General features: G+C 40.5%; 1 protein-coding gene across 1 annotated transcript; it reads right to left on the bottom strand.

Moving 5' to 3' along the window:
- Positions 1-21,264: 21,264 nt before the first annotated feature.
- LOC114564035 (rho GTPase-activating protein 20) lies at positions 21,265-54,118 on the bottom strand. Its single transcript, XM_028591171.1, has 15 exons — positions 53,827-54,118; positions 49,754-49,839; positions 41,891-42,067; positions 40,426-40,575; positions 39,827-39,868; positions 39,445-39,529; positions 39,180-39,257; positions 38,655-38,721; positions 37,859-38,071; positions 34,259-34,449; positions 33,287-33,451; positions 32,410-32,519; positions 31,662-31,851; positions 25,283-25,397; positions 21,265-24,205 (listed from the first exon to the last, which is right to left on the bottom strand). Exons 1-15 carry the CDS (start codon positions 53,917-53,919, stop codon positions 22,530-22,532), a joined length of 3,438 nt encoding a protein of 1,145 aa, XP_028446972.1. The 5' UTR covers positions 53,920-54,118; the 3' UTR covers positions 21,265-22,529.
- Positions 54,119-72,089: the final 17,971 nt, after the last annotated feature.

Below are 72,089 nucleotides of genomic sequence, written 5' to 3'. Positions count from 1 at the left end.
CTTAAGATAATTACCAATTAATTTAAATAATTAAAAAGGAAAGCAGTGAATCCTAAAAAAAATACATGTTTGAAGCTAGAATTAAATGTTTTTGCACAAAAAATTACTTAATTGAAGAAAATATATATTTTTTTCGATATATTATTCAACTAATCATTTTCACTGCTACACTGCTACTACTACCACTACTTGTACATTTTAATATTTTTTACGTGCAAAAAAAACTTGCCACTGCAGCACACATACTATATTGGGCTTCGCTTTACTGCATTACAAGCAACATTTGTTCCTTTTGGAGTAAGTCTATTTTTAATTAACTTCTAAAATGAATTCTCAGACTCCTTTATGAATCAATGTGGCACATCCGCCTTTCAAAACCTGGAGCACACGATCATCTAAAGTTGCCAAAACAGATCTGCTCATGACTGCGGTTGTAGTGAATGTAGCCTATGTGTATGAAATAAAATCTTTGAAATGTCCTGTTTCATTAGTAAGCCCAAAGAAAAGGTTACTTCACATTGACCTTTAAACAGTGGTTCAGGCTAATCTTCCCATGTGATGATTATTGTTGCCGGTCTGCAGGTCTTTAGCTTCCTGGAGGAAATATCAGGGCAAGACCTGCAGGCCCTCATTCACCTTCCCCTCCCCCTGTGTTCAGAAACATTATTAAAAAAAGAGCAACGCTGCTCAAACCCTAGTCAACTCCCAGTGAAATTAGAAATTTCTTCAAAGCACATTTGATTAACAAAGTATTAAGAAAGCATAACGGTTCCCATCAGGGAACAAAAGGAAATACAGGGCTGTTAAGTAGGATATGAATATGATTCACCAACCCCAATTACTTAAATAGAGACAGCACAATTGTTCATATCAGTGCCTAAAACTAGCATGTGTTTAAAAGGAGAAAATTGTGTTTGATTATAGTAGATCACCTTTTACTGATAAGCACATATTTGGTACTGTATTATAGAACAGGTTTACAATTTATAGTTATTTGATGTATTAGTGCTGAAATGATTAGTTTATTAATCGAATAGTCGATCAACAGAAAATTCATTGACAACAATTTAGGTCATGGCTCTAGCTTATGAAATGTAAGAATCGGTTGATATTTCTGTTTTATATTATTTTAAATAATATCTCATAGTTGTTGTTAATTTAATATATTTTGTTTTCTGGACTGCTGGTCAAACAAAACAAGCGATTTGTAGATGTCAGACTGGGCTCTCTTGATGGACATTTTTCTCTATTCTCATCCTTTTATAGGCAATAGTTAGTGAAATGCATGTATATGCACAGTGGGGTTTTTATAGGTAGGAAGAAATGGTGGTGGTGGTGGAGCAACTCCTTTGGACAGATACAAAACCAGAAAATTACAAAATTTTACATAATGCCTTGTAACATATTTCCCACACAGTTCAACGGGTGATAATCTGACTGGGCACATACCTGTTCTCCGCAACTTGCTGTAACATTACTGCATTTGTACGCGCTGTCAGTGTGGGTAATGTTAACGTTGGCCATGTTGTCCGATTTTACCCCATTGTCCTGCTGCTTTCATGTTCAGCAAGCAGTTCAGAAGCCACAAGTAACGAAAGAGTGGAATTTCTTTCCTTATTAGAAATTCTTTGATATGGCAATCCCGCGTGCAAAATTACGAATCCCACTATGGGCTTTGCGTAAGCATGGACGCCTGGCCAATAGTAGCATTGAAGGGCGGGTCTTGGCGTGGCCATAGTGGGGAAAAAAATATTGCATCCCGCATATCTCATAGTTTGTACATATATACAAAATATGAGATATGCGGGATGCAATATTTTTTAATATTATAGACTGTACAAAAATCCCACACAGCAGCCTCTTGATTTAAAAAAGAACATTTTAAAACTATTCTATCAGCCACTATAGCAACCATAGCAACGATGTTTCATGTCATGTTTTAATCTAGAATTAAATACATTTCTAATTTTTAAATTACTTAGTAGCCTACCACATTCACATTTTTTTCTGTTGCTTGCAGGTGGAACTGTTGCCTCTTATGGTCAAAAAGTGTATTTCGGCTACTTTTTCAAGTTCCATTAATTATTTCTTCTTTTCCAGGACAAGGAGAACAACAAAATGCCCTGGATAATTATGTATGCTTCAAAATGCACACAAGTATTAAGGCGTGTGGGGTACAGCAAATTACTTTGCAGCATTATGTGCACAGTTGAGCTGTAAAAGGTTCACCTTTTAGGCCTATGGGATTCTCAGTCCACCCCAGCAAAAGACATGTTGGAGGGAAACACTGGTTTAAAATCTGACTAAAGGTTTCCTTTGCTGCCACATGAGGGCAGCAGATTACCACCTGGTGTTATATACCCCACCTCTGGATCCCTTTGTCATCTAAAACAATAAAACATTAAACAAACAGTGCTGAACAGTTCAGTCTTGATCTTTGCACGTGGCTTTTTTCATCTATTGATTCCTTGAAGTTTTAATCAAACAGAGGTTTGTCTTGTTTGATAGGAGAGTCAACACAGCACACAGTCTCCATCATGTCCTCAGCATGGGTTACTTTTCTGTACAGTACAGCCTAATGTGTTTGCACATGGAGGTGGTTTGACGCTATATGTTGGTGTGACTGAATGTTCTCTGACTGAACTTTGAACATTTTAGTATTTGTACAGCAGGTAAAGAGTACAGCAAACTAAGACACTGGATGATTTATAGTAGCCTACAGCTTGTTCTAACCGTAGAAGACCTTCGCAAACCTTCCCCCATTGAATAAATATTTTTCAAACTTTGTTCTTATAATATCCGCTGTTAATTTACACATTTATATTTTCATTTTTCTCTATTCGATAACTAACTTACTTGAGCTACATGTCAAACTATGGATTACTTTGTCAACCAATAACTTGGATTATGTATTGTCCTTTCAGACATGCAACTGTCTGTTTTCATTTTGCTCTGCTGCAGGAACCTGATGACACATTTGGATTCAAAAAGTGCTTCACACTGTAAAGTTCGAATCCACAAGATCTACATGTTTTCTTTAGTTTGTCTCCTTTTTTTAACTTTCCACAGATCACCTGCAGTCAAACAGTACGCTGTGGTACTGTGACATTAGCCTGTAGTTGCAGTGTCTGCAGTTTTCTATTTCTGTTGGTGGCACTTTTGTCTTTGTCTGTTCAGCTGTGGTAGCTGTAACCCCTCGTTATGTTTTTCAAAATTACCAGCAAACGTATCACTTTTTGTTGGCAGGAGCTGAAGTGTTGGAGAAATAAAATAATTTACCATGAAAAGACAAAAACCAATGAATGTATCCTGCTAACGATATTGCCTGAGTATCTAAAGTCTAAAGTCCAATATATATTTTTCCTCTGTGCCATTGTCATCCAAAAACTGTTCAAAACAACTTTCAATGAGCCAAATTGTTGCACTGACTAACATATTCCTTCATTACCATTAACACACACACACACACACACACACACACAAACACACACAAACACACACTGTGGTTTATTATCTCTCAATCCCATATTATTAAAAATACTCACTAGCACGGAATGTAAATTAATCCACGGCTGAAAATAATCCTTAACTAACGGACAATTTGTTAAATATTACAGTCAATGCCCACCTGTTTAAGGAAATTACTAATACCTTTTTTTGTCGTTTTTTATTCAACAATATATTTGTGAACTACTACAGATGTATGTCTTCAGAAACAAATTGGTTTGGGGCTGAGAGCCACAGACAGGGCATGGAAGTCTGAAAGCTTTTTATTTTCATGGGCTTTGTTGACAAGAGGAAAAATATAGAATCACCCCACGTTATCCTTTAACTGCAAATAGGTAGGATCACTCACTTTTGCCTTACAATTCTTTGTCTTACTCTCACCATTGGTGCTTGTAAAATAGCCTTAAATACACTGTAAGTGAATGCTCTGCTTTTGATTAGCCAGAGACAGCCCACTTTGGCAAAGTTATTCCTTATATACATCACCTTACAACCTCATAACTCCAGTTCTGGCCTATATTATGTATTAGTTGTTGGTTCTTGTAGACCTTAATGCTGATGACAGACCACAGGACAAGAAAATAAATGTTTAAAATATTCCTCACACAACTAAACAAACATAGGCCACCTCAAGCATCAGTGCATGCATACACAATATCTGCCCATATAGACACCAGAAAAAGACCACTATAACAACAACAACAAATAAAAAAAAAATAAAAATAAAAAGATATAAAAACAAAAGAGAGAAAAAAAAGAAAAATATATATATATATAAATAAAAAAATAAAGAAAAGAAAATAAATACAAAAAATTACAAATGGAGGAGGCTGAGCTAGAATGTGAACCAGAGAGCTCTTATATTGTGTAGGGAGTAGGGAGAGGGGGCTAAGCCTGTAGTTCATCACTGAAGGTCATTTATATATTGAAGAAAGTTTTGCCATTTAAAGTAGTGCCAATCTAACCTGTCCAGCAGGGTGAAGGATACTCATTCGTATGCATTTCTTAATTTCCCTCAGCAAGATATTTTTAGAGATGCAAGTTTAACTCTCATCAGATATCCACTGCTCCATATATCATCTGGACACAGTTCAAAACTTGTAAATGTCAGTTATGTGAGTTTTGTTTGGGTGTCGAGCTCTGGCAACCGGACCAACACAGACCTAACACAGAGTTTGGCTTTGCCTGCAAGGTGACGTGATGTTTTCAGCAGTGTAGAGGGATAACAGGGAAACCGGCCTTCAGTGCTTCTCCGTGCCAAATGAAATATTATTCAGGTGGAACAATGTGCTGCTGACAGGGAAAGTGGTGAATATATCAAATTATGACCCTAATGGTGATGAGAATTGTAATTGTCATTCTTGGCATTGTTATTAGTATAATGACCCTTATTATGATGTAAAACTGGGGACAGAAATCAAAGTGACCTGATGAAAATGTGTGTTCCTCAGTAGCAAAATTAATTAAATAGAGTTCACCCGAATTACAATAAATAAATAAATGAATAAAATATATTGTAACACTCAAGCCCAGATATATCTCAAATTTAAATTGCATTGCTTTCCCATATTAGGTGTTGTAGGATTATTGTCACAGTTTAACTCAGAGGGGCACTTTCACATGCAGCCCAATCACTCAGTGACATGTGGCACGTGACCCTCTGTGTCTCCATGGCTTTATATGGTGGCATCACAACATCAAAGAGCACAGGCCATAGAGACACAGAGAGGTGAAGGGAGGAGGGGGGCGAGCTGAGGGAAGGAAGACGAAATGTGGAATGTGGATGAATGAAGAAGGAGAGGAAGAGAGTAGGGGAGAGAGTGAGAATAGCAGCAAATCATTCAGCAACACGACTCCTATGGCTTTTTCAGCCAGGAGTTTAAAAAAAGATTTGGTAATTCAATTTTATTTCTAGTGTCAAATCATAACAGAAGTTGTCTCAGGGCACATTACAGAGTAATAGATAGAGTAGGTCTAGACCACACTCTATAATTTAGAGAATTTAGTTGTAGACCCAACAATTCTCACAAGAGCATATATTTAGTGCGTAAAATTGGTGTGAGTTTAATAGAACTTGTGTTTAATATTTTTGTAATGTTGGCTATCATTACTATCGTTTATGATAAGATTGATCTCAAGTTCCATTAAACGGCAAGAACATAAACGGCCAGTTATTAGTTTTAGAGACTCATGATGGTCAAAAGGCTGTTTCACAAACAAACACTGAATAGTTTAAATTTGTTAAGATAGATCTATGACCTGATGTCACTTCAAAACAAAGCAGCTTTAGTACTAGTCTAACTCTAATTGTAAAAGATAATGACACAAATCCATTTATGTATGTTTGGAGGTTGCCTAGTATAATTTTGTGTTTTAGCTCTATTTTTAGTTCCTTGTGATTCTATTTTGATGAGGTCAGTATTTTTTTATACTAAAAATGTTCTGTTAGTTAATGTGCACAGGGATACTCATGCTCACAGTATGAAGATGTAAACACTGTGGAATACAAGACAAGAAACTGCAGGCTCACATGCCCAATTAAAATGCCAACCTTTTTTGGTTTGTTTTGAAAGAAATACACCATACATATTTCCATATTTACTTCTATTAATTGTGCATTGTGTTCTTTACAGTGTGAGTTTTATTAGTGATGGTATCGATTGTGTTGAGTTAGCAAGTTAGCAGCTATTATATATATATATATATATATATATATATATATATATATATATATACAATATAAAATTATATGTTTCGCACCAGTTTGAGCCTACAAGACATCATTCTGTGCCTCACTACAAGAGCAGCTGTTGGCATTTTATGTGGTACAAAATGCTTGAAAAAAGCAAATTAAGAAACAAATTCACCACCTTGAAATAAGTTACATACAGAAGCACTGTTGTTGCCAAAAAAAACAATATACACAACAATGACAAATGTCTGTTGTTTTCTGGCTCGAGTTTATTCCTCGGGCTGCTCTAGCAGACCTGAGCAGAAAGTAGAATCAAAAATGGTCAGAAATAAACAGACCCCATGCAGTGTGCTTAGGCTAATGCTTTTCTATCGATGACCTTTTATTGCTTTCTAGGCAACCCCCACCATTGCTTCATTGGCCACACTTTTGACAAAAGAGTTTGTTAAATGTCATTTCTAAATTTGTCTTGGCAACTGAATTGACCCTGCAGACCTTAAATCTAGGCTTGCTGCGAAGTGTGTGATTCTCTGGTCTGTGCACATGCATGCACACGCCTGCTCTCTGGCTCATATTGTGCCCCCATCTGCTTGAATATATTTAAATTAAATTCAAGCTTGGAAACCTGTCAGCCAAAAACTACATTTTGCTACGCTTTGATGCTTTTAACATAGGGTGACCAGATTTCCTGGAGCTAAAACCGGGACACTTTGCGCGTGACCGTAGTGTGTTTGTGCACACACACGCTTTTTAACGTGAACATGTGCCAGCCCTGTTCAGACACAGACACAGACAGTAACTTCATTATTTTGATCCTAGGCTCCTCGTCTAATAATAAGTGTTTTTTCTTGTGAAATTAACAAAATTGCAGTAACAGCCTTTTTCAGTTTAGTGTGAGATTTATGTTGAGATTTTTTCTAAAAAACATTTTTTGAAGTGTTAGTTATTCCAATAACAGCAAAGTGATTAAAATGATTTATTGAAAATTTTGAGCATTAAACACTTAATTTCCTGCATTTTGGTAAATTTTTATGCACCTATTTCTACCTTTTTCTGAATCAATGTATGCTGCAAATATCTTTATTTAAAGAGAAACAGATTACAATCCAAATATAAAAACATAATGGAATATATTGCAGTAAGGCTGTCAGGCATTCTGTATTGCTTTCAACTATATTCTCCTTTGGATGGACTTTTCTAATTATATCTGAGTCAGCACACATGTAGCCTATAGGCATCATTTACTCTTACCTCCTGTTTTGCGTCTTTTGTTGGTTAAGTAACCTCCTTAATGGGCATATGACAATTATTCACCTCAATGATACATTCATTCATTTTAATTTATTAATAAACCCCTGGACTGTAATATTTCAGATGTTTGAGCAAGATTTACTGCTCTTGTCCAAAACTTTGTGCACATTCAAAGTATATAAACACAGTAGTGTTCTCTGTGATTTGGAGGAGTCGTGATATTTTGAGAAAAATAAAGTGATAATAGGCTATTACAAGAATAAAATCACAAGCTATATTTCAGAAAATAATCTATACCTGCACCATAGTCTGCTGTGCATTACGTGATTGCTCTGCTGATACGGTAGATCTCAGACCTTCTGACAGACACAGAGCCCCGTTTGGGTCTCTGGTCTCTGAATGAGACAAATTGTTTAGCTATGGAAGTGGCTGTACGCTGCTCTACATTGGAGGTGGAAACCCGAAACTAAAGAAATACACGGAGCACAAACGCAACACATCTGCCACCAAATGCCACCAACTCCTCTTCAGGAGCTTTTTGAGGAGGCGGTGAGGAAACAGGGTCTCAAAGTCATCAACGACCCAAATCATGTCCTGTATAGTGAGTTTGAGCTGATGCCTTCAGGCAGAAGGTACAGGTTACCAAACTGCAAGCTTAACAGGTACAAATTCTCATTTGTGCCGCTTGCAATCAAATTAATGAATAATAACAGATAGAGTGTGTGTGTCTGTGTTTGTGTGTGTGTGCGTCTGTGTCTGTTGGCTGCAGTGATTTATGTATGACTACTATTACTATATAAGACTGTGGTACTGAACATTGAGGTTATAGGATGTGCAATGATAGGGTACTGGTGCAAAATATGCTGTTATATTTGACATGGTATTATGCAATGGGGCATTGTGCAATATAGAAGTTATTCACAACAGCATGAGTTAACGGGAAATGTGCAATAATTATTTAAACATTTGTGCAATTCAAGGGGGAGGCTGTGTTGTTGGGGGGGGTTGTTTGTGTGTTATTTGTTGTTTATTGAAGCATGAGGAAATGTATGACTATGTTGTAAGTTGGTTAATTGTATGTTTATTGTGTGTTATGCGTGATGTGTCGCCATCTTGTTCTCTCGAGTGCCCAAGACAAATTTCTCCTAAGGGAGACAATAAAGGCTTATCTTATCTTATCTTACATCTGCCGCAGCATGGCCACAGCTGAGCGCGTCCATGAACCTGAAGCTGCGCTGCATTTTACAGAGAGAGTGGACACTAAGAGACCCACAGGTGAACCGTAGACTGGAAACGTCACGTCACGGGAACTTCAAACTAAATCATTAGTTTTTTTTGTTTTTTTTTAATGCAAAATATTTCTGTTACAATTTGTCAAAACAAATAGATTGGATTTGTCGAACACAACTCATTTCATTACAGAACATGTTTTCATAAAAGATAAGAAACATAAGAAAGAAAAAGAATAAAAAAAAGAATAAAAATAACAAAAAGGTACATAGCCAGAGTATCATACATTAAATATCAGTTAAATTAATTATAAAATTAAATCAGATAAGCATTGCATACATTTTGATGCTGATTTACCCTTTAATCCAGAAATACAATCTATATAATTTTTTAAGTCAAGTTTAAAGACATTGAAAAGAGGTTTATTTTTCATAAATTTCGATTTATGAATAAAGAATTTTCCAAGCAAAATTATTAAGTTGACTATATATTGTACAGATGAGTTGGAGTCAGAAAAGTAAAACAAGATATCAAAATTAGATAAATGTATGTTTGAGCCAAGTCGTCCATTAATGAAACCTTGTATATCATTCCACAGAGAAGAGCTATGTGAACAGCTATAGAATAAATGGTCTATTGTTTCTGTTTTCATAAAGCAAAAGCTGCATTTTTCGTCTATGGTAGGGATGGATTTAGAGATAATCTTGTTACAGGGGTAAAAAAAGGTGAAGAATTTGGTGATGATCCCATGGGGTATAACTCCGGTTACAATATCAAATTCTTTTCTTGGAGGATGGAAATTAAATTTATGGGTGAAGTCGTCATAAGATAAAATGTGATTTGAGTTATTTAATAATTGGGATACCAGTAGAATATCATGTTTAAACCAGTTTTCTAAACTTTGTGTTGATGGCATCAATGTATTAGACTGATTTGGCTACGATTCCTCCGAAAACTTCACCCCTTTCACAGCTTTCCTCACGGAGAGACGGTTGCTAGGTGATAGGCATGGTCGGACCCCGCACGTAACTGCCCGTTCTATTCGCCTCGGAAAAATAAACTGGACAAAGTTACATTCGGGGCTACACTCAAAACATTTGGGGCTGAAGACACGGCAAAATCGGCTGACGCCGCTCCTGGTGTAAACCGGGACATTTTAGTGTCCCGACAGGCTTTTGTCGAGACTCGGGACAAGCAATTAAAAATCGGGACTGTCCCGGTCAAAACGTGACTGTCCCGGTCAAACCGGGACGTCTGGTCACCCTATTTTAACAAGGACAACTGTGCTTTTTGAACATGACAGCTCTTTCACTCTGTCTTCTTTTCCATCTGGTTTTATCTTCTCCTCATGTTTTGTCTTTGCTTGTTTCAAATGATTCTCAATTTGTCTTAAAAAAAAATAAAAAATTCCTCAACTCTTCTGCTCTTTCCCCAGAGAAACCAGGTGCCACTTACTGTTCAGAATATTTATATTTTTTACCTTGTTCCATGGAATGGTGAATTAGCCATTTTTTTCTTTTGTCATCTTCTCTCATTTTTTCATTTGGAAACACAGCATCCAATTTTAAGTCACAAGGGAGCAGCAGGAGGTGATATAATTGCAGCACGTGATATCAGATCCAACATGGCAGATGTTAAACTGGGAGTGATGCCTTCAGAGGGCCTCATTTGGCCCCTCACAGCGACACGGGAGCTGGACGAAAAAGGGAGAGTTACACTCTAGCCGAAGGCATGGTGAGTTGCAATCCTTGGAACAGCGATTCATCTATGCAAATGACCTCTGATGCTGATTGGCTCCTGCATGTTCAGTCACAACCTGTCAGGTGATGTCTTGGTTAAATGCTCTCAATGCTTACACATGAGGAAAGAAATCTGCATCTCAGTCACATTACAGGAATGCTTAAAACTTTGTGCACAGGTTTACATTCCTCTGTTCCTCTCCAGATGTTTGCCTGGCTATTGCTGGAGGGACCCATCCTGCTGCTGCTGTTTGGTGTCAGTGCGGTCATACTGTAAGTACAGTCTGTGTGTAAAATCTGCAGTGAAACATCCTCTGAATGCTTTAAAGCTGCATTAAGCAAACATTTTATATTACTGCAACACTGAATCTAATGACTTCCTGTGATGTAAAAGGTTGCTTTTCTGGAGATGAATGAATAATCTTTTAGAATAATCTTACATTAAAGTGCCCATATTATGCTCATTTTCAGGTTCATAATTGTATTTTGAGTTTGTACCAGAATAGGTTTACATGGTTTAATTTTCAAAAAACACCATATTTTTCTTGTACTGCACATTGCTGCAGATCCTCTTTTCACCCTGTGTTCAGGTCTCTGTTTTAGCTACAGAGTGAGACCTGCTGTAACATCTTTGCTGGCAGTCGCACATGTGCAGTAGCTAGGTAAGGATCACATCAGCTAGCTGTTTGTTTCTACAACTTCAGTAGTACAAGGCAGGATTAGCCGGGAGACTTCTTCTAAACAAGGGCACACTTCCAACTTTGCGTGCAATATAGCTGCAGAACAGAGACAAGTAAGTAGTTTTGTAGATTGTGGTGAACTAGTGTGTGTTGTAGCAGTGTTTTGCCATTCAGAACGAGTTAGCATGCTACGGTTAGCCACCTTGTTTTGGCTAGTGACGTAAAAAGCCGTAGCGATTTTGAAATGCTCACCCCGAGACTGAAAGCAGGACACATTCAGAAACCCATATCTTACTCAAAACAGCATGGATGTTTTTTTTTTCCAAGTTTGTATGCGTGTGGAAGCACCAGAGACACAAAATAACACCCCAAATCCCAGAAAAAGTGATTTCTTCATAATATGGGAACTTTAAAGCTACAGTGCATTGTTTCTCTCGCCCCAATAAGGAACTATAAGTAATGACAACAACACTGTCGTTGCATACACATGAGGAAAGGGTGTTTTTTTCCGCTCACAGGATGCACCATTTTGTAAACATGACCATATTGAGAAATGCAGAGAGAGTTCGGTGGAGCTGATAGGCTTAATTAGCTTTGTATCAACTCATTTGGCAATGACTTGAATGTAACAAACGTTCAATATTATCAAATAGTTGCGCACTAAAGCTTTAATATTTTGGCAAGACAATGATATAATAATGGATACTGGAAGACCTTTTGATACAAGCAGTTTTAAATTGGATCGGTCAGTCACCAACAATACTTTTTGTGATGCAGATTTGGCTAAATAAAGTTGAATGGAGGAAAAATGGCTGGCGTAATTTAAACGTCCCTCTCGCTACTATCCATCCTGTTCTGTGATTCCAAATGTACTTTTTTGTCATCACATTCAGGGAGGACTTAGGTAGTTTTGATGCCAAGCCTGTCCAACAAAGAATTTCTTTCTCTTTCCAACACATGCTGAAATCACTGACTGATTTTGATTCCCTTAGTTTCATTCGTCATTCATGTGTTTCAAATGATATTTCACTTATGACACAACTCAGTGTTTCCTTTAGGATTTTTTTCCTAAAAAATTACCCTATTCAAAATTGTTGTATAGAATTGTAATAAAACAATACTATTTCTCATCCTATTTTATGGTACAATTGGTATTCCTAACAAATTGTGCCTAGGCCTAATACCATATAATGTGCAAATGTACTTAATTTATAGTCCTAGGTCAGGGGTCATGAGGGCCAGAATACAACCAGCATCATCATTAAGAATGAAGACGCTAACATAAAGATTGCGTCATTCACTTGTATATTAAGTAGCCACATTGGTTTGTTTTGGTCTTAGTCAACATAGAGGAAACACTGCAACCCTACATTCCTGCATCCCCAAAATTAGACTAACTGGTAAGGTAGGGCAGCTCAAATAAACATCAACACACAGCAAAGTGTTCATAAAACCTTTACGACTGATGTGACTCAGCTATGACACAAATATTGAGGCCCAGTATTAGATGACTTAGTGTCAGCTTGTGAGCATCATGTTTATTATGAATTTTCTCAAATGGCCAAGAACCTTTCGAGGAACTCAGAAACATTCCTTGCATTTTCAACTAGAGGAACCAGAGACAAAATAATTGTTCCTGTATGAAAGTCCCAGGTATAAACAAGTTGGAAATGCCGACAAACACACACATGCAAAGTAGAAGCATTATGATAATCTTGTGAAATATTCGAATGACAGGCTTGTGAATGACAGCTGGTGAACTCTGTATCCCCTGACAACTGCTGGGCTGTAAGCCAATAGAAAAGCAGAAAGTGGGTCAGCATGGTAGATTATACTCCATCACTAATCAGTGATAAGACACGGCTTAGTTTTTCTTCTATTATTGTTCATTTGGTCAGATATGAATCAAATTGGGCCAAAGCCTCTTAGGGCCACCTACAATGATTATATTACTGTAATCAGATTTGAGGGTATTTGTAAATCAAATCCTTTTGAGGGATTAATTGAGCAAATGAAAACTGTAAATTGTTTCTTTTACTGTGGTAGCTGCTGAAGACGTCATCTGATGATGTGGTAACTATTGTTCAAATATAATAAAGTCCATTAAGTCAATTAAAAGATATGTTCATTCTGTGTCACCTTTTTTTGCCTTTCCCGAAAAGCAGTCTGGCTAATATCTCCCCTTGTTGATGATCTTGTTTGTCTTATTTCACCATGATCAGTTAGAAACACTGGTCAGAAAGACGTTCTTTTCTTTTCTTTACTTTTGGGCTTTGGGGTGAGGTTTGTCTTTCTCATCACACTGATATTGTTACTATTACTATTACTGGTATTGTTGTACACTACTTGTATGCTTGTGTAAGTGCTTTCAGATACATTCCACAACATTATTTGCATTCTGGGAGTCAAGAATAACACGATACCTTTTTAATATGGAAAGATGAATAATTAACCATTCAGTTGTGGAGTTATTGTTCAGGAATTATTGTGCCAAGTCTCTGAAAAGACACTGCAGTTCCAGGCTGGATTACAAAGCTTCTGGAAGGCCTATGGTCACACGAACGCTCTCTTTATAATGACCCAAATGTTAGCTTCCATGCTTAGCAATCAAAACGACGGTCGCTTAAAGAGATGCAGAGATAGCGAACATTATGTAACTTAATTTGTGGATTCATAATTATGGATTTAACGTGTAGCACACTGTAGTTTAAGGCTGGATTACAAAGCTCCTGGAAGGCCTACAATCACACAGAAGACCTCGTAAAAACAGCACATCTCTCTGCTTCTAAGCAAAGAAAGTCTCTACACTGCAGTGATCTGGAGATATTAAATAAGAAATAAATAATGTAGTTTGCTGTTGTATAGATATATCGTATATATGCAAACTCTTTCTCAACCTTGTGCTTTGACAACATGTGTTCTGTGTGTGTGTGTGTGTGTGTGTGTGTGGGCTTGTTTAACTAGATTCGTGGGGTCCAAAAACTGAGAGTCCAGTATACTTGTGGGGTCCCGACACCAAAATGCTGGACCCCACAAGTTTAAAGGCGTGTTTGAGGGTTAAGACTTGGTTGTAGGATTAGGGATAGAATTAGGTTATGGTTAGGGTGAGGGGCTAGGGAATGCATTATGTCCATGACGGGTCCCCACAAAGATAGTGTGTGTGTGTGTGTGTGAGCGTGTGTGTGTGTGTGCACACGCACACAGAAACACATCTATGTCACATCAAAGGCTTTAGTTGTTAATTAGGGGTAATAAGAGAGACAAATGTTTTTTGTGGTGTAAACTAAACATTGACTGAACAGGGCAATGAACGACTGTCTCTCTGTTCTTTTTAGCCTGTCCAAAAATGAGTTACATCAGGCATTACGACCAACCTGGCAGTTTAGTATCTATTTCTGACAGAAAAATGTACCTGGAGCACTCCTGTAGATAAAATCCTGCTATGGTAACCTTACCAGATGTTGCTGACAGACAAACATACAGAAACATGCTTGCACACACTAGTAAGCATTCAACACACACACACACACACACACACACACACACACACACACACACACACACACACACACACACACACACACACACAGGCCAGTCAAAACCAAATGGTGTATATAGAAACAGGAAATTTCACAACAAATCCACACCAGAGGTTTACACTTTAAAAATGTAATTTTTTTTACAGGATGGTCTATGGCTGGTAAACTGCCATGTGCAGTTCATTTTAAAAGAAGAAACAGTCTGCAGTTGCTGTTGCATAATGATCAAAATGGCCACTGGAACACATGCAGTGATCTATAGGAACATAAGAAGAGAAAACTATCCCTTAATATATAACTTTGACCTGCCACCAAACATGACTCACATGTCAATCATCAGAGAGGGACATGGGGGTGTAGGTGTTGATGGGGGGTAACAATGTGCTTTTGAAGCCTTGATGTTGGGCAGGGGGGTATCAGTGGTTCTTGATGTCTTCGGTTTTACTCATAGGTCATGGCAGCTCCCCCATTTCACCTGCCATTTCCTCCCCCTCTCACGTTTCCTTCAATGTTTCACTGACTGTCGCAAACTGCAACACGTAGCATCATAAAACAAGTTCTTTATTGATCCACATATGTAAACTCTTTCACTTTCTCCACTAGCATAGGTCGGTGAGGTAAACAGTCAGAGGGCAGCACCCACAGAGCTGTATATTCAATATCTGGCTTAAGGACACTTTCACAGTCTGACTAAGTGCTCCATTTGAAGGGTCATTTAAATGTTCAAAATTAAACTGTCAAGAGTCAAATTTAACATTAAAGGAGAGATCCACGTGGTGCATTCAGGCTTCTGCCTATTCACACTTGATTATGAGGCACAACCAGCCAAGAGTGTAATTTCCATTGGGGATGGAGGGGACACAAAGATATTCACTGTGCTCCTCATCTTGATCTTCAAGGCCTTGGCCTAAGATGTAAGATGGGATTCCCTGAGGAATATTCTGGGGTTCCCCTTGTTAGAGCGGAAAAAGGATCTTCAAAGCATTTGGGCATTAATTTCATGGGGAACATCTATGAGAGCGTTGGTGGTGATAACAAAGGGGTAGATGAAAGTTTGGCCTAATCCGTTTCTTTTAATACCAGCAAAGGTCAGACTCACGTGCCCTCCCACCCACCTTCACCGGCAAACACATGAAAGGGACACAAGTACAAAAAGCATACAAACCAGCACGTTGAAAACAGCAGGGATGCGTGCAGGTGTCTGCATATTTGCTTGTTAATATAATGATTTAAAATTTGAATTCCGATATGCATTGACCTCACTTTTTTTTCCACCAGGGTAGCTTTGGTTTGATGGTTTTTGCCCATGTGAATGCACAGTGAAGTTAACACACAACAATGTATTCAGTGAAGGAAACACACACACACACACACACACACACACACACACACACAATCTTTGTTCTTGGCTGTCTCTCTAACAGGTGACTGTCTCTCTGTGTCACGTTTCCTTCATTCCTCACACATAAATAACAAATACATCTTCTCTCCTGTTATGTGACTAAAGACCTGGAGGTCTTAAATTATTCTGAGCTATGCCTGCAATTTGCGGTATTCAGATGTAAAAATGTCAAACAAAAAACTGACATGTTTTTCTTCAAATGGCTCTGTACCTCTACAGAGTCCCATAAATCATCACACAATTATATTTTGTGGGTTTCAGCTTGGAAAAAAACAATGCTATAATGTGCTTGGTTTTACAACAGCTACTTCTAACAGCACAGGATTGTAAAATAGGATAGAAGTTGGCACGCAGATATTTCTCTATCAGTGCCATTATTTTTGGAATAATTTGCACGTTGAAACTTAATCAACATCAGATACAGGGTCCTGTCCTCTTGTGAGGGTTTAAAGGGGGACTTTTGATTTTCATAGCAATATAAAAAATACATTCGGGAATGTCACCAGAGTCCTGTGCAGGGAGTTACATGCTTTTTTGGAGTGGGTCAACACTGTAGCGTAGGGAGGGAAACACAGCTGTTTTGGCTTTTGAATTCACAAGAGGGATAGATCATATCAGGTGTAACATCACTGCACAGAGAGCTACGAGCTGGCAGGGGAACCTCGCAGAGAAGCTAAACTGCCCTAGGACTCCCTTATCATCCATCTGAAAACAAAAGCCAACTTTACTGTTGCAGCTGGAAGTCTGAGAACGTAAGCTGCACCTGTAAAGTCAGCAACAAGCCTTCAGACAGAACTGGGCTAACAAGAACACAAACATAAAGAAATACTCAACCAGAAACGTATGTTTAGTGTATCAAACACTGCCTAGAGGCTGGACACGTGGCTCCTTCGTTGAGTATGGCAGTTATAGTCGGGATGCGCAGAAAACCCACACAGACTTGGGGACAACATACTCCAAACAGAAAGGCCCGCGGTGGCTGGCAGGCGGAGGATTTGAACCCAGGACCTTCTTGGTCTGAGGTTGCAGTGGGTTCATTGAAATCTGACGGTGACCCTATAGAAACTGATAGTTTGATATCAAACATAGGATTTTGATGTAGATATGACCATAAAGCAGGTAGCTTCAGAGGTTGGTGCTGCTAGAGGTGCATTGTGGATCATTGTGAGGTTGGAGGTTCAGCTGTTGACCTACAAACTAACCCCTTAATGAGAGACATGGGAAAGTTAGTATCTCCCAGTTAATCAAAAGCTCATCGTATCCATGTACCTTGCAGTTGTCTTTGGTTTGAGTTGCCCCGGCAGGAACTGAACACCTCACCCATGGTGTGGTTTGTTCTGCTTTCTGCTGGTCCAGCACAGAATGGGAACCAGAGAAGAAGCCAGGCTGACACGGCTCAGTGGATCAGCGTGAAGCTGAATGATTCAGAAGCTGATTGGCTCCACACACCGCTCAACAATGGATCTTCTGGACAGGCTGTGCATAGCTGCCATTTGGTTAATAATAAACGTCCTCACGTATGATTTGATTTTTATTACTGACTTGCTTTTATGTTTTCATTTCTCTCTGTCAGAGTCATAAATTACATATGAAGTGCTTTCCAGAGTTTACTTTTTTTTATTTTGATTTATGACCATCATGATAGTTTTTAGTTTGATAGTTTTGGGCTCTACAAATCTAATTGATTAATGAGACCTCACATTTTATAGTGTTATAGAGCAATAATCTTTTTTTGAATGTTGACTTACACTATTACTAAATAGTATAGCCTTTACTAAGGATGTAAAGGCCAGGGTAACATAAAAACAATAAAAAAGAAAGACTGTTAACTTAAGATTTTCTTCACAATGCATCATATATAAATCACAGCACCAACACATTTGGCCATATGGGGATTCTACATTATCTCTAAACTTTGTCTGTATTTTGGCGGAATTTTTAAAGTAAATTGTCCTTTGGGGGTCATTGGTTATGTACATTTTAAATGTCTATTGTTGTTTTTCAGCTAGACCTTATTAAAATGTTGTTTTCTCGCTGTGTAGTCAGGCGTCTGAAGAGTTTGATTGTGTTTACACCTGTTAAACTTTGCCCCTTCCCTGAGATATAGGCCTGTAAATGATAATTACTTATCGGGTTCATGGTGTGATGGACTGTAGCAGGCAAACCACCAGCCAGGTATGTTGAGCTATAAATACCAGCAGCCACTGACAGCTACCCTCCCTGCTTACATCATCATGTCTGCACATAGAGACCAACATAATTGACTGTCTGCAGAACATCTTTCAGAAGACTTCTTGACATTTCTAGTACAGCATTTTGGCGGCTGCATCAATGTTTAACAGCTGGTTGTTATACGTGCCATGAACTGCAACATGTATGTTGGCATTTCTTTGACTTCAGCCACACACAGATTGCTAGACCTGAGGCGCGTACATCACTACATAAAATGATTTATGGTTTGTTTCAGGTGGTGAACTGGAATTTCTCACATATCTTGAAATATGCAGACCCTGTTAACTCCACCAATGCAGCTGAAGAGACCTACATGCAGGGATGGTAAGAGTATTAGGGTATTGTTGAAAGCCCAAAGCTCAGTACCTTTCTAGGCAACACAGCTGTTGTTGGCATTCTCTTCTGTACAGTGAGTTTCATCCATCAGTGAGCTGGTTGTTGTACTCACCTGTCTGAATGTCATTCTGCGAGGCTTTCGTACTGCAAAGTGCTCTACAGCCTGCTCTAGGTTCAACTTCTCTGCTCGTTCATTCTCAATGCATAATACAACCTGCTGTACAACCACTGTAACCAGTCCACTCAGTCTCTCTGTCCCACTGTAACCAGTCCACTCAGTCTCTCTGTCCCACTGTAACCAGTCCACTCAGTCTCTCTGTCCCACTGTAACCAGTCCACTCAGTCTCTCTGTCCCACTGTAACCAGTCCACTCAGCCTCTCTGTCCCACTGTAACCAGTCCACTCAGTCTCTCTGTCCCACTGTAACCAGTCCACTCAGCCTCTCTGAGAAACATCAGACCAGTGAAGTCACATCAGCAGCAAACAACCTGTAAATCTTAATGTCTTGTACTGGTGGAAAATATGAGAATAAGCTACACCGCTGTACAAATCTGAAGGCTTTTAATGATAATGTCTGTATTTCTGCTGATTTTGACATCCCAGAATGTATTTTCTAAATATATGAGTCAACTCTGACCACTGATGTTTTGTTTCTTTTTGGAACTGTGTTCTATTGGCTTTTAGAAGAGATTACAAATGAAGGTTGGAGGAACAATTAAAAAGCCGCAGTTGGCTCTTGTTTTAGTAAATTTTGCTCTCAAAGTTTCCTTGCAGTAAATATCCACGTCAGGTTCGCACTCATAACTCAAAGGGCTTAAACAAACCTCTCTGGGATGCTTCAGACTGCAGTCAGAGAGAAACCGCACAGAGTTCCTTTAAGAGTTCCTCCATAAATAATTTCATAAACCTCAACAAGAATCCTCTAACTTCTTCAGCCTCACCAACTGATGTTGTACAGCCAAGCCTTGTTCAAACAAAGAATCTTATTTGAAGTTCTAGTAAATACCTAACATTTTCCAAACATTACCAATGTGTATGCAGTTGTTTTTAAAAATGTTTTAATTTAAGCTATAATCCATATTTTTATAACGATGTATCAACATGAAAGTTGTCGCTCACTGTGAAGAACATACTGATAATTATCATCCAAATCTGCATCTTTACAGAGCTCTACATTAAAGGTGCTCTAAGCGATGTTGGGTGACGTTACTTCTTGTTCTCGAAGTATTTTCAAACAAAAGGCATTTTGTAGCCTAAAAAGCACTTGACATTGCTTAGAGCACCATATTTTTGGGGATTTCCAACTCTACTGTTATAAGTCACTCTCATTGCTATCATTCTCAGCAAAAAAAGCTCTAAAACCCACTGTACACTACCTGTTCATCACCAAACAAAACTTTAGAATAAGGAGGGAAAGAGTATGTATATTTGTATTTGTATATGTATATGTATAGAGATTTTGTGTTGAGGTGGAACTTACAGCTTGATTATAAAAGTGGATGTTTTTTTCTTTTCTTTTTTATTCATTAGGTGTCTCCGCCTGAGTTATGTTTTAATCTCGTCTCCCGTATCCCACCCTGAAGAAATATTACTTGAATGCTTCGAGTAGCCACACTAAAGAAAAAGTTCAGTTTGATAGGCAAAGTATTTTTCACAAGAGCAACATTTAATTACATTTTGTTGTCATGTACATTGGACATCAGATGTACACAATATACAAATGGTGCGTTCTGTAGCAAATATACTTTCTATAGAGACAGCAGCAGCAGAATTGGCATGTACAAAAATACACTTTTGATTCTCTCACACAACACAACATACCAAAGTAACAGGATAATATATTTATATATATTTTTATATTTCTGTATCATAAATATGCAGAACTATACACGTTGAACACAATTCACTGTAATGTAGATAACACTTATAATAATACAGGATAAAGTACATTTTCAGACTGTTTAAATTGGACAGTGACCTTATTGCAGTGTGGGATCCTGTGAAAAAGCTACGTATAGCCCATAGTAACAGCCCATAGTAACACCATGCTGACACTTGGGAAAACTGCGCTTACATTGTGCTAAGAATATATTATCTATAAGTATGAATTTACATACTTCAAAGTAAATTAATGCACAGTGAAATAGGGTAATTTATTGTTAAGTGTCACCTAAGAAATTAGCACTACAATGACGGCAGCAATGGAACTAAATTATCATTATGGACAAAACAACAGTTGGAAAAACTGATGCATTCAACTCCACACACACACACACACACACACACACACACACACACACACACACACACACACACACACACACACACACACACACACACACACACACACACACACACACACACACACACACACACACACACACACACACCTGTGTCCTCCTGTGCCCTTATTCTAGTGAAACTAAAAGGGTTCCTTGTTGAGAATAATGAAGTGCTATACATGTACAAGCAAGAATAAAGGATATTTCTCCTTCGATGGCACGATTTCTCACATTCCTGTTCAGCACACGGCATCAATAATCACATCGTATTCAACAACACTGACTTTCTTTCACGCACACACACATATTGATAGTTTCTCTTCTTTCTTCCTCCCCCGGCCCGTGCCCTCCCCTCCCCTCCACTCCCACCCAGGTCACAGAGATATAAAACAGAGCTACAGGGGACAACACTGCGTGCTGTGTGTCTGGAAACTCGGCTCATATGAATAAATACCGGCCCTATTGATTCACTGATTCAGACAGACAAACACTTCACTCTCTGGGGGAAAAGGTTTCACTTTACAGATGCAATTTGTCATGAAAAGTACAGATGTTATTACGACAGTCTAAGAAGTTGTAGGTATGTACAGTGTGCCAAAACCTTCATCTGGCACTCCAGCAAACATCCCAGGTGTTGTGGATGGAGCTACAAGCATGTCCAGAGTATTTGTAAACAGTCACAGCAGTCTCGTCATGCTTACGTTTGTTGTACTGAGATTTGTATCCCCGAAAAAAAAGATGGTGTCCTTGATTTGTTTCTTCTGCACAAGAAAACTGCGATGGGCATGATAATGTGCAATCAAATTTGGTCCAAATTTTAATAAAACTTATGATATGTTTTGCTGTTAAAAACGGACTACAAAAATGTGTCATGGCCTTGGTTTCCCACCAGTCTAAAAATACATTTTCATTTTACAAATTTCCAGAGAATGAAAATAGGCTTTTTTGGCCTTTCTCTTCATTACTAAAGAACTCCTCTTCCATCATTTTTTGTCATTAGGTTCTGAAAAAGCAACGAAACATTATCGAAAGGCAAACAAGGACGCACTGCCAGAGAAAAATATCTCTCGGAGGAATCAGATTTTGGCACAAGAACTGTAACTCTGAACTGTTTTGACATCAGCTGTAATCCTTGTTTAGGGTTCCAGATGTCCAATTAAACTTCTCTGCATCTTCTCTGTTAAAAAATCACAGAATCAACCATCACTACTTAATAAATAACGATTTGAGAATCCCAACTGCAGGGTTACAGAGCCATGTCATTGCCAAATACATGAAATAGCTTTTAAACTTAAAATATTGTGGATTATAACCAACAACTTTAAACCTTACAATCTACTGTTTCCCAGACATCTGTCAGAGCTCCATGGTGGATGAGGAATCAGAATATATTTTAACAGTTTCCTACAAAAAGGAGGTGGAACGTAGAAGCAGGAAGTTCATCTGTACCTTTTAAACTCTAAAACCTTGGCTATATTGTACCATAACAGTAAACTGCAACACCTTTTTGTGTCGGGAGGACTATCGGCTGCCAGAAGAAAAACACCGTATATGAGGGAATATTAAGACAGGCATTTACAAGTGAACATATCGGATAAAAATCAGTCTCTCCATCAGTTTGTTTGTACACACTTCTTATTTACACGTATGACTCTTCTGCAAAAAAAAGCTGGTCAAAGTCGTCCACTCGTGGGTCACTGCACTGCCTGCTCTGCCATTCCCTCTGCCCCTGCACGATAGCCAGCGCCACCTCCTGACTCCTCCGCAGGCAGACATCTGCATCCTCCTGACCCTGGGAGGAAAAGTAGTCCCTTACAGCCCGCGTGGCGGAGGGAGACAGGCAGAAGCGTGGTTTGGGGCGGTGGGCGTGGTTGGGCTCCACCTCTGACACTCTCAGGCCACCATCTTGGGGCTGACCTTTAGAAGTGCGAGGTCTGTCCAGGGTGAGGCTGGAGGAGGGGTTAGAGTTTGCAGTGGCCTCGGAAGGTTCCGAGGCCCTGCGGGGGAGAGTCCTCCGCCCTTTGTGTCCCTCCATGGCCAGAGTCAGAGGGTGGGACTTTTGCCTCTGGAGGACCAGAGTTGTGGCGTTCTGTCCATAGAAAACACCCTGTGGGGGCTGCACGCACTCATTTCTAGCCAGCCTCTGTGTGACCTCACTTCCTGTTTGTGGTTTGGGGCCGTTAGGGGAGGCTGGGACCGGGGGTCTGTAGGTGCGGGTCTGGTTGTTGAGCTGCCTCAGCTCTCTGACCGTCAGAGGTTTCTCTGTCCCCCTGTAGAAAGGGGAGCGGCTGTGCTGCAGCTGCAGCAGAGCCTGCTGGTAGGACGGAGGGCTGCTGGATCTCCGTTGGCAGTTTCGGTTCGTCAGCGTGGCCTCAGGGGCATCGACAGAGCAGCCATTACCGGTTGGGTGGGTTTTCCCGTTTACCACAGGCAAGTCCTCCTCTGAGTGCCCATTATCAGCCTGCTTTAGTGACAGGCGGCGGCCCTTCTTGAGCCACGTGTTAGGGTGGAGACCATGAGGGTGAGGGGGGGTTTCGCTGGTCCGAGGGGCCTGGGTGGGCTGTGGCCAATGAGGCGGGGCTTCCCTCTGAGGGGGTGAGTCCCTGGGTGAGAGAGGAGCAGGCTCAGCCAATGAAATCGCTCCATTGGTTGGGTAGTCAGTAGAGTACTGTGAGAAGGCGGAGTCTAAAGAGCTGAGGGAGGAGCCTGTGGGTGAGGTCGCAGGTGAAGACAGACTGGAACAGCTGGCGTCCAGTCGCAACGGAGGCGGAGGGGCGTGCTTCATCTTCCTCCGCCCGCCATTCTGGACTTTGGCTCCGCCCTTCTCACACCTATCCTCTTCCTCCTCCTTCAGCTGCAGCCCACTCAGCCCATGCTCCAGAAACACCTCGTCCACCACCTTCTCCCCCTCCATGGCGGCATCATAGCTCGCCTTCCTTACCGGTAGGTGGTGCTTTTTGGCTTGAACCGTCACTGTGCCCAAGGGCGGTGTGCTTCCCACGGCTAACGCAGGCTCTGAGCTCCTCCTCAGCCTCCGGGGACCCTGCGGCAGGCCGTTGGCCTGGCGGGTGCGAGGCTGTCGGACTGCAGGGCTGAACCTCCGGGGTCTGGCCAGCGGGGGGAGCTGCAGCTCGGTCTCAGGGTCGAAATCAGGGTCACAGTCACTGAGGGTGATGACGGAGTCACGGCTGCGGCTGTCCGGCTTGTCCTTGTTACGAAGGGGCAGCTGCTCCTGGAAGGGAGACTCAGGGTCGTCGTTCAGCTCGTTCTCCAGACTGTCGTAGGACGAGTCGTTCATCTGGAAGGATGACACATCTGGGAAGAGAGAGATGGAAAGGAGAGACGGAGAGAGTGATGGGTGAGGAGGAAGATGAAGCAATGAAGGGCTTCGCCTAAACAAGTGGTAAACTGTGGAATCATCAAATTAAGATCAAGAAAATGTAATCCATAAATACACAGAAAAACACAATAATCGAGAAAACAAAATACACAGTCCTACTTCACCATTACATTTCATGTGATGGTAAAATAGTCCTCAAATTATACAGCTTTTGCAGACATCTCCTTTCATGCAAGTATCCTGCAATTTAGGGCATTTCCACCTACTAGCAACCAAAATTAGCAATCCAAGTTAAGGCAGAACCAAACTTCATTTATTTACACATCAACCTACACTAAAACAACGCAATCAAATCTGTGACTATGTCTCCCAGATTCTGCTGCTCTCTCGTGGTAGAAACATTATCTACTAAGTAAAAAAAATAAAAATAAGAATTATGACCCCTGAAACGAACAAAAACGACGATTCACCACTGGAGACGAGGAGAACAGAGGACAAAGCGTCGTCCTGCTGTGGGCTCCTTCACCTCTGGTGGTTATTTAAAGCGTCCGGGAAGAAGGTTGGAATGAATGAGGAGATTCAATGCTGCGTTAATCAACAGCTGTGACCCTGGCCATCACTGAAATGACTGCAGGTTGATCTGCTGACCCCAATCAACAGGCCTCAAAGAGCCTAGGTCATTTACTTACTTACTTACTTACTTACTTAGGCACGCACGCAGAATTGCATTTTAAGGAATCGGTTCTTCTATTTGGAGTTTTGTCGTTGTTATGTACAATCTGACATTTCCAATTTATGCTTACGACATTGCACGGCTTTTAAAAATCAAACCTCCAAATTAAAATGTTTTTTTTTGCTTTAGCTTGAAAACGAGGATTTTGGACAAAAACTTTTTTGTTACTGACTCTGCCCTTCATAACCTTTCATCTCCACATGTAACAGAGCTGAATCAGAAATGTGACTGTTGGGAAAGAACCGCCTTGGCTTCCATCTTTGAAATGATTCTGTTGGATTCTATCATCCCCTCTCATCTGCCGACTCTCAGTTCTTACCTGATCCGTGGTCACTGCAGCTGCTCTTCTGGCTGAAGCTTCTGAACAGCGAGGTGACGTCTTCTCCCAGGACGCTGCTGCAGTTCTCTATGAGGAGGCGAATGAGCTCACACACCTGCAGGGAGAAACACTGCCTGGTTATAGCGTGAACACGTAGACTTTTTTTTTTTTTGCTTTTGCTGCAGCTGCTGACTATTTATTTTCAGTGTTATACAGTTGGCTGAAGGTGTAATTCTGTTACTGTTTATGCAGCGATTCATTTGCTGAAGCAGTGCCTCGGGGGAACCAGACAAAGGTCAGCAGTAATTCAGCAAATCTGCAGTTTCCAAGTGTCTTTTTCCAACAGCATGTTGAGTGAACTCACAAATTTGTTACACTCACACAAAATGGAAATCAATATAGTCACACTGCAGGGTGAAACTAGTATGTGGTCTCCTGTAATGTAGCTACTGCCTGCTTCATTTTGTGAAATTCATGACCTAAATAACTGTGTGATATCAGCTCCAAACAACTGTCCAGAGTTGTGTTTTTGTGTCCCATATTATCATTCTGAGAAAAGTTAGTGTCCGTTTGTTTGCACTGAGGTCGACCTTCTAACTACACAAGTATTTACATTCCACACAGACCAAGAAAACATCAAACTCCTTCTTCCTGGTCCTGGATAATGTCCTGATAAAAATACATGACATCATGTATTGGCTTTTATTATTACTTGGTAAAATGTTTGTTGAATGGCCAAGACAAAAAAAAAAAGTTGGAGTTTTTCACAGCAACTTTTTAGGTCTTCTAAGATATAATGCATATTAATATATTTGTCATCATATTTAGAAGATATCACCCCAAATCACAGCTACAAATGCCATAGAGGGAAGGCTGTTTTCTTTAAGAGTCGGTTGGAGTAAGTTTTGAAACATGCAGACTGTCTGTGTTTTATAGGCATTATCAGCCCAGTTGCAATCTGTCTTCAAACAAGTCCCATTACTTGGCTGAAAACACCGCCTTTTAAACTAAACAGACACAACTTACTAAACGCATATGACGTGCTATGACAATAATAGTCGCCAGGGCCACTCAGAAACGTTGGAATCATATCCTCCCCAACTTGTGGAAAGTTTCCACTAAGATCTGTCTGTTGGGTTTATAAATGAGCTGTTTTTTCCTGCCGTTGCTGCGTTCCTGCAACACTTTTTAGGGCCTCACTGTGTTTGTTTGTTGGGCCAGATGTTGTCTGTTTCGTACATCTTTCTGTATGGTGTCCATAAGCGTTATATGACTCAATGTTGAGAAGAAGAGTATGTCTGGTTAAACAGCACACAACCAGGCTACTTTGTAAAGTATGTCTAGTATGGTAAAGTATGTCTATTATCAAGTTATAAAAGTCTTAAAGCAAGCAAAATGATCGGAAAAGAGGGTGAGATACTATAACTTTTTTAAACAATTTAAGAATCAAGTCTAATTTTTTTAATCTTTTCTACCAACAAACTATCAACAACAAGTTCATTTATATTAGAAACAGGTTGAAGTTTTTTCAGTAAGCTGTGATTTCTTCTCATGTGTTTGAAGAATAAAAGACTTTCAGGGCCTGATATTAGACCAAATTTTGGATTAAAATATGAAAGAAACAGAACAGATGATGGGAGATGAAAGCTGTTACAAAACTTAATGAGTTCCACAGCAGTTTCATTCTAGCAATCAGGCGCAGTTAATAGTAATAGTAATGGTAATCCCTCACCACTGTTACCAGAGAGCAAATGCAACATTAACCTGCTGGTTTTATGTCCTCTGTTTGTGTATGATACTGCTGTATGAGAGTCCTGAGGCCCCTTATACTTGGGATTGCAATAATTACCGTCTCAGCTCTTCTATATATCTATATATAGGAGGGTCTGACTAGTTCACACAGCAATCAGGATGGGAGAAAACGTGCTCTGGTTTATTAGCATTTCTTTAAACCAATCACAATCGTCATGGGTGGCGCTAAGTGTCAGACAGAGCCACGGTGCTGCTGCAAAATAGCCTCTGGAAGGAACTTATTTAGGTGGAATATGTACGTTCAAAAGTTGTTTTAGTTGTGCGAAAGAAAACTCAGATTGGACAGATAGTCTGGCTAGCTGTCTGGATTTACCCTGCAGAGATCTGAGGAGCAGTTAACCATAGTCCTCAGAAATCCACCGGAGTTTAAAATGCCAACACAAAGAAAGCGGAAGGTGACGGACATTCGGCCAAAAAGAGGGACATCCAGCGGAATTTCCAGCGGCACCGGAGCAATCCTGGAAGTGGAACATCGTTGATATAGACTATTCTATCTCTAACATACAGTGACAGATTGAATTACATAACAAGCAAATTAAAGGAGAATTCCGGTCGATTTCAACACGTAGCTCTGTTGTTTGTGAATTTGGGCTGCTGTCAGTAGCGAGAAAAACGAAAACAATCGCTGTTGCCTACACCGTGTTATCCTCCTGCTGGTGTTAGCACCCAGGAGGCTGAACCCGGGTAAAACGTGCTTTTAGCCTCTTAACATGTTCAAACTGTCATTACAAGTGCCTACCCATGTGAAGTGATTCCTTCCGAGTGAACACACTGAATCTGACTGCAGTAGACGTGAAAGAAATGCATAAAATGTGTGCTAATTCAGCTCTGTTTAGTTCCAGTGTTGAGACTGCAAGACGAGTGCTTCGGGACGGGACCGTCAACAAACTACAACACCGAAATGAGATATATAACATGGCCGACGCTACTAAAGTCTGCAGGTAGTTTACCTACAGTTGCTGAGTCGTTGTATCTGACACATCTTTAAATCATTTTCACTATCAGCCTTCATAAACCAATGGGAAAAAAATACTGGTATTTCAGTGATTGACTTCCTGGAGGGTGAACATACCCTGAGGTATAATATTTTTACCTTCAGATACTGTTGCTACTGTGACATCTGTCTGCTACTGTATCAGTGACATTCCACTGGGTCATGCCTGAAGAACAGCACATCCTCTGACATCCATTTTAACTGTTAACTGGTACTGTAAGTATGTGTTTATTAACCGCTGCATGAGATGAGCTCATGTGACACATCCAGCAGAAATGTATTGTCAAATGTAATGTTATACTATGTTAAATCCAGGACTTTTAGTACAGAAAGTCAGGGCTCCGATAATAGGCCTATGAAAATTAGCATTTCTTTTCCTGTTTTGACAATATTGTTGTTGTTTTTTACACAAATGGGGCTAAAATAAGCTGGTAATGCAAAATGCATATTGAATGTGTTTTTAAAGTAGTACCTTCATACAGAAGGTCATTCTTTTGAAATGCCTTATCACATTAATTAAAGGAATAACTCTTCACATACGGCAGCTTGGTCAGGACTCCTTGGCATCACGTTTTTTTTTACGCTCTGGGTAACAATTTTGTGTCATTTTTCAACATGCAGGCAACAAAACTACTTGGTTAGTTTTAGAAAAATATGGTTTGGGTTAGAATAAGTATGGTTGTTACGTAACTTACATACGTGATGTTAGTTAAGTACGTTACGTATTGTAAGTTAAAATAGGTTGACTTTTGGTTTCACAGGAAACATGGACAGCAGTCTCCTGGGTAAAAGTCTCACCGACCCCGACCTCTTTTGTACTTTGTTGCTCTTCATAATATGTCATCTCACTGTGCCGCGATCGAGCATTTGAAAGCCTGGTGCGCCTCCTGTGATGGTACCAGACAATGCGTTGATTAGATAACATGCTTACTGCACAACTAATGATATCGCTCTCTGAAATGAAAGCCTTTTTACCTCTCCCTGTCCTTCTTATTCTCTCTAATGTTGTCACCACTTTCATTCTGTCCCCTGCTCCTATCTCTTTAGTTTCCCTTTCTACTTCCCTCTCTTGATTTTTTTACCTAAAGATCCGCTCTCGCTTTCATTCAGCCTCTCGGCCCTCCTTCAATCTCTCTACTCATTTAGCATTCCTCACTGTCACTCAGAGTGGGCCTGCTATGTGATACAGAGCAGTTAGAAAAAGCCTGTGGGCATCCAGGAGACATTCACCCATCCATCAACAGCCCATTTGTTTTCTTTCTCATATTAAACTCTCTCTCAACTATTGAGTATAATTTATATATAAAGAAATTCACAATTTGTTTGCAGTATGAAGGCAGGTTGAGAGTGGACTTTCTATGACTGTCACAGTATACAATACCATTGCTTGATAGATGGCGAACATACTGTACACTACGGTATCTGCATGGGTGTGTGTGTGTGTGCATTAACAAATGTCACAGCTGTGTTAGTGGGTGATTTCTAAGTATTTCCGAGGTCATCAGTCAACACATACATCCAGCATGCTGCAAAGAAAGTCTATCAAGCCGCCTGTGTGTCACTTCCCTGTTTTCTTTCCTCTACTGTGATGTGAAAAAGTCGCTGTATTTAAAAAACAAAACAAAGCAGAAGCAAAGTAAAAGTTTGGTCCACCGTTCAAGAGCCAAGCTCAAGAGAAAAACAACATTCTTTTCAATGATTTGATTCTCTGTTTCCATCTAAAGTAATACTCAAACTAAAGCTGTATTTACCTTCTAAACAGCTACATTCAGCCAAAAAAATTTAAATAATATGCTGCATGAAAGAAGGAGGGAAACAGACTAAACTGAATTGGCTAAAACTGAGTGTTCACGTGTCTCCAGACAAGGTTGGAAACTAGCTATTACACAGCCAGAAGCCCACGCTAGTTTAAGTTGGCCCCCGGCTCCGACCGCAAGGAGGGAAATGTCGAAATCTTCACTTTGTTATTTTTTAAAGTTTTTTCCCAGAAAAAGGCCGCCTGCACACACAAACAAGCAGTGAGAGAGAGATTGAAAGTGTTATCAGGGGAGTATGTGTGTAGGAGATACAGTATTTAGGCATTTGTGGCCATTTTGTGTGTGTGTGTGTGTGTGTGTGTGTGGAGAGAAAGAGAGAGGTGTTTCAGTAAGAGATTTTTCCGCTGAAACACACACACTTGGCCTCAGGATTCTGTAGGAAATTCTTTGCATGTTTTCTCAATGAACCTCAACCACCCCATGCCGCCACACACACACACACACACACACACACACACACACACACACACACACACAAAGATAAGCAAACCAGCCACCCACAGAGATTGTGTGTAACTCAAATACTGTAACTTTCCAAACAGACCACAATTCAAAAAGCTTTGTATGCTTTGTATTGAGTGACTACATGGGCTCTGGTGGGCGAGGGGGCTTCCACTGTGGGCTCTGGCTGCAGCCACTGCTGTGGAATTAAGTTATTTTAGGTTAGCCTCGCTGGCCAAGACAGAGTGAAGCAATGTTGCTTCACTTTTGAATAAACTTTAGATTCACAAAAATACAATAAAGAGACATTTTAACTCCAGAAAAAAGATCGCTACTACTTAAACTCCCAGTACAATAATTTCTGATTTTGCTGGCAAGTGCCGGTTATACAATTCTGCAGACATTTTCAGATAAAAACCTAAGTCAAAGGTTATTGTAAAATAGATGCAAGATATTAAATAAAATCAAAGCTAAATGCATGACTAGACCATTGTAATTTGGGAGAACTAACCCTTTAATGGTGGACCTCATCACATAAGTGGTAAACTAGCTTGAGTGGTAAACTAACTTGAGATAGAGATAGATATATATATATATATATATATATATATATATATATATATATATATATATATATATATATATATATATATGCGCTCACACAGGTTTCATACACAACAGCAGCACGTACACACTCATGCTGAGGCAGTTTGCTTCCAATATTCCATTGAAATGTTAGATTCCTCAGGTTTTGCACACTGTCTCAGCAAGCCTATCTGACATACACATCCCTATAGCAGCCCAGTGTATTCAGAGTGTTGTTCAATTTAACATTTTGGGATATACACTTTTTCTTTTCTTGCTCAGAGTTACAGTAGATGAGAAGCTTGATGCCACTCTCATGTCTCTACGTTTAATACGTTGTTTTGCTTAGCTTAGCGCAAAGATTGGAAACGGGGGAAAAGCTAGCATGGCTCTGTCCAAAGGTATCTAAATCTGCCTGCCAGCATCCTTAAAGCTCACTAATTTTCATTAAAAAGTAAAATGCCAAATATCTTGTTTCAGCTCCTCAAATATCAGGATTCGCTGCTTTTGCTTCTTCGTCAAATATAATAATAAATTGAATGTAATATTAGATTCTGGACTGTTGGTCAGACAAAGAAAGCCAATTAAACAAATCACTGTGGGCCCAAAAGTTGTGAAGGCCATTTTTCACTCGGCAAGACAGCAAATCATCATATTTCATCATCACAATCATATTTCCCAGAATTTCCCAAAACACTGTCAAATTGTGTGTCTGTGTGTTCCTCCTCACCTTTTTGGTGCCCTCCCCCTCCATCTCGGGGGTGCTTGGTGCTGGCGCCCACAGCATGCTGGGAGCAATGCAGACGGACAGGTTGAAGGCGTTCATCTGGTTGTCATGGGCGTTGCCTCGGATACAGTGCAGCACGGCGATCACATGTCGCAGAAGAAGCAGGTTCTCACTGGGCAGGAGGTGGAGCAACCTGACAGAGAGAGAGAGAGAGTTACATAGAGATGACAGGAAGGAAGGATGGTAGGAGATGGGCATCATGTCAATTAAATGACTACAGGGATCATACACCCATCCTAAAACACTTGTTCCTAGTTCTCACAGTCTGTGTGTGCTGTCATGTTGTTTCCTGATCTCCACAGGGATTTCTCCACCAACATTTTCATGTTACTTGTTTTTTATTTTCCTAAGCAAAAGGAATTTAGTTTGTTGTTTCTGGAACTGAAGCAATGTCCTCTCTGTGTCTTTCTTTCACTCTCTAGACATAAACATTGTGTATTAAAGGAAAAACCAACAAAGTGTCACAGTAAGGTGTTGGGCTACCATAAGCATACAGAACACTCATTTATTCAGGTCTTTCCTTAAATATGTCACCCATCTGTGTAACAAACGTCTGTATGACTTGTTGTGTCTGTGCGTGCTTGTTAGAAAGAGACAGACAGTAACACGTTGTATATTATTACTTTAAAATTAGCAGCAGGACTTTGGCATAAATGTGATGTATTTTAGGATTTGAAGCGACAGATTGTACCTCTGGACAGCTTGCATCTGCTCTTCCCCTCCCTCCCCTTCCATCACATCCATCCACTGCTCATACAGATCCATACACAGCATACTGCCCGGGATATTTCGCAGGAAGTCCTAGATGCAAGGAAAAAAGAAAAGATTTTTTTATCAAGAAAAATTAGTTGTTCACATAAAATAAAACATTTGTTCAATAAAAGAATGTTAGAAATTATTTTGCTTTTATTTGTTTTAAATTCAACAAGCAATTGGTTGTATTATAGAAGAATACTGAAAGCAACAGAAATATCTGTGTATTTATCAATTGAATTGGAATTGTGTTATGTGTATAACACATAAGCATCCCTTCAACAACATTATTATAACCCATAGCCTATAGCCCAATCCTGCGTGAAATAATTTGAAAAAGACTACATAAAGTCCATTATTCATCATTGCAAGAATGCATCCAATGCTGAAGTTTTACATGAGAAACAAGGTAAAAACTTAAGTTATTATTAAATTAGCATCAAGTAGCATTAGGCAGTGGACTAATTTATTAAAAAGATTGTTTTTTTTTCCTCAGGTGAGGCACAATCCTTGTCCGTTGTGCAGAAAACAGGTAAAACACAGCAAAGAAGGGAGATGAATCAGCTCTGTATAAACCCCCAAAGCCCCTTGGCTGCTCCCTGGATGCCCATCGCTGTGGTAGCTGTTTGGCCTGGAGCTAAACAATGCAGCACCTTGTGTGTGTGACTGGCAGCCTGCCTGGCTGTGCAGAGACAGATTATCCTGTCTGGATTTATGTGACTTTGGAAGCACATCAGTCGCTCCTGCTTTCTGTTGTCTGGTTCAAACCAGCGTGGCGGGCCAGAGCTGTATGTGGTTGAGTGCGTGTGAGTTACCTTGAGGACAGCAGCGATGACGAACACAGACTGGTGTGTGATCTCCGGGTCCTCAGTTCCACTGTCCAGTCTGTCCCGAAGCTCCCGGCAAGCTTTGGCCCCAGCTGACCGCCTGAAGATGCCCCTGGTATACGGCCCCTCCAGGTACAGGAACACCAACATGTCCTGGAGGGAACACAGTATTCTTTTTATAAATATTCAGAATGGAACAGAGGAACATTTTTAACAGAACAGAGAAAATAGCAGTTTTGTATCGCTGACAGACAAAAATGATTTTTTTACCCATAAAGGCAGAAAGCATTAACATCACCAATGCACTTTGCTCAGAAAGTCCAGTAATGTTTTAAACCAAAGGAAATCAAGGGATTTATGGATTAGGGGAATTTAGCTTTCTCAATATCTGCTGTTTGTTTGTGATCCACCACTTCCTAGAAACTGAATTTCAATTGTGCAAATATGATGAATCAGAATCATTTTTCGGCAGCCTCAAATGGAGTTTCATTATTAACAAAGAGAAGAAGAACTCGACACCACGCTGACTGACTGAACAGATTTCTGTTGCATGACTAAACTTTTGAACGTACACGTTCCACCAAAACAAGTTCCTTCCTGAGGCTATTTTGCAGAGGCGCCGTCTGACAATTGTGATTAGTTTAAAGAAATGCCAATAAACCAGAGCACATTTTTCTCCCATACCAGAATGCTGTGTGGACTAGCCAGACCCTCCTCCGCAGCACTGTGAAGGAAGGTCTGGCAATGCGAGACTAGTTAGAACTAAACTAGCAAATTAAATTGTCAATGTAGATCCAGTGTGGCCTTCTTAAAAGGGTTCTGTGGAGCACCATATGTAACAATAAGTAGGAAATCTACTTCCCCATACCGCTACATCTCCCTTTCCCCAAATACACGGTGACCCCTCCAGACGGGGCCCTGACCCCTCTTGCTGGCCTAGGTGACCTCCTCTCGTCTCACCATGACAGGCTTGGGCAGGCCGTGGTCCGGAGAGCAGACCGAGCTCAGGGGTCGTCCGAACAGCCGTCCCTGAGTGGGGGACGGCGAGGTCGGGGACAGGGGCAGACCGTCCAGCTGTGTGTTGGAGCCTCTCCAGAAAGGCCAGTTGATCAGAGACCTCTTCCTCTTAAAAGACTTTTGCTGACCAGGCTCTGTGGGGAGAAAAAAAGGGGAAGAGGTGAGCTGTGGTTTCAGATATAAGCAAACTGCTGTTGCTTGAGTAATGCATGTTATGTAAAGCCACTGGAGTGCATGTCCAGCAATGCTCGATGATTCACCCAACTAACTAAGTACTTGTTTTACAATATTTATTTTTTAGAGTTCTGGGTTAACTTTTCCAACACAGTACAGTAGGTTGTGAATTGTTTAGCATTTAGCCAAAAAGTCCCAGATGTTGGACTTTTTCAGCAAGTACGTGAATGCTTCTTCCATCCGAATATTCACACCCTAAAAAGGGTTAGGTGAGAAAAAGAGGTACACTGTTGAAGAGAGAGACACCAATAAGACAGTACCTGAAAGACAGAAGAAGAAAGAACCTTTGACTCAGTGTTTGAGGGAAATATACGTGGGCATGCCCTCACGCTTGACAGCACCATTTAATTTGAGATGTGTGTGTGTGTGTGTGTGTAGGTGTCTGTGTTTATTCATATGTGTGCTTTTGTGTGTGAAAGCCTATATGCATGTATAGAGCTCTGTTTGTCTCTGCAGGCTTGTGACCGTGTGTTCCTTGTTGAGCATTCTCTCAGCGGTGCCAAGTCACAATGTCTACCTGTGTTGTTTGGGTGTCTGTCTGCAGGTCTGTCTCTTCACTACATGTTCTCTATGATGTAACAGCTCAGCATGTTTCTGCAGTTATGAAACTGCATACTGGGCACGCATTGAGGTGCGTGTTAACGAGAATGTACAGCAAACATGTACTAATCTCTATGCTAAATTACACATGTAGCAAAACATGATTCAAACTTGTGTTACCTTCATGGGACATAGAAAATACACAACCAACTCTAAATGTCAAATATTTGCTTGGTTCAATGTCTGAAATTTGATATATTGCTGCTTTTCTCTCAAAATAAGCACTGTGAAAATGTTTATAAAAGCTGCAGAAAATCTTTTAAAAAGGGTAATGCGGTGACATTTAATTGCAGCAACTTCTTCGACACCAGAAGTCTAGAAACGATAGCATTTATGTAATAACGAGTACGAATACGAAAGATTCTTTCAGTGGGTGGAGGACCCACAAAATAAATGTGGCATACCTCACATAGAATTCATTATTTAACGATCTGCCGTGGCACCATGCCCAAATACACTCTGGAACAAAGTTCAACAGTAACAGAATTGCTGGTCTGCTCTGGCACTTCTCAGCAGGCCTCGCCATCATCGAAAAAAACATGACCTCGCTGTAAATCAGGCGTTACATCATTACAGCTTTCTAGTCACATAACAGTTTTAGACGGAGGTGGCGAGGAAATAGAGTATTTGTCGGCTGGGTGGGCAGCATCTATCATCCTATAATCTACTGCTATCAGTTTTGTAATGATCATACGCATTTTATAGAAGGCACTGGTCAACACTGTCATGAAGATAGAGATGCCAGATCAGAAAATTTAATTTTGGAAGGACAGTTAGTTCCCTTCTTTTTTTTATTTTTAAAACATCCTCCCATAAATTCTTGGTTCTTCAAGATTAGCCTCCCTTAATAAATCAACACCGCAGTGGAGCATCTGGCTCTCTGATGGTGTATTTTTGGGAACGATGTGGCTTGTATTGGTGGTCTAGCGCTGCGACAGGCAGACTTTTGGCCACTGACAAGCTAACATTATAGCAAATACTCTGGGAACAGGTTGGACCTCTTCCAGCGGGAGAGTGGACGCCATCTTTGCATTGAATTTCTAGCATAATTATGGTTTGTGAGTTGGACTGGATATCCATATTCAATGTTTTTTTTGGTACCGGCTGAAATGTGTCCATACAGTAGCTCACATTGACGACTGTCAATTTAATTCAATTATCATATTGGAAAAAAAAAACAATTATGCAAAGTTCTTGCACTGCTGCTTGTGGTTAAACAATATTCAAGAATGTCTTTTTGTTGTTGTGTTATGTGTGCCATAATTATATTTACTCATGTTTCCCATGAACAGTTTTTCAATAAAGCATCTTTGGCCAAAATTCAGTCAGAGCTTGAATGTATTTGTAGTCAAATCTGCCACTAATGTGTAATTCAAAGATATGTACTGTTATCAGCCAGTCAGTCTGTCAGAAAGGGACATTTACTCTTTACACTGTTTGAGAATAAATGCCTGAGAAGGGGCTTCTGCCAAGGCTTCCCCTGCACACAACTTTGTTAGCTTTCGGGGTGGGTGGGAACGCCTCTATGGCGGCGAGGCTGGTATGGAGAGACTATGTAAGATGTTGTTATGTTTGAGGAAAAGGAATCTGAGGCAAAGCTTGTGGTTGGCAAACTGCAGCCTCCTTGACTGGAAAACACACACTTTTCTCCTCAACTTGTTTTCCTCTAAACCTAATCCCCTCTTTTTTTCCATCCTGGTCCCTGAATCCCCGTTACTCATCCTCGTTGTCCACTGTCCTCTTGTTTTTCCCTTTCTCCTCCTCATCATCATTTTTCTGTGCCTCCCATTTTTGTGGTCCCCTTTCCCTTCTCTCCCTCTGTAAATTCTTCTCCCTCTATCTCTCACAGAGTGTTGTTTCTTTTTCCTTCACCTCCGCTGGCCTTCTGCTTTTCTCAATAGCTGTGTCATCTCTTTTCACTTTCCATCTTCCTATTCTCACACTAATCCGTCCCTTCTGGGGTTTCTTCCTCTTTGTCTGTCTGATGTTTTTCTTATTCTGACACTGCGTCTCTCCTAACCCCCTGCTGTAACCCCTTGTCCGCTAAAATCTCCTTTCCCACCGTTCTCTTTGACTCCTTTTCTTCTTCACCTACTGATTCATCGTCACAGCTCAGTGTCAAGAATGAGCATAAACAGAGTGAAATGGTATATGTAAGTGAAACAAATTCTAAGGAAGTACTTTCTGTTCTGCATTCATATTTCTGTATGCTCATATTTCTTCTTGTGGTTTCATACATAATTAAATTTATGGAGGGATGCTTGTCACTGACCAACCATCTACTTGGAAACCTCAACTGCTATTCTGATGAAAAAAACGTATATTATAAGTTATTATTATATATTTTTCACAGCTCTTTTTCACAACACATACTTTCCCTGTTGACAGTGGTTATGCCTATTTTCTTGCAGCAGGTTTAAATCCTAGGCCAGACTTTTATGTTAGACAAATGAAGAAAGCAAAACGCCATATTAGCCTTAAACATTTCTGTTGTCTCACATGACATATCATTATTCAACAGTGTTGTTTCGACTTTTTCTCCCTTTGATTACGTCAGACAGTCAAAGTTCCAAGGGTTTTCACAACCGTTACGCAGTTATTTGAAGCCGCTTCTAAAATGTTGTTTTTTTGTGTTCTGAAAAATGTCTCATTTGACCTTATGAAAAGGGTCTGTGTAATGAGAACGACAGTCCTGACCAGCTGTCTTACCTATAAGTGGAGTCTGTCCCGGGGCAATCTTGCTGGGTTTGAGGATAAACTGGCACTGGGTGTCTGGGGGGAGACACTGGTCCAGCAGCAGCACCCCTGGACAGTCTGTGGGACTCGTTGGATCCCTCCCTGCTCCTCCTCCCAGTCCTCCACCGCTACTGCTCCCGCCATCCCGTATGTGGCTCATCTTAATGCTGAAGGGAAACTCGTGGCCTGAATGAGAGGTCAGGGTCCAGAGGTTAGAGTTCATAGGTCTGGTATGTGCAGTCTGTGCATGTGACGTGGAGTTAAATATAGCAAATATGATATACATTAGGGCAGAACTCGTGCCATGTTGCGATGAATCAACGGTCTGGAGTTGAGATGTTGAGTATGAACTACAGAACAAAAGATTATGGTAACAGAATGTCACGGAAATACCACTGTGACACAAAACTAACTAAAATGCTCCCAGATGTTAAGTTTTTGGTGTTCTGCTGATGCAGTAGTGGCCCCCGCTGTGTGTATTCTCTGCATTGGTACTATCTGGCTTGCCACAAATTTCTTCATCGGAGGGATGAGACAGTATGTTTTCATTTAATTTTATGAATTTATGAAAGATGCAATTGTAAGCATTCATATAGATTTTCAAGAATCAGCAGTTTCATTGTAAATCTCATCCCATGCCACTGGAGGTGAAGAATCGTGGCATCTTAAAAGGAAAAAAAGGTAAAGGCTAAAGGGAAAAGGGTATTTTTTGTTCTTTTTAAATGGACAACTTTAAACTTTTTTCTGATGGTGTGACAGTTTGGCTTACCAATGAGAGGGTATGGAGGGTCGTCCTTACTGGAGTTTACCCACAACCTGTGATCTTTAACACAGCCCTGGACAGAGAAAACGAGAATCAAGTTTAACAAATTCACTTATCATTTAAATGAACAATTCTGCTACTTTTCCATGTCTTCCCTGCATTTATCTGTCAAGCTACCTTCAGGAATGCACATCTGTGGTGTAAGGAAACCGGATGCTGTCACAGGAAAGATTGGCTTGAGAGCATCAGCAACTGCTCTGAAAACTAGCTCCACTTTAGCCAACCAATTTTTCTAAATTACTGTCACAATTCTGACAAATAAATAATAATATTACAAATCTGTTGGAAAAGTCTAAAATCCCATTACTTTGTACACATGCTTCACACTGTGGTAATATTTGGTTTGGACAGTCTAATATTGTAATGTTTAACAAACCTTATTTCTATATAGCATGGCTATTTTTAACCTCACATCAAAGTATAGTCACTGGACATTGAGTTGAGTATCAACAGTGGTCTTTGGTTACTCACTGATATGCCAAACTGCAGCAGAGCCATGTGGATGACATCAGTGGTGCTGTCAGTGTTGCTGACTGCAAGTGTCTTGGCCTGGTGGAAACATTATAGAAACATTATGGAAATATCTAGTTGTCTATCTGTTTGTGTGTCACATAAATGAGAGCACCGCCAGTGATGTCATTAATTACCCACTTAAAGACAGACTAGGCAAATCAAATAATATTCATGTTTGTGCTGATCAGCAATACAAATCACAGAGGAAAGAAGAGAATCTTACATATGCACAGTTCCCAATATCTTTGGCAAATATCTTCAGAGGAATGGTCTTGGGGTCATCCTTCTCTTTCCCCTCAATTATCCGACTGTGTGCAAGGGGAAAACAAAGATCAGTGTTATAATGAAAATAACATTTGAATATAAGTACATATATCCAGCACTGTGATATGGGAGACTAACATTTTGAGTTAATGGATATACTATTTACACTGTGATCACTCTTGTTCATGTTGAGCTAGCTTCTATTTAATCCCTTCTGCTTCATCCAAATCAAATCTTTCCTGCCCCGTAGGGGAAATCTGATTTGCAAGATGAACTGTAAGCTATAATACTTAAACAAACCATTTCAGGCAAAGTAGCTGAGTGTATAACCAAACATTTACCTTTTGATGAGCGCCAACCACTTGTTCTTGTCCTCCTCAGAGCTGAAGTAAAGAGAGTGATAAAACATAATCAGAGTAAATCATGTTAAAAGCAAATGTCTGTTTTGCTGCGTTATGCAACTCCCGCTTTAAACCGCAGACTTCGTCCTCCGCTATGGCTGGATTCAATGCAAAATGTAATTAGTGTGTGTGTGAATGAGTATGAATGTGTGTATGTCATGACATGTTGCATGTTGGTGCCTGTTGTGCGTGTGTGGTGATCTACTCTGGTCTTTGAGTGGCTTTATGACTGGGAACTGCAATCGTACTTAAGTGTTTAGCAATTTTGTGGTTGTGAGTTCCCTTATATGATATGCATTTGCAGGCATTTTTGAAAATATGCTTGGCATAAATAATTGTCATGCAATGCAAGTAGACATACTGAATGAAGTTATATACAGTAAAAGGAAATTGAGTTACAATTTTAAGGCATTTCTCACTTTGAGTGTTAACAACTTTCTTATGTACTGTGTGTGTGTGTGTGTGTGTGTGTGTGTGTGTGTGTGTGTGTGTGTGTGTGTGTGTGTGTGTGTGTGTGTGTGTGTGTGTGTGTGTGTTACCTAAAGGTGGCCACATAGTTGCAGGAGGGCCAGCCCATGACGAAGCTCCTCTCTGGGTTGGTGCTTCCCTCACACACCTCCTCCATGCAGCTGGCTGTCCACATTTCACACACTCGGACTTGGGCCTTCACTTTGAAGTGAGTGGGAGACCTGCAGAAGACACAGTGTGCTCCATTAAACTAGGCTAGGCTCCAACTACAGTGACAACTATTTTCATTATCAGTTAACATGTCTCAGTCTGTAAAATAAAAGGGAATTGTGTTCTATTTCATAAATGACTTAAATGATTAATCAGTTATCAAAACAGTTGTAGATGATTAATATTTTGACCAACTAATCAATCAAATAGTATGTATTTAGGAGAAATCTTTGCAAGAGAGAAACCCCAGAAGATTTCCTTTGTAAAATATTGCAACCCAAAAGTCCCTTATCAAGGAACAAACCGGGATCCTCTACCGTTGCAATATAACTTTTAATTTTCTTCATAGAACATTTTTCCAAAAACCTCTAACATATGGCAGTCCTTCAAGGAATGCTTTATATAGCATAGAATTATTAGAAGATAAAGCTATTTCCAGCATTTTAAGTAGACATGTATTTATCCACCATCTGTGATTATAGAGGGAAAAAGTCCAAATGCACACATGTGGCATACACACATACTCTCCCTGCTATTACACAGAAAGAAAGGCACACAAACGCACAAGACACATCAATTAACTTCTTCTTCTTCTTCTTAACCTCTCTCGCTCAAACACACACATACCAACACACATTCCTCAAACTCACCCTGTGTTCAACCACAATGTAATGGCCAATTATAGCAAATACTCTGTGCTGGAAGGGTCAGCTCCACCCACTGGCTCAAGACTCCTAGGACAGACCACAGAGGTCCTGCTGTGTCTACATTGAGGAGTGTGTCTGTGTACAGTAAGTATAGGTACACAGAGCAGAAGTCTGTTTCCTTCTCTACATGTCTATGCGTTTATTCGCGTGTGTTAGTGCATGTTTGTGGACTTCAAAAACATAAATGTGCTCTTTAAGATTCTATTTTTGAACATTTGTGTGTGGCAGTTTGTGGGTAGGGAGGCCCATACTGTAGGCCTGAGGCAGGCCAGTGTGGCTTTGATCTGAGCCAGGCTTCATATGGATTTAATTGGCTGGGAAATAATTATATACTGGGGAGAAAATGAGGGAGGGAGAAGTAAAAGTAGCAGGAGAGTAAGGGAATGAGAATTTAGGGAAAGATAGCAGAAGAATGTAACTTCATCTTCAATTGTTTTGCTATCAGTGTTAGAGAACCAACTAGATGAAATGTTTCTCAAATTTGTTTCACTCTTTTTTTTTTCCTGATTATGTCTCCTTGTCTCCATTTTTCCATGCCCGTCTCACTCACACAACCACATAAACATAGACTCCTTCATCCTCTCTGTCATTTCACAAGACACACAGAAGGAAAACTTACTTTGCCTTGGCGACGAGCAGCGCGTCGGTGAAGAGGAAGAGGTGTCTCTCCTGGGTCTGCAGGCCCGTCTTTAGCTGCGTTTGGGCATGACCCAGGAATAGGCGGCGTGGACACTCAGCTAGGAAGGCCTGAACTAGGGAACAGGACCCTGGGCTGACTAGCGTCAGGCAGCTTTCCCTGGGGGAGAGACAACGGATAAAACACACTATTAGACACAAAGGGGAAAGTCTGGATGCGTTTGTTAACCTGAGCATTGGATGTGGCTGGACTCAAATTCAAGTCAAGTCAATTTTATCTTTACTGCCCAGTATCACAAATTTGCCACAACGGGCTTTAACATCAACACACAGAAGGGGGAGAAAGAGACAAGGACAACATGCACACAGGGTGGGGGGAGGGGGGTAGAGAGAGAGAGAGAGAGAGAGAGAGAGAGAGAGAGAGAGAGAGAGAGAGAGAGAGAGAGAGAGAGAGAGAGAACATCTGGAATGAGGCACCAACAGCCAGGAAAGAGAGAGAGAGAGAGGTCCCAGGATGGCCGACGATCAAACCTTCTTTACCTCCCTCCACAATTATTACAAAATTGCCATCGAGCAAGGCACTGAGTCACCATTAAATATTACAAAGGAGCCGCTTACTGACCATCAGAAGAAGACCGAAGAAGATATGTGCAGCTCCTTGAAGTAAAAGTGCAGAACTGTGTAAAATGCAACAAGCCATCACTGAAGCATGCTCAATAGGTGGCAACATGTGAGGAAATTAGTTAAATGGCAGTAAACATTAAATAATCAAATTAAATAATTATTAAGTGGCTGCAGGCCAAAAGTAAGAAGCTGAATCTAACGAGGAATAATTGTCTGCTAAACCTATAAATAACCTGGAACATCTTGTATTTAGATAGCTTTATTTATTCCAGTGTTTTTACTGTGCTTTATAGGGCTGTCCTCGACTAAAGAAATTCTTAGTTGACTAACACTTATAGGATTTTGTCGACTAATCGATTAGTTGATTTAATTGACAGAGCTGTGCGCTTTGAGAGGTGGTTAAGACTAGAAAAGCACAATATAAATGTAGTTAATTAACCATCTGTAAAACTGAGTTTCTCCACAATTAATCCTGCAAAAGCACCACTTTAAATCTTGTGTTTACCATAAATGTGCTCATAAGTTTCTTGGAAATGAGTAATTAAGCATGAATAAGCATAAAAAATGACTAGTCGACTAAAGAAATCTTAGTCGACTAGGACCAAAACGACCGATTAGTCGACTAATGGACTAAGATGTGGCAGCCCTAGTGCTTTATTAACACCTTGGGATTTTCCAAACTCCTCCAGCGTCTGGAATGATGATGTAACATGACGCCCATTCCAAACTTGGAAAAGACTGTAAAATGGCTCAAATGTCCAAATTGCTTGTGCAGCGTAATTAAAGTCCTAAAGTGAAATATGTACCTCGTTATTTCCTGTATTTCCTTAACTGATTCCTCACAGTTGGAACCACACACATAATCAAGCATTATGAGTAAAATTGGACTTTTGGAGCGGCGCTGCAATCGTTTGGCTACAAATGTGTCATTATTTGCATGTTTCGGAGATGCACAAAGATGGCTCTGTTAACTTAATCAGCCACAGAAAGCTGTGATGGAACTACAGGAGCTCCTGCCAGCATCAATGGAACTTCTACTAATACGTTTGAGATAAATAGTGAATAACTGACACTTAATTTTGCAATGAACCGTTGATTCAAAAACCTTGTTTGTGTTGTTTCGATATTGTCTTGTCAGTTTGTTTTGTTTCCTCTTTTTCTTTTCTCCTTTTTGAAAGGAGATAAAAATACTTCCTTGTTTGGTTGCTACTGACAGAAATATCTTAGAGTTTTGTTTTAATTACAATTGTGTTTCTTGTTTCCATGCTGTCAATATGTGCCACTGATGGACCGATGTAAACAGAGGGGAATTTTTGAAGGAGGAGGAAATAGTTTGAGGCCTCCATCCTTTCCTGTTTACACTTCAATACCAGATAAAAGACTTAAATCTCCACTAACACACACACACATTCACATTTTTATCTCTGTCTCTACCTTTCTGTGTCTCTTTCATGTACACAAACATGCACACACTTTTCTGCTCTCTCACGCATGTACACACCCACCTCTTAACAGAGTTTCTATTTTTCATTCCTTCTCTTACACATGCACATCCTTGATACCCACGAGGACACACACAATGCTGTCGGTAACCTTCGCCAAAGTGCCCTATAGTAGTCCCAAGTCTTGCTGGGAAGACAGAAAAGCTTGGATTCTCTCATTCATCACCACCCTTTCAGCTACGTTGCATAAGTGATTGGTTACGTAATTAATTAACAAAGAACAGACGACTACGCTGGAGTGCTTCCCTTTTTTATCTGTCTTTGTGTGCCATCCAAAAATAAATAAAAAGGGGGCTGAGAGAATTCTATTAAAAAACGATGAATGTAGCCAATTAAGGGTTGACGTTCGATGGGACGCATCGCCCTGCATGACCGGGAGATGAAAACTCAGTGAAAAGAGTAAAAAAACGGGTGAAGGATAGGGAAATATTTCCCATTCCTTAGGTCAGCAACACTTACTGTATACAAGGACAAGACACCATTCTGCGATAACAATTGCAGAATCAACAGTTGCAAAATAATCAGCCATTATTCCTGGAAGAAAGAAAATACTTTCCATGTGGTATACTTTGAAAACATTTACATAACTCATGCACCCTTCACCTGCTACAAATTAAGCATTTCTTTCTGGGGAGTAGCAATAACATGTAAATCTTCATTTTTGGTGTCAACTTCTTCAGCAGTGTCATTCTGTGACAAGCCTCTATACTTTTCCCCTTTCCCTTTGTCCAAAATTCTACAAAGAAGTCCATAAAGTGAAACTCCCAAAAAAAATGAGTTGTCTCTGTATAAATGTGACTCATACTAAGCATCAAAGCTCAGGGTCTACTGGATCTCTCAACATGGCAGTAACTGTTCTCTTAATGTTAAGCCACATGCCACTGCAGGAGGACAGCACAGGGGTAAAGAAGCATAGCAGAGGGACGTTGGGAGGATTTTCGGGTTCCTTGATTAAGTTGCACTGGGATAAAAGTCTCAAAAATTCCCATTGAGTTTATAAACACATCCTCCTTTGTTCGTATTGTCCTTGCGGATTCTGGAAATGTCAGAAGAGCAGACACCCGCACACACTAATACAAATGGACAAAACTTCTTGTAAAGCCCCTTTCACATCTCGCTGCCCTAAAAAAAGGACATCTTCCGTATTCACCACACATGCCTCCCTCCTGAATGTAGGATTGACAGCTGAGCCGGCCGTCCTTTGAATCTGACGGATGAGCAGCTAATGGCTCCATTGTACATCATGTGATGTTGATAAATTGAATGCTCTGCCTGCCCGCATACATGGCCACCATTGTTGAGGCACAGCACCGAGTTGGGAGAACTGTTGACTTTTTGGAACACAATAAGGGCCCAGTGCACAATGAACCACACAACATAGCATACTAATGTCCTAGCATGTATAATTAAACAGTTCCGGGCACGATTTGTATATAAAAGGCTGATCATATCAGCATTAATCAGAAAGTAGGTCATTCACAAGTTATTTGATTTATATAGCCTAAAATCTAAATGTGTCCAAAAGGGCTCTCTATCCTTCGACCCTCAATTAGGAGTAGAAGCACAATATAGTAGAACTAAAATATACGTTCCTCAAAGATGTAGAGCTAGAGACTAACAAAATTAGAAAATACAACCAATGGTATATAGAATCAAGGGCATAGGTTTGGTTCCAGAAATTATGGCCAATGTAACACAACTTCAAAAGTTGGATAACAAAGAAAAGAGTCTTCTCTTCACTGAGTAATACTGTCCAAATGAAACTTCAGCAAGAAAAAGAGAAGCGAAAGTGGACTCGTCAGCAGTGATCTGCAGCTTTCATGTGGGCCGACATGCCTGCTGTCGTTGCATCACACCTTGTGTTTGTGCAGCAAACATCTGATTCACTGAGTGCTTAAATCACGGAGGCTGGGATGGGAAAGACACGTAAAGTCTTAGTCATGATGACATGACGAAAACCAGAACTGACCTGAAACACACAAGCACCTGTAAATACACACACCCAGGAGAACAACAGCTGGAAAAACAGCTGCAACTTTCTCTTTCTCCTAGCTCTCTGATTAACTTTTTTTTTTCTTTGCTGACATGTCCCACATCTCACTTTCATCTCTCAGCCCATTTTTGTCTTTCCCTCTCACCCTTTTTTCTTCTGCGCTCAGTTTTTTTTTTAATATATATCAATACCTTAATTAACCAAAATAGCTTAATTAATGGCCTAGTTAGTATATATGGAATTTTTACATCACCTCAACTGTCAATTGTTCTACCCTGACCAAGCACGCTGACTCCCTCAGGGCAGCAATGACACACTCTTATATAAGTGTCAATCTGGTCTGTCTGTGTGTGTGTGTGTGTGTGTGTGTGTGTGTGTGTGTGTGTGTGTGTGTGTGTGTGTGTGTGTGTGTGTGTGTGTGTGTGTGTGTGTGTGTGTGTGTGTGAGTGAGTGAGTGAGAAAAGTGTTTTCAGAAGAATTTGTGGTTTAATGTTGTTTCTGCATGAGGAGGGTTACATCACCAGTAGTTTGACCTCTTTCTCTCAGATAAAAGTAGTCCAGACAAGCATCAATTGACAGCTCAGTGTATGTGTGTCAGAGAGAGAAAAAGAGACTGTTAACATGCAGATTAAAGATGTCATTTTGCACAGACACACACCAGTCTGTACCATCTAAATCCACAGTGGTGGCTTTTGTGCATTGCTGCAACAAAACTGCAGTAAAGATGACAATAAAGACATTGCACAAGGGATACATTCCTAAATTACACTCTAATTATAACTAACTACTAAAACTAGCTACCAAGCAACCTCTAGCAAGCTAACAGATTTTTAAAATCAAACGGACAGCTTCACATCTTTTTCACCCTCTGTCTCTTTCCTGTTTCAACCTGACTCACTGCCAGATCATTTCCATAGGCAAACTATAATGTCATCCTTGGCTGACACACAATGCTCTCTATATAGCCAGAGGAAACACACACACACACACAGAGGGGGAGAGAGAGAGAGAGAGAGAGAGAGAGAGAGGTCAGAATACTAAAACTCTTCCCTTTTTTCCAATCCATAAAAGAGAAGTGACCAGGGGCTGTCAGCCATGATATCCTTAGCAGAGCTCATTATTAAAACCAGGAAATGTATTTGGCATGATGTTTGAGTGTGTTCTTGTATTTGTCATTTTGGGGAAAAATAGAACAGAAATCACCCAAACTGAGAACATGTTCCCTCTTTTTCTAAAAGTCTAATGCAAGTTAGAACTCGGGTTTCAGGTTGAGATTAAAATTGCAGTTAAATAAATACAGTGATATCCTCACAACTTCATCAATACAAACGTGTGTCTGTGTACTAGGTTGCAAGAAGAATGGACAGAGAGGTTGCGCCACGTGGTGACACTGTGGCTGATAGTGAGTGAATGTGAGGTCAAGCCTGTCAGCCTATCATGTATTTTTATGCTTTATAGTGCAACCACCTTCGTCCCTGCAGTATAGATTTCATTGGCTGAAGAGGAGGGGACCTATTACTCCAGTTTAAACCCATAATACCCTGGACTGTAAGCCTTAAGGCTGAAGGGGTGTATGTGTGTGTGTGTGTGTGTGTGTGTGTGTGTGTGTGTGTGTGTGTGTGTGTGTGTGTGTGTGTGTGTGTGTGATGCTGAGCTGATGGCTAGAGAGACTTTCAGCGCCTCTTGGCCTGATGGAAAATGCAGGACCAAGGGAGCAAAAGAATCACCTCAGATAAATATATATATATATTTATTTATATTTATATATATATATATATATTTTTTTTTTTTTCCCAGGCATCCAGCTGATGCTCCTAACTACAGTAATCCAACATTAGAATAAAGAAGGTCATCAAATAAGAGCTTAAAGAGGGATATTGAGCTGGAATTCATGCATATTAAATTATAATAAAACAAATCCTTGATTGTAATTTAATTGGAACTATTACACAGTGGACAAGTGAACACATTGTATGGCTGTAACACCAAGAGCTGATGCTGGTCATTGACTGCCCACATTGAAAGTAGTGAAAAAAAACGAAAGGGGGCAAAGAGCAAAAACAAGGGCGGCTGAAAAAAATTTAGTTAAAATTAGGGAAATATTTTCCTGTGAAAGTTGTTGCTCTGTAGCTTTGCCTTGCTAACACAATGCCAACACAGTTGTAAATAATAAAAATAAATCTGTCAATATGCTGTAAACATGACACTAATAATAAAATCAGTTTTCTAACATTTACTCTTGCTTCTGGTAAGAGCACGGGGTAAAGTACTGTTGGCAGAACTAACGCATCCATTAAAACTGTATTCACAGGACTTTAGGGTTTTTATACAACACTTACCAAAGCATGGAGATGGTCTGACAAGCTTTTACAAACTAGTATAAATTCATGACAAACAGAAGGATCAATAATAATATGTCTAAAGCAATATGGAGGTAAATGACCTGTTGAAAGAAAGTCACAATTACTACCATGACCTTTCACCTTTACCTGCTGTGAGTCTCCTGGACACAATAATTCCACATCTCTGCATATACTTCCAGACATTAATGAACACCTCACACACCCACTGACATGGGAGGTGTTGACCCCAGGTGACCCCCACTGGCCCCTACACCTCCTGATGAGAGGTCAAAGGTTATGGGTGACAGCTGAGAGTGTCGAGCCCTGGCTCCATACCTCCTGAGACTCACAGACACACTGGTCAGACTAAGTGACTTTGACTAAATAGCTTGCCTGTCTCGCAGGCACGCACGCGCACACGCACGTGCACATGTACGCACGCACACACGTGCTCATGATGGCACAAAAACCTATATTTTAAAGCCAAAGAGCTTTCCTGAGCATTTTGAGGTTTTTCAGCCTGCATCCATCACAATAAACTCTACATCATTTCTTAAGAGATCTTTATGCTAATGCACTTCCTTTTGGTAATTCATGATTAACCTTCAAGCTGTTTGATTATCTGTAACTAGTCGATTTTCTTCAAAGACTGAAAGCTCCATGAAATTCCCTAAATTGTTTTTCTCTCTCTCGAAATCCCCCACACACACACACACACACACACACACACACAAAAATAAATAAAAAGCTGGCACCGGCGCAAAGATACATGAGACAAAGATTCCAGTAAATAAATGTCATCCCCGAGGGGTTTGTAATGGCTTATTTCCGACCCTGTTAAAAGGAAGAGAAAGGGGATTTGTGCGATACAAGGGTGATGAAAAGCCTGATAGCTCTGGGAGAAGTAAGCATTTAAACCCGCTCTAAGCCATGAATGAGTCAGGGAGGCCAACCTCTTAGATGTTTGAGACAAATTTAAGGCAATGTAGGAGAGCTTTTTTGTGAGAATATCTATATTTTTAGGGCAGTTTGAAACTTTTTACAGAAGGAGTAATCTGTATTTGTCCACAGAGAGTGTAAAACTCAAAGAAAGCACAACCTTCCACTTCTGCTCACGTTGTTTATCCAGAAAATTGTATACAGAACAAGGAATAAACATGAGTAAGTACAAATTGCTCAGAAACCAGTAGAACTCGTATAGCGGGATTAAACTCTGCTCTCCGCAGCAGCTGCATCTGTAACACCATCTACTGAGAGAGTTCGTTGCTCCATTGAGGAACTACAGGCCAACAATGATGTCAGCGCCACAGCAGCTCTTTACTATGAAAGCAGGTTGTGTGTGTGTGTGTGTGTGTGTGTGTGTGTGTGTGTGTGTTCCCTCATACCTGGATGTGCTTTTCGATCTGGTAAGGGCTTTGCTGATGACCAGCGAGGGGGCGGACTGTCGTCTCTGGGCCAAGGTCTTCATCTTCTTCACAGTCAGAGAGAGAGAGAGAGAGAGAGAGAGAGAGAGAGAGGAGATGGGTCAATGCAAGCAGTGACTTAAGTTGATGGTTAGCGCCATTCTTTTTGGTTTGCATCACATGTCAGCACTGCTTAAGACTGGTTGTTGGCTTTGGTCAATGCAGGAACTATAGGAAAATGAAATAGACAAAACTCCAGTATATGTGTGTGTGTGTGTGTGTGTGTGTGTGTGTGTGTGTGTGTGTGTGTGTGTGTGTGTGTGTGTGTGTGTGTGTGTGTGTGTGTGTGTGTGTGTGTAAGAGAGAATTTAAGAGAGGGAAGGCTGGTGACTGAAAGAAAAGAAGTGACAGCAGTAAAGGAAAAGGGGAAGTGAGCTAAATGGTTAAAGATTGTGACCGACAAAACGATAAATGACAAAGAGACATTGAAAAAGAGAAATCTGTCGTCCAGCAGTTGCACAATGTTTATGATCCCTCATACAGTATACTCTAACTGCAACATGATCAATTGGAAGCTGCCTCACAGAAGTATGATAGGCATCCCTGCCACCACTGCAGCTATTTCAATTAAACCTAATCTATTTAGAACATACCAAAACCATGTGAGCCCTAAACATACACTACAGTCATTCAATCTGGGAAAGCTTTTGCAGGACAGAAATGTAATAAGACTGTGCATCCGAAACCTATTTTACAGTGACTTATGGGTAACATTCCTCTCCTCTAGAAGCGCTGATAGAAGAATTTGACTCATGTTAGTCATACAGGCCAAAGCTACTACTGTGCACCATAATATGTAACATGGTGTGCATCATAGGAGTGCATCTGCTTTACATTTTTCTAAACATGCTGTTTTTTCAGTAATATACGTACTTTACAGTGACAAACCTGGCCTGAAATGAGATGCTGCCCCGGCTGAGAAAAAGTCGAAAGGGGTCAGTTTAATTGGGTTTATGGTTTGTGGAAAATATTATGGTTAAGATAAGGTTAGGTTTTATTTTTATTAATGAGTTTCACATAAGAAACTGATCCAGTATAAAGTCTGAAAAGTCAGCAATTTTCAATACAATTTCCCAAACGGAGCTTCGGTTTTTCAGACACATTAATGCATATTGACTGTGAAATCAGGCTTGAAGGTGACAGTAACATCAGTAAGGTGACAAGCTTTTCCTGCAAGTGTGAGGTGATTGACAGGACACACTGACATGAAAACACTCCACTTTGCATGATGAAAGAACAATGAGGTTTCTTTTGAAAAGGAAAAACAAGCCCTGGTGTCTTAGGCCATGTCTACACGTACCAAAACGATATTTTTTTCCCCCTGTCTTCCCTGGATTCGTTTCAAAAATGTTTGCGTCCAAACGGATCCATTTGTAAATGACTCAACACGCTACTTCATATTCCAGGCCTATAGGTGGCGATGTTTCTGCTACAGAAATTCACCAAAAACGGAGAAGAAGAGGCAGAACATGCGCATAAAGCTTGCGCCGCTGTATACAAACAGACAGTAGAAGAAGAAACCAAACAGCCCTGGTAACCCTAATAGGCTCAATATCTTCTCCAGCAGGAACACAAGCATGTAGCCAATGTTGTTGTTATGAGACGTCGCCACGGGATAAGATGTCAAAGGCTGGAGGTCGAGGGGTGTGGCGATGACATCATCGATACGCAAGTATGTGGCTTCGCTGTCCAAACGAAGACGCGAAGGGCGGCGTTTTAGAATTTGTGCACCCTGGGACCAGGTTTCAAAAAAGCGCGTCTTCAGGCAGTGCGTTTACAGGATTCATTTGGACGATCGGGTAAAACGATGCAAAACGTGCGTTTACACCAAAAAGCGTTTCCGTGTGGATGGCCCCTTAAATTATGCTGTCTGCAGGAACCAAATAGGAAGCACCGACTGTAAGCACTAACATCAGTTATATCATTTCAGCTAACTCTGCAGTATAAACACTGATATACATGCAGTATACATACATGTTATGCATGTACCGGTCATGGGTGTCAAGTACAGTTCAAGATGAGCTGTCAACAACGTTCTGACACAAACATCTCAACATAAATAACTCCTGAGGGAAGGGAGGTACAGTATGTGGAAACTACATGTATGCAGTCTTTCTCAGTCAGTGGTGATAAAGTGAAGTTCAAGTTTCTCTGCTCTGTCTGACAGCTCATTTCTTACAACTTTCCAAACCAGGCCAAAGTGCAGCAACTGCTCATAAAAAAAGGGGCTACAGCAACATTTGTGGATTAACGAGACAGAATTTCACTAACTCAAAAACACTTTATGAAAACACGAGTAACTGTATTCTGTTGCCAAAAGGTTGATGTATATGGTTAGAGAAATAGGAGAATAACACCATAACAGTACTGTAACCATCATGCACTGATTTTGATGTTAATCCGAGTTTACACAGTGAACAGATCGGAGTTGTTTAGGTCATTTTGTCATTAAAACTCCATTACGCCTCTCGTTTTTACACATTAAGGCTGATGAGGGGTTTTCAAGGCATAATCAGAAAGGGATATCACTCATGCTGTATGTGTTGGTAATGTTGGAGGTCATGACAAAGAAGTATTCTGACCTTTTACTTAAGTAAAAGTACTAATACCACACTGTAAAAATACTCTGATACAAGTAAAAGTCCTGCATTGAATATGATACTTAAGTAAAAGTATGTAAGTATCCTCAGGAAAATGTACTTTTAAGTATTAGAAGTAAAAGTACTCAATGCAGCTGGACTTGTAGGTCGTTATATTGTTGGGTAGTTTCATTTATAATAAAACATCAGATTTTATAAACTATGTGTTTTGTGTGCAAAAATCTTAATCTGTAAAATAACTAGTAACTAAAGCTGTACAATAGTTCTCTCTGAAATGTAGCAGAGTAGAAGTAGAAAGTGACATGAAAAGAAAAGACTGAAAGTGCAAGTACTTGAAATTTGTAGTTTAGGAACAGTACTTGAGTAAATGTACTTAGTTATATCCCACCACTGGCCACGACTTTTTTTTTTTATCTCATGTTACCACCAATCGCTGCAACACTTTAGCAAATCTCTAATCTCGCCTCCACAGCTCACATTCTGCCTGCTGAAAGATGCAGTTACACCTTTTGAAACACGCGTTGGATGGGGGCGCCGTTTACTACTAAGTAAACTGTCCTGCTGCTGGAGATCACCTCTTCTGTCTATCAGCGCTGTGGATCAGTGTCAAGGACCAAAACATGGGGTTAGAAAGCTACAATAAATTACTGTAACAATGTCGTGTGCATATTTACTGGGAAGTCAGAGATTAGGTTTAGAATTGGAAATCATGTATTTAATGCTTTCTGTAGTGCTCAAAAATCTTAAGAGGATACCACGGGTGGCTCTGAAGTGCAGGAATCATTCCTCTGTTTGCGTGGTGAATCCTGTCTGTCTGATTAACGAATAATCACTATCAGCACATATTCCTACTCTACACTTGCAACGTTTGTGCGCGCCATGGATCCGAAGATTTCACCCATCAGATAAATCTAACGCACTGAATGACAATACATGTCTGTCTGATAAAACAAACCTGAAGGAAAAGTTTAAAATACTGATTGTTAACCGTGGCATAGCAGTGACACCACTATCAACGGAGCTAATCATTATCCAGTCCAAATCGAATTAAAGCACGCCAAATAAGTGCAGATTTGCAAGAATGTCAAGAAAAATAATAATTAAACAAAAGAATGCAAGTAAAGCAAAGAAAACTGAGATTTCACAAAGAAACATAACCTCTATTCGGAGTTTAAACTCTTGAAAATTACACACCACATAGAGATGTCTCTGCAGGGATATTATAGGACTAGGATACCGTAAATACCAGTTTACTGTGTCTTAATAGTGCAATTGGAATATACTAATTTAACCTTAATGAGCGCGCTTGGAAACTCAGTGCGCAAAAACGCAAACCGTGTCCAGAGTCAGCACTCCATCAGCACCAAAAGTCCAACAGAGAAGCGTCACTTGTACCTTTTTGTTGTCGGGAAGAGCTTTGCTCTCTCCTGTCAGGGAGTCGGACCTATTCTGTCCCATGGTCCCCTGCTGCGGTGACATGGTTTCCATCAAGACTGTATAGATCCACGGGGCCAAGCGCGCAGAGAGTATATTCCCATGATACGAGTGTAAATCCAAAATTATCCGGTAAAGAGAAGGGCAAGAGCCCGAGGAGAATCCATGATGGATAGGTGTTGATCCGGAGGAAGAGGAGGTGAACCCTGTGCACTGCGCTCCTCTCTGTGTGTCTTTTTAGTCTGAGCGCTGCGAATCCGGTCCGCCTCATCGGACTCTAGATGAGTGATCATAGACTGTAATCTACGTGAGGATGAAACATACGACTTCCGCTCTTGCTTTTCAAAGTAAAGCCGTGTTTATAAAACAGGATCGTTTTGTTGCGGGGTGAGAAGTAACACAATTAAAACAGCATGTAAAGTAAAAGTCGAGATAAGGTGGCATGTTATTGACAAAGGTTAGTAGTGCTTGTAAAAACTACAAACACATAGTATTAGAGTAAAGTTCCGGTGTTAAATTTTCACAAAAAATGCCCGAATACCTGAGCAGGTTACTTCCTGGAGCCCCAGTGTGCAAGTGCCCTTAAACATCCCAGGTTCACTGCATATCATTCAAGCGGAAATAAGGGTCTGGAGCACACTGATTGATTTTCAGCCTTTAATTGTGGGAGCAAACTCATGTTTTAACACTACGGTGTCTTCATCCGAGTCAAAATCGACAAAGACAAAAGGCAAACACATATTTAATCAACCAAAACAGGTGTATAATTCTCATTGGATAATTGATTGCACAGGGGTTTAAATCTATTGGATAATGGATCCAAAGGTGGAAGTAGCCATGTCAATGTCCAAGTGCCACGCCCCATGCGCTATTATCACATTAGGAATGAAAGAACACAAATATATCTTCAAGTTACAAAGGTACAGGTACAAAAATTAGCCTACAAGTACTGCATTCAACAAGTGTAACAAATTAGAGGAACCTAGACAAATTCACTTCTTCATTTAGGCAAAAAGGCCCAACTGTGTTATGAATCCAACATGCCTCTTTTCGGAGGCAGGTAGTCGATAACATCACTACCTCTCTTCACAGCATGTCAGTTGGTTTGGGTAATAAGGTAATTTTTAAGGATTTTTTGTAAGGAAATTTGCACCAGTGAAGTGTATTGTCCATAGAAGCCAGTCCTGCATTATTAGCTTATTTTGTCGCTACGTCTTGTAGAGCGACTTGTTTCAAAATCTAGTTTTAGAGGTTTATTGTTTTACTAATGTTGTGCTCTTGTGATGCTCAAAATTGCATTTAATGTATTGCCACAAATGTAAACATAAATACAGTATTATTCCACCTTAAATGTTTCTGTTTGTTGATTGTATACCTGACATACAGTACAAATGATATTACCTGTGAAATTGTGGTGAACTGTGAACACATTTATCTAAGACCTACACTGAGTATTAGATGTTGCCTTGTTTTTACACTCCATCACTTTATCAATATTTTGCCTCTTTTATTTTGAAGACATAACTAACTACTGGTCATTTCCTGACCTAACCCACATGTCTTGACACAGCTTCCTGAAAGCATGTTTGGTTTCTTAAGTTTGTCTGTGTACCCACAAGTGTGTATTTTTATTTGAATGGCCTATCATATGTTTTCCTTGTCTGGCAGTCGGTGCCATATAGAAGGTGGCTGTTCACGTACGACAGGATGGCGGTTTGCATAGGGTCCAGGCCAGGTGTAAGAATGTACTCCCAGGGCCAAGAATAACATGACTGATGAGGAGGAATGTCCACAGTATTTTCTTTCTATATAGGCATGACGCATGACACATTTGCCTTATAACTACAGCTACAGTATACTTTACTGTGGGATAATTTTCCAAGTGGGTGGGAGTGTTTACTTTTAAAAGTCTGAAGGCATGAAGAGAACACCTCCATCAAAGCTGAAGTTAAACTGATTTGTTGACCATGCAAAAAGAATTCTCACATTTGGGATTACATTACCGTGTTTTACAGTTAGGACTTAAATATTAAAAGGTGCCCTGCCATACGTATTTCATTACTTTGTGGTGATGTCTGAAGTTCTGCCATGGACTCTGTAACATTTTTTGTGGAAAAAATGCCTTGGTTACCTTGTTTCAAGCCATTCTAGCGTGGTATAGAAAGCCTACAGGAAAACTCTGCTCGATTTCTGCCAGTTCTCATTAATATTCAACAAGCTAAGCTGTTTGAATCTGATTGGCTAACAGCTATCCAATGAGAGCCTGGCTGTCAGAATCCTCTACCCAGCTCAACTGGGCGAGCTCATGAATAGTAATGAGCTCAGGCAACATGATGTCATACTGACCAGCTTTTGTAATTGGCCTGATTTCTCTTCTTATTTCTTTTCAGTGACTAGAGCTGACAGAGGAGGTAGCAGTTCATTTTCACATTCACGACATAACACAAACACATATGGACCTAACAGATTTTAAAAAAATACAAGTAAAAACGGTTTTGTGTGGCGGTTTTAAAGACATACATGGAAATGGATAACCATTAAAAATCAGCAGTTCCTTGGAAATTTATTCTTTGCAGAGACAAGAGGTTGCATCTGTGTGACTGTTCATCTTCCACTGCCAAAATGCGTCAAATCATAAAAGTGTCTCTCTGACAGGATTATTTTCCACAGCACCTTATCGTCGGCCAACGTCTCCTCCGCAGAAACACAAAGGTATGCAACAATTGTTCAATCTTATCTGTCCCCTGAAAAGAGACATGCATTGGATGATAAGAACATTGATAATGCTCGGCCATCTTCTTTGATCATGTTACAAGCTGCATGAAACAACAGCCGGGGGAATACTGTGGCCTCTTTCTGGAGAACGGCTGCAATTCTTGATGCACAGTCAACTACATTCTTTCTCTCTGTGACTAAATCATCCTGTCCTCAAGCGCCAAGTGTGGTCAAGTCACATTTGTTCTTGAACTTCGATTGCACTTCATGTTCCCTCATTTTAGGGGTAAATGACTGCTTTTGTTTCCTGCTCTTTGTCCAGAGTATAGTCTGGAGGGATCCAAAGAAAAAAGCGAGACTAAATTGAGGGTGTGTCACACAGTAATATGGTTGGAAACGCCACTGGTTGACCACGACTGCCACTGCTCTGAACTGTTTTGTTTCTACCTCCTCTTTGTTCCACTCTGGAAGACGCCGGGTTGCGACAATAAAAAGTGCCTTGGAGTGTTTTTTCTTTCGGTATCCATGGCAAAAAGCAACACATCTCACCGTGCTATGTTAAAAACAAACATTTTATTCATCCCAAAAACCCCTAAGTGGGTCACACACATCGCTGTCAGAAGGCAGCTGAACCCTCCTGGATTCTCCCCATGACTGAATCGAGCTTGGCAGAGTGACTGCAATACAGGGAAGCCTAATCTATTGATTCTCCCCCTCGAATAAAACGCACAGAGAATCCATATGTGTCCACGTGAATATCATCTGACATTTTCATTTAAGCGTGTCCGAAAGGGAATTTCTACATCCCGCCAGGAGAATCAGGCTATTAAAAACCTGAAGCCGGGGAGAGCATTGACTTGAAAGGCAAACAGTTGATGCCAGGGAGAGAAATGAGCTGGAGAGAGTCCAGAGCTCTGACAGGAGCCTCACATGAAGGCTTTCTTCTTGTCTGTGTAGGGTTGGGGTGTTAGGGTTGCACTTAGCACTGCAAACACACGCACAAATGCACCTTTGCACACACTATACATGGCTGAATATCTATTTAAAGAGTACTTTTCCCTTCCCTCCCTCCCTCTTTTAAAAACAAACACACATGCTCATGTGCAGATAGTTTAAAGAGAGGCCACAAGGACATGATGAGTAGTTTTAGAAGCTCCGGTGTTTATAAGCATAGATGGACAGATGGATGTGTGACGGATGACAGAGGTGCTTCGAGCAGACAGGGAGTTGCTTTGACCCAAAACAGCATCCGCCACCACTCCCGTCACCGCCTCTGCTGCTACTTTAAGAAGCCAGACTTCCACGTTGGCTGCCAAAAATAAAGACCGACGTTTCCCTTTTTTACCCAAAACAGCAAAACTCAGAGGTTTCTGGGTGACAAATGTTTAAAGTATGGCTCTACAAATTCTGGAAAAAATGACGTGGGTGCAAAATAAATTCTGAAAAGAATTATACAACTTTAATACCTGAAAAACTCACACAACTGTTCTGGCCCTCCTATCGGCTGGACCTGTGTTGAGCAAGTTATTTGAAAAATTTAATAAAATACTGGTTACATATTACTTATTGAAAGAGTTATTATATACATATATATAAAATCAATTTCATTACTTGTTATACTACTTGTTATACAGCTCCATTAATGGTGTCTGTCAAGTTCAAACATGTCACATATTCCAGCTCTGTCTCCATAAAATGACACTCCCATACAACTATACTGCATTCTCAACTACAATATTTTCAAGAGAAACATATTTTGTCGCGGAATCCATTTGTTTTTGACGTATCACAAATATGTTTCCCGTGTTCAAAGTCTGCATAGGGAGGAGGTCGGGCTGTTGGTGTCCCATGTGAAAGCAGAAGTCAACGTTGACTTGTTTTTAATTACCTAAGTAAGAACACAGAATATGTACAGTAAATATGAGAACTCTGGAGCTACCAGGAGCTACATTCTACTATTTTGGTAGATGCTAGCCATCTTCCCCCCACCTACATCACCTCCATATGTTCAAAAGCAGTCTCTCCACTGAATACAGGCCTCCATCAAAGCACCAGTAAGACAGCAAACACACCAACCCCCAATATGTCAAAGTACTTACATAAGGCACGCAAATCACTTTGAATTACTAACATTTAGAGTTTAATGTTGCATTAACGAGTAGCCCTTTTCAATTTTTTGAAAGGGTTCCTCATTAAGACTCCTTAAGACTTGTTCTCATTCCTACTGTTTTGGTCTTTATGCGGAGTCCATCATCTGTTTACTCCTCAGGGATTTACGGATCCAGCATTTAAACCCTTTGAGACAAACATCAGGGGCAGTTACACAGAATGAGAAGGCGGAAATTTTAGCATCACTCTCTTCCACACAGCCAGTGTGTCTCTGTCTCTTTCAGTTTGTCTAAACATTGCGGCGCGGCGAGGCCAAGGCGGATCAGGTTGTGGAGACATGTGGAAGGGACAGACGGAGGCAGCCTGGGTAACCAGACTGAGACAAAAGCCTGCGGTGAGAGGGAGTGACTCAGGTGGAGGAGAGGGAGGGAAGACATCTAAACAACATTGTGTTGGAGATGGAAATTGTGGGTAAGCTGGCCACTACCTCCACCAGACCTGGCTCGAGTGGTATGACGTTTTCAGGGCTTGTTTTAAGTTTCATCACATCAAGGCCACTTTAAACCAGATTATGTCCTGAAAGTTGTAAAATGTATACTAACTTTCTGTTTGTTTTCTTAGCTAGCCTTCCGATTTGGTTGATTCAGGTCCTAACTACTAAATTACAGCCAGAGCTTGTTGACGACAGTTTTGTGAATTTAAAGCAGCTAGTTCAGCAGTTTATGTAATATGTCATCCTGTCAGGTTAGATAATTTAGCCAAAGTTATTTCTGGTTTTTAGCTGAAATATTTATCTTCAGAGGTGTTTCAGTAACACTTTACTTGAAGGCATCTACATAAGAGTGACATGACACTGTCATGACACAGTCATGACAGTGTCATGTCACATGAACCCTAACCCTAACCCTAACCATGACTTGTCATGACAAAAACCGAATGACACTTACTAATAGAAGCATTATGTCATAAACGTTTATGACTTGTTTATAATGTTTATGACACGTTCATGACATTGTCATGTCCCCCTTATGTAGATACCTTCAAGTAAAGCACATGTGTCAAAGACTAGTCAAGGCCCGCGTGCCAAATCCGGCCCCTCGCAAACTTTGATCCGGCCCGCATATCAATTCAGGGTCACAAAAACCTTTTTACCAGCCTTGTTTTTGCCGCTTTCTCTGACATTTTGTGGGCTTTTTTCAATGTTATTTACAATTTTTTAGATGTTTTGGGGATTTTTTTTTCAAAACATTTGGCGTTTTTGTTAGACATTTTTGGTGCTTTTGCCAACGTTGTTGCTGCTTTTTCCGTAATTTGTTTCTGTTGCTATTTTCAACGTTTTTCATTGTCAATAAACTCTCCATGTCTGGCCCTTCATGTGATTCTCTTTTTCCAGTGTGGCCCTTAGAGAAGTTGAGTATAACACTCCTGAAGTAAAGTGTAACCAGTGTTTCTTGAAGAAAGAGCTAAATGAATGAAACTTATGCTGCTTATGTTGTACTAGTTTGCGTCGCCAAAAATGTTTTGAATGACGTATAATCATTGCCAGGATTGCTTTCACTGACAGAAAGAGAAGTTGTAGGAATGGGTTGGGTATACAAAATGCAGAGCTTTGCCATCCAAGTCTAGTCAACTTGTTGACTTCTGGGAAAATTTGAAATGCTAAAGGTTGAAATAAAAGTGTGAATACATGTCTTGAAGGGAAAATGAAACAACTTAAAGGGCCAGTTAACACAAATTACAAAAAACATCCGATTATGCTGTTCACTGTTATTTGCTTTTATCTCAAGTGTCACTGTTGACAGTTTTCATAGGGAATATTTGTTCAGCGGAAAAGATTTTTACAATGACGTGAGCACAACAAATTCAGTTCTTTCACCTCCATTGTATCGAGGTGGAGGTAGAAATCTTGGCAACAGATATCTCCATTCCTGAGCAGTTAAATCTCAAACTACTGTATGTCCATGGCTATGGTCTAAAATCATCTGACCAAAAGGACTGCAGTTGAAAATTAGCCGGCCGGCTAACACTGGCACATTTACAGAAATGTTGATTAATGTGTGTTGTCCTTTATAAATAAAGAATAAGAATAAGATAAACAAGAGGTAAGTGAAAGAAGAGCTGACTCTTTAAGTTGCCACCAACATTTCCTGATAACTCTGTGTTGTCTAAACCTCACCCGTCTGAGACAGACAGTGAGACAGGCAGTCTGAGCCTTGCTGTTGGCCTGTTACATCTGCTCTATTGTTACACACACACACACACACACACACACACACACACACACCCCTCCTCCACCTTCCAGACCCTCTAACCCTGCTAATCTGATTAGCACAGTCTCCCTACAGAGTGAGGGATGCCATTGACATACTGCAATGTCCATGTTTGTGCTTTATCGTTGTTGTTGTTGTTGTTGTTGTGACTGTATCATCCTGACTGTATGTCACAGTGTCATATATGCAGCAGTATGTGGCTTGGGTTTAGTTTAAATGTGCTTACATTTCTGATGGTATTTTTTAATATATTTATTTTATTGTAAATGTTTATACATATTGTAATGCTATTTGTTTTATATTATTGATTTTGCTATACTATTATTTGTATGTATGAAGCACTATTGCTTTTGAGTTTTGGTCCTCTTATGTGCTCTTGCGTTCAGTCACATAACAGGAGAGAAGATTTATATTATTTACATGTATGTGTGAGGACAGAAGGACACGTGACACTGAGAGACAGACACCTGTTATAGAGACAGCAAAGAAGAAATATTGTGTGTGTTTGTGTGTGTGTGTGTGTGTGTGTGTGTGTGTGTGTGTGTGTGTGTGTGTGTGTGTGTAATTTCGTAAGTAATTCTGAGTATGCAGCAGGACAGGTTATTTCCACTGGACTGTTTGGTTTCAATGGAGGGGTCGCGCTGGTGTCAGCAGCAGGTTCAAGCAAACAGGGTTTCCAAGTGAGAGCAGCCTGCGTGAGCATGGGGGATTGGATTAACCAATCAAACAGCAAATGAGCCATTACTTGGATTTTTTATTTAGTGTTACAGTGTTAGTGATATGGTGAAATTAATGTGATTGTTTAATATCTGTTTATATAAAATGGAGCAGATTTTCACATATATTATCTGTTGGAATTGGCCCACCACATTTCCCAAAACACAAACACTATGCTAATTTGGTCCTCGTCTAAATGCATTAAGGGTGTGAGTAAAGCAAGCTGTTCAAGGTATGCAAATGAAAGAGATTTCCTGACACGTTGCAGAAGACCCCACCTATCCGGTGTTTCCAGCAGGTGGAAACAAACATTGTGAGGAATATGAAGAAATTGCCCCTTAGTGTAAATTACTTTTGACAAACTGGCCCAGTATCCCTGCAAATGTCTGTTCATATCGGATGATGCTGCAGTGCTCGATTTATGTCCAATGTAAGAAGTACTGCGTCAGTTATAAAGTGAGGTGCCATATGCGCTGTACAACAATCAATTTTGGCTTTTTTAAAACTGTAATCACACTCTTTCCCTAATGTTCTTATCACAGTTGCTTGACGTTGTGGAAATAAATCCTGAAAAAACACATTGACATTCAAAAACCTTGTCACTGAAGCTCATCTGAGGTTTCACAAAATGATATCAATGAATGTAAAATCAATTGTCTCTCTGGCAATAAGATTAAAACAGCACTTAATTATACCGTCTCACACTTACTCAGCTGCCTGTTTCTGAAGCATATACTGGAACTACAGCATTACACTCCTTCTGGCTGACCCTCATGACCCCATCAGCTAAACAATGAGTATTACAAACAAAGGTCGTTTCATTTCCAATGTGTTATGATTTCAGAGAGACCCAAACGCAGACAGGAGAAGATGAATGAAAAAAAGATTAATTGTAAGGTAAAAAGGGGGATTGGAGGTGGGATGAGCGAGGAGGCTGCTGGCAGAGGGTTGGTAGCAAAGGGTAATGGATGGAGATGGTGGAGCGAGGCAAAACGAGTGAGCAGGGATTGAGTTTGCAGCGGTGGCTGAGGGGATGCAGGCAGGCAGATGGGTGATGAGTGGCTGAATGACCGGGGTTGATATACTGGAGCTCAATGAACTTAAACCATAAAAGAAAATGATCAACAGCGCCATAAAGATTGCTGGAGTATTGCATGGTTCAAGAGTTGGTTCATAGCTTATGCTGGTTCAGTGGTGTAGTCTACGTGATACGCAGGTGTACAGCGTATATCCACTAGGAAAGGTCAAGAATTTAATCCATATACCCACTTACAAAAGGACAAGGATACGTAACGTTTTGGTCATACATTTACCCCGTCTGTGTTGCGAGTCACATAGGAACAACAACACAGTAGCTTGTTGGTCATTCTCTGTGCAAACATGAAATCAACTAATGTGAATCACTAAAGGAGATATGAAACGAAAGCCAACTCAAACTAGACTGTCATTATTTTCGTAAGCCTGCCTCTGAAGCTACTGCAGCTTCGGGTGACACTGCAGCAGACGGTTACGTTACAGAACTACAGAAAATAAGCCAGATGAGGTTGACGCTATATGCGGTAACGTTACAAAATATTTATGGGGTTTTCGCTCTGGGACACAGGCGAGAATATGGCTGGGAGGGAAAATCACAGTATACTCACTACAAAAAACTAGAATACACCACTGTGCTGGTTCATGTTCCCTCTAAAATCTTTGACAAAATGTTTGAATTCACTGATACAGTGTGACTATGTGTATGGAGTTGCCTCAGATTTGTTAGATGTAATCATAGTGGATCATCATGCTACCAGCAAATGTTTGCATACATCTTTGGCGTTTCTAACTTAACGGACAGATTTTTTAGGCTTCTTCGTCGAAACAGCTGAGAAATGTCAGCCAAAAGCTAATTCTATGTACTGTATGTTCAGGGAAAACGGTTTGACCTGCGTGCAGTGGATCAGTTGGAGAGTTAGAGACAGCGTGCAGGATCACGTTTGTGCATTTTCATGAACTTTTGCATCTGTCTGTGATGCTGGTAACTAATTTCTGTGGTGTCTCTGAACTGAATTTACCAGGGATCCTTTGTCAGTCTTATAATGTGGGCAATGCTGCAATCTCCTAGTTCTTATGTTGCAGGGAAGAACTAAAATTCATCTAGTAAAAACGGGAAAAAAATGGAAAAGCCTTCATGAAATAGAGATATGTTCAGTCGCTCATCTGTGTGTATTTGTGATAATGATGTGTAGCCAACTGGACATTCATTTTTATAAGAGTGTCATTCAATCATGTGTCTTTAAGCACAGCAAGGAGAAAGGAAGAGAGAGAGAGAGTCATGTCAGCAGGGAAAGACAAATCTATCAGGAGCCTTTAGAGGAGGGGATTAGTGTGTTTATGTACATTTCAGTCAGCAGCCTCAACCGTTTATCACTCAAAGTGTAGATGTGTGTGTGTGTGTGTGTGTGTGTGTGTGTGTGTGTGTGTGTGTGTGTCTGAGAGTGCACAAGAGAGAGCGATTGTGAAGTCCATCTTCCAGTGTTTGTGTGTGTTGTGTGAGCACATCTGTCAGCGCCGACATTCACAGCGTCGACAGGAGCTCTGTTTGTGAGCTGCTGTCACTATCAGCCGTCTCTTATCAGACCACCGGAGGTTAAAGGTTGCGAGGTGAAGCCTGCATTCCACCAGAGGTCAGGATCATTAGTGGATGCTCAATTCAGCCGACGGCCATGGTGAAGCATAAAATCAGAGGAGCATATTTTACATTCATTTAACAGCTAGTTTTGTCCATTGTGACTCTAAAAGCAGAATGAGCTTCCTCTCCTGGATGATGTACATCACAAATAATCAAGAGGTCAAAGGTCAATAGCCAACAGTGGAAGACTGTGTGGACTGAACATGAATGTGAAGCATAAACTGTGGTATGGAAGATATGTTGCATGTTTACATATAAAATCCACGATGGCTATGAAATAAATGTAGAGGAGTATCATAACATAGAAATCATCCAGTTACTGTAGATACAAGAGCCTAAAAAATTTTACCTAGATTCAGTATTTGAGTAAATGTACTTAGTTACTTTCCACCACTGGTAGACCACAGCAGGGGATTCATCTCCACAGGGCATATTTGGATCAGGTTTTATTATCATATAACACAAATGAATACCATGCAAGCAAATAATCAGTATAGACGATTGACATTGAATAGGGACGGAAGTTGTACAACAGTTTGCACAGGACGGGGAGAGAAAAGCTGCTCCAAGTTCGAGGGAGCGGCTCCCTTAAGTTGCAATTTTATGGGATCCTGTTCCACTGTGGCTTCACTAACCCCAACAAGAACAGAGAAGGCATGGTCTGGATTTGATTAGAAGGCAGGGATGTGTGTGTGTGTGTGTGTGTGTGTGTGTGTGTGTGTGTGTGTGTGTGTGTGTGTGTGTGTGTGTGTGTGTGTGTGCCATTTATTGACACTAAATGGCACGTCTTGGCTATACAGTGCCAGAAATAAACCAGGATCTGGACCAGAATTGCAATGTTGAACTTTTTCCTTTTTCTAGCAACAATTAATGGCCTTGATTTAAGAAAACACACGCAGGAACTGTGAACACATGGCTACACGCGCACACACACACACACACACACACACACACACACACACACACACACACACACACACACACACACACACACACAAATAATGACATGCTAACTTTTACACACACTCACTATGACAAAAATGTGTTAGTCGCACACAAAAACACACACCCAGCTCCCTCCTCTGCTTTCAGGGAACGCCGGTTGCTATTATTAAATGCACAAACGCTGCTGGAGCCATGAGTGCTGTAATCAGGTTCTTTTTGTCATGCGTCCAGTCAAAACACAGCGAGAGAGAATCGTGCAGCAGCAGCCGAGAGCCAATTGTATGGATAACAGGACTGTGGTAAAATATTTAGAAACACCTTCTTGTTAATAAGATGAGACAAGATAAAAAAAACGTAACAGACAGGTCCCTCTGGTCACAGGTTTGGGGCTGAAAAAAATCTATTTATGCTAAGCATCACTAAACCGTACCTGTGTCTAAGTTTGAATTTATGTCTGTCTGTAGAAGTTGAGGGAGTCGAGGCAGCTGCACGATAAGGGAACGTTGTGTTACAGGACCGTCTCCTTTGTAGGTCAACAGAAACATCCCCACACACACCTTACCGACAAACACATACATCTGCAGATAGCCTGTTCCCTAGAGAGGCATAGATTGGACTTGCAAAACAACATTGATTTAGGTTTAGGTTTGACCTATGTCACGGTGCCATTAATATCTTTCCATAACCCAAATAAGACATGTGTTCATTATGAGATAAATGCCGCTTGGAAATGCAGAGTTCCTCAGAATTGGGATGGCACTACATGACACTACACTGAAAAAAAATCCCATAAAATGTAACTTGTTTTCAGGGACGGCAGCTACAACCGAATAAAGAGAAAGGCAGAGAGAAACTGGCTTATCTTGGAGAAAAACAAGGGTTGGCATTATATGACATTACACTGTAGTTAAATTGTGTTGCTTAGTGTCCTCGATCGAGATTCATTAAATGCTTCTGTGTACGTCATCAAAGTCTCCCGAACATTTTTCACGTATCCAAAGTCAAACTGCAACTGAGTTAAATCATTTTTTACCGGAAAACATTGCTGTGGTAAATTAGGATTTTAAGCATTTACAAACAAGCCAAAGATGACTAAATGTATTGAAACTAAACTGCAATCTCCAAACCATATTCTGTCAGTAATGCCAAAGTAGGACTTTAAAATACAGTTATCAGTGTTTTAAAAACTGGATTAACTTTTAAGCCTGCAGTTCTTTCTTCTAAATACCTTTCATAGTCAAATGACACCTACTGTATGTGACAACATTTGGTTAGATAAATGTCAACAAAGCAGGGAAACGGTTTGTGTGGGATTCTTCAAAGGCAGTCTTACAGAGGAAACTAATGGACCGTTCTGTTCACTTTTTGGCAGCACGCTATAAAGGGGCAAAGGGTAACACACACACACACACACACACACACACACACACACACACACACACACAAACATTGACATAAGTCATTTCAGCCTGTGTTGCCATTGCAGAGCTCCAGCTACTGTGCAGCAGAAATAGGGGCATTTATAATGCACACCCCAGACCTAAAAATAGCTCTGATGAACAAAGCAACGTGTCATTCTCTCTCAGTCTTTTCTTCTCTCCCTCTTTATTACCAAACATCCCTTCATCTCTCTGAATCAACATGTGCATCTGCAAACCTTATCTGCTGAGAAGGGCTCTGCAAGATAAACTTCACTTTTGTCCAATTCCTTTGAGATTGTATGAAAGGAGCAATGTGTGATTATGGGTATGTGATGCATATGAGATTTATTTAACATTGTCATATATTGCAAGCATTTACATTTTTAGGGAACCCGCGTGGGTGACATACACTTGCCTACAGTATATGAGTGACAGCAGAATCTGTTTTGGTGTTTGAGATTGAAATTATGATAACTAGACTTGGAAACACAGTAGTCAAATAAATAGCACTGAAGCATACAGACATGTTTCTCATGAATGTGTTTTGTTCCTTTCAACCTAGCTGACAGATGCATACTTTAATTCCTTGTGACATTTAAAAAAAAAAATCCTATACAACTTCAACAGAAATGAAAGAAAAAGGCAGAGAGAAGTGGTTTATCTTGGAGAAAAACAGGGGTTGAAGACTTGAGTGATTGGTTTACTTTAATACGGTCTATAATCAGGTTTAAAATCTGACGAAGAGAGAATTAGCCCTGCAAAACTACAGCTGATGCACCCTGCAGCCACCCACATGACACTGTTTGCAATAGGAAGCTGTGAGGCGATGTGGAAGGACTTATGCTGAATACTGTAAATGTGGAGGACAGTGAAAAAGAGCAGGCACACCTTTCTCTAAAACATATATCTATTTATAACCTTTTGTCCTGCAGAAACATCTGGAGCGCATCTCTTTGCAAGAAGCTATCAGTGTTCTCTAAAGTCTTCCTGTCAGCAGAACAATTAACCACCAGATTTATCTGCAGGCTCTTACCATTATAGCCACAACTCATATCAGCAGCAGCTGTTCTGTGCCACATGACACTCATCGGGACGGGGACATTTTGATGTAAACGGAGAAGAGGAAGCAGTTATCTGTCTGACTGAGACATATAGAGTGCCTGCTGGGCAAGATTCCACTGACAAAGCAGATATTGGTGTTAGCCCTTTGGTTTCCTCAAACCAATATGAGATTGCTTTCAAACAGGAAACCGTATGTGTTACCAGAAAGCATGCAGTGTTCATCTTCAAACTAATCTGCTGCTCTTTAGAAATTGTGCACGCATGAAGAGTTTTGACCAGTGATGAACCCATTTGACATTTTAATGAAACATTCTCACAGAAAAGAGGAGAAAGCAAAGCTAATTAGCAGCAGCAATCCAGCAAAAACATCTAGTAAGCAAGGTAATATTTCGCCTTTCTAAATACTGGAACAATAATACACTTGTCATTTGCTTTCTGGGCTGGAAAGTGAGATCTGAAAGCCAGAAATGTTAAGCATACTGGCCAGATAATCGTTACAAAACTAGTATTGATGAACAGAAAAAAACTAAAAAAGATTTACACAATGGGTGGCATCACATTACAGCAGCTGCTTTAGCTCCACATAACACAGTTTTTGCAGCATATTGTCTTGCAAATTTGCAATATTGCAAATCTGTCCAGTTTGTAATGTTTACAAGGCAAACATCAAATTACAAACATTACATACACTCTCATGTACGGCGTAGCAACAGGGAAATCTTTAAACTTTTCCAAAACCTTTACTGCTGTGTTGTCTGAGTGTCTGACCTTAAACCCCTCTGCCATAAAAAAAATGTTCCTGCTACAAAACCCGCCACATTTTCCTGCACACAATAAAACATTTGACCATCAGCCATTCCTCTTCTTTTTCCATCTTTAATCCCTTTCTGAGATTTCATCTGCCGGATCACGTAAAGGCTTCATGATGAATCACTCTCTCCAATGTGCAGAAGATCTTCCTTTTTTTGGTTTTTGTGGCATCTCCCTCCTGTACTGTACATCACTTTAATCTCTGTGTCTGTAGTAGACTTTTTCTTTGCTTGCCATGGGGAAAATATACAGAGACTCTGTTGGTGTATTGTTTTTATCTCCACTGCAACCGGCAATCAGGTTTCACACACTATGCACATACTGTACTTCAAACAGCACGGATGAAAATAGACCCATGCATGTTTTTAGACTATGTCAAGCTCAGAAACCCATTACAATAACCCAATCTAATGACCAAATCACTTCACGGATGACCTAGGAGTGCACACCACTTCTCAACACGCACGCACACATGCTCGCACGCACGCTCAACAAGGCAACAGCCCAATCGGTTCTTCCATCTCTAACACTCTGGAAAGAATCTGAACGAGCTCATCCGCTACAGAGCTCCCAGGGTCACTCTGTCTCTCTCTCGCCAGATATCAACTGCTGATAGGACAACAGTTGTGTTTGGTGGTGCTGCTATAGAAACGCAGTGTTGTTCGGCCACATGCCGGCGTTCCTTAGTCACTACCCTGTCCTTAGCATCACTGAAATATTGACGATGTTTCGAACCTGGAGAGTGCAGGGCAGAGAGGTTTTTAGTCATTTAGTCTTAATTGGCACCAAAAATTACTTAATTGGCAGCATCTTTTCCCTACCTAAATAAATAATGTGTTATTTTGTGGTAGATTGACGGTGGAGTACCAACCAAGTGCTTCTTGAATAGTCGTGTATGTTGTTTAATCGTTCATGCACTCAAGATGCAGATCTCTTATTTATAGGCTACTAAATTCATTGTGCTGCTTTGGATGACGGGATGTTTTATTAAGTTAAAATTAAAAAAAAAAAACTTTACATTTTGCTAATTAATCCCCTGCCCCCTGGAACATCAACATGTGTCACCACTTTCTTTCCAGGTTTTTACCATGTAAACGATCTCCCCACCGCAGGAACAGTCATGGGGTTACCCCATGCCTTCATTTAAGCCAGTGGTAGCATTGGTCCTAGCAAGCTAAGCTAACCCCAGCATGAGCGTTAGCATAGGACTGTTAGCATTAGCATTACCATTAGCATGTGGGCTAGCATCAATGGACACATGGCTTGTCAATTCATGTTATCTCCTTTCAGTGTACTCAAGTACTAGTCGAAAGAGTAGAAATCATGATTTGATAAATACAACACATACACAGTTAAATTCAAGTCATTTATTTTAGGTTATTGGATTTACCCAAGGTCATCCAAATGTTTGCATGTCTCATTCACCTGTTCTCATCTTCAAGCAGGGATCTGGGTCAAAGTGGCAAACAGGAAGTGACAGAGTCTGGAGTAATTAGGCTCGTTTGAGATGAGCCAGGTCTGCGCAGAATCGATCACCGGTGATCGCCGCCCAATGCATGGCGGTTAGATTTGTGTCCGACTTGATCCCGACTTGCCACACACGTGGGCAACGCTAACCTCACGAGATCAAGACGGCCGCAGTTTTTAGAGCCAGGCGCCGCAGTTGCTCTCCACCGACTGCAAGACCCAGGCGGACCCAGGGCATGCTGGGAAACACTGGCCTCTCAGCTGATTGGTTCAGAATCGACTCAACATGATGACATTTTATATAAACTTTTTATTGATTTTGATTTGGAGGGATTTTAACTGCTATTTGTCTGATTTAAATTTGATTTAAAGGAATGTTTTGGAATGTTGAGGTAACATGATGGGGTTTGATTGATTTCCAATTAACTTTGGTTTGTCTTGTAGGAGGGCAGAGGCTCCTCGGGGAAGAACAGTTTTGGCCTGGAAGGGTGCAGGTGCTAGAGCCCAATAGTCAGGGCCTGATTTAGGCTTCTATGATAGTTTAATATTTGTTTGGTACGATAATTTGAATAGTTTGTACTTAGTTTCCTTGTTGTTTTGTTTTTGTTATTTTTTATGTATTTTTGTAATAATTCACCCTTGCACTACTGCAAATTCCCTGTGAATGGGGAAGAACTAAATCGAAGCACCAGGTGAAGAACTCATGAGTCCAGGACTGGACTGGCCATCTGGCATACCGGGCATTTTCCCGGTGAGTCGACGCACTTTTGGGCCGATTCGCCGATATAAATAGGCCTTTTTTATTTTTTTATTTTTTCGGCCCATAAAGAACTCACAGCGGCCCATTGGTTAATTTTCTTTATTGGCACTGGCCTGACCCAATCAAAACCAGGAACCCCTTTCCCCACTCCGGGACGCAAATTTACGAATCCCACTAAGGCCACCCCTCCCGGCCCTGAGACACGAGCTGTAATAGTTATGCTGGAAGTTTAGCATCCACGTTATAATGGACAAACGACCACCAACGTGTAAAGGAGGTGCAGAGAAATGACAGGAGAAAAAGATTGAGAATCTACAGGTGGATTCCTCAAAATGTGCCAAAATTTCGGACATGTTTGGGGATGTAGTAGCTGCTTCAACATCAGCATTACCTGAAGCCGAGGAGGAGGAGAGGTGGCTGGCTATACAGAGAACCAGAAAGACCGGGATGAAGCCGAGGAGGAGAGTGACCATGACAGGGCCATGGGAGCGAGTGAGGAAAAGATGGAAGAGAGAGTAGATGACGATGTGGTAAGGAGTAGGCAAATTAACAGGGACTCTCAGGAAGGGAGGGAGGGAGGGAGGGAGGGTGTGTGTGTGTGTGTGTGTGTGTGTGTGTGTGTGTGTGTGTGTGTGTGTGTGTGTGTGTGTGTGTGTGTGTGTCACGTCATAACGATAACAAGCGGTTTGGCTGTAACATTACAAATATTGGCTGTCTTTGAAAATGCTAGCGGTTAGCCTGTTGGGTAGCTGAAAAGTCTGCGATCTATAAAAATCAGTGGTGATACAAGCATCAGTGTTTCTTGAATGGCTTACTTAGCTTCTCTTGTGTTGGTTGTGTTGGCCTTTTCAGGGCATATACTACTCTCAGCTTTATTGTAGCTTTTGGGACGGGTTATAGTTATTGTTATAGTATTTAGCAGACACTTGTGTCTAAAGCGACAAAATATGAATCTCAATAGTTAAAATGATCAGTAAACTGTTTTTAAAGTTGCCAATATTAAGCAAAATAGTAATAATGGCAATACAATATCAAATATCAATAATACAAAATAATAAAAATACCTAATAACTCTAAGAATGAATTAATTATTTAAGTGTAAGATCAACAGATAAGTTTTGATACCCCTCTTGAAGGATCCAAAACGATCACATGAACACAGAACACTAGGCAACTCATATCATAGAATGCACGCATATTTATAGAGGACTGTCTGCAGGGAATGTGTCTGACCAATCACGGTGGGTGTGGGCCGCCTGGGCCAAAAATGCCCGGGC

Source organism: Perca flavescens, chromosome 11, assembly GCF_004354835.1.
Source record: "Perca flavescens isolate YP-PL-M2 chromosome 11, PFLA_1.0, whole genome shotgun sequence".
Taxonomy (NCBI): domain Eukaryota; kingdom Metazoa; phylum Chordata; class Actinopteri; order Perciformes; family Percidae; genus Perca; species Perca flavescens.
The sequence above is the reverse complement of the archived record's forward strand: the minus strand, read 5'-3'. Positions and strand labels throughout refer to the sequence as shown.

What these genes read in the sequence shown, in the direction of transcription:
- LOC114564035 (XM_028591171.1), bottom strand. Translation starts at nt 53,919, where the DNA reads ATGGAAACCATGTCACCGCAGCAGGGGACCATGGGACAGAATAGGTCC. An exon ending in CTCTTCCCGACAACAAAAAG is followed by an intron (nt 49,840 to 53,826) that starts GTACAAGTGACG and finishes CTGACTGTGAAG; the next exon opens with AAGATGAAGACCTTGGCCCA. An exon ending in GCCTGCCCAAGCCTGTCATG is followed by an intron (nt 33,452 to 34,258) that starts GTGAGACGAGAG and finishes TGTTCCCTCCAG; the next exon opens with GACATGTTGGTGTTCCTGTA.